General features: G+C 42.5%; 2 long non-coding RNA genes across 4 annotated transcripts; both read left to right on the top strand.

The window, feature by feature from the left end:
* The first annotated feature begins 28,749 nt into the window (after window positions 1-28,749).
* Window positions 28,750-31,567, top strand: LOC115510038. The gene is made up of 2 exons (XR_003967580.1): window positions 28,750-28,924; window positions 31,155-31,567. It is a non-coding gene; the product is annotated as an uncharacterized LOC115510038 (long non-coding RNA).
* A 3,098-nt stretch (window positions 31,568-34,665) lies between these two features.
* LOC115510029 lies at window positions 34,666-44,709 on the top strand. Of its 3 annotated transcripts, XR_003967578.1 has the most exons (4): window positions 40,490-40,558; window positions 41,816-42,138; window positions 42,955-43,017; window positions 43,363-44,709. It is a non-coding gene; the product is annotated as an uncharacterized LOC115510029 (long non-coding RNA). The 3 variants fall into 3 exon arrangements; XR_004343972.1 differs by lacking the exons at window positions 40,490-40,558; window positions 41,816-42,138 and adding an exon at window positions 34,666-35,875; XR_004343973.1 differs by lacking the exons at window positions 40,490-40,558; window positions 41,816-42,138 and adding an exon at window positions 36,590-36,646.
* Window positions 44,710-72,089: the final 27,380 nt, after the last annotated feature.

Here is a 72,089-nt window from a genome sequence, read left to right as displayed (position 1 = left end):
TGTTAGTTTGAGCCGTGCGTTGGGCTCTGTGTTGACAGCTCGGAGCCTGGACCTGCTTTGGATTCTGTCTTCCTCTCTCTCTGCCCCTCCCCCAGTCCAACTCTGTCTCTGTCTCTCTCTCTCAAAAATAAATAAAAGTTAATTTAAAAAAAGAAATATCAGAGAAGATCTTAGTTGCATAAAATGCAATAAAAGGATATTGGTTTGTTTTTATTTTTAAGAAAACTCTTGGGGGAAATAAAAGAACTCCTATGGACTAAAAGTGTGCTGTAAGAAATGAAAAACACAACAGAGATACTGGCTAGCAAAGCTGAGAAATCTCTGAAAAGGAAGAGAGAAGAGAAAAGGGAAGAAAATTAGTGGATCGGTCTAGGATGACCAATATGCAAGATTTAGGCAGAAAAACTGGAGGGGGTCTGGGGGTGAATGGTAACGAGGACATTAAAAAAAAACGAGGGAAGCAAAACCAAGGCAATTCTTGATCCCAAAGAGAATATAAAGTTGCACACAGAAAGTTCTAACTCTCGCAGGACTCACTTCTGAGCAGCATTTGCAATAACGATAACTGTGTAATCACTGGCTAGGTAAGATACACAAAGGGATGGGAGCCAGGCTGGCAGAAAGAGAGTAAATCCTCATCGAAAACAGGAGGTCAAAATACGTCCCAAACTGAAAAATTTGGAGATGTCGATCGAAATACTTTCCAAGTCGAAAATAGTAAACTCTCAGAAATGGGAAAAAAAAAGGGGGGGGTGGGGGAGTGCCGTTGTTTTTTTTGAAATAAGCCTTGGAAGCTATTTTATTGTTCAAATTACGTAATTTCAATGTAAATTACGTAAGATAGAATCTTGATTTTTTTATTTGAGGATAGCTGACACACAGTGTTGCGTTAGTTTCAGGCACACAGCCTAGTGACCTGACGAGTCTGTACAGTATGTGACCCTCATCACAAGTGTAGCTGCCATCTGTCACCATACAACCCAACTAAATACTGTATAATGTGTGTTATTGTATTCTAAGTTTATTTATTTATTTAGAGAGAATGCTCAAGTGGAGGGGGGGGCGGCGCAGAAGTAGAGGAGCAAGAATCCCAAGCACGTTCCGCACCAGCAGCCTGGAGCCCCACGCAGGGCTGCAACTCATGACCCGTGAGATCATGACCTGAGCTGAAATCAAGAGTCGGACGCCTGACCGACTGAGCTACCCAGGTGCCCCGATGTGTGCTAGTTTTAACTGGATGGGAAAGGAGAAAGGGTTCACACCATCTGGCGAGTGCCTACGTCTGAAGCCTCAGGAAAGGTGGTAACAACACATCGACCTGTGCCTGCCCAGCTCACCCTGGCTTCCCGCTCCCTACCCGGCTGGCCCCACCGTCTCCTCGCTCACTGGCTCCCCTCCCATTCAGAGCTGCTTGTCTTCTGCTCCCTCGCACCTGGCAACAAAACCTAGAACTATTCTGGACCGTGGGGAAGTCCCCTTTCTCTTGGTTTCCATCCAGTTGAGGTTCGTTTTTCAAGAGCCCATGCGGAGTAAACACATTAAAAAGGCCAAAACGAACTTCCAAGGCCCACATGCTTTCCTCGCCTGTCTGGGCACAGGCTGACACCCTTCAGAAAGCACCAGTTCCCCCCTCTTTTTCGGTTTTAGCCCCATCTCACAGTCTCCCCACATCGCGCATTTAGTGAGATGACAAGAATGAGTATTGGGATTACATCCCAGGAAGGGAGCGGCTGGAAATCGAATGAAAATGGAAACAAGAAGGCAAATACAGGAATCCGTTATTACTTAAGGAGTCCTGAATTGTTCAAGGAAAAGTTTAAATAAGTCATTATTTTAAAAAAGGCTGAATTATTTGGTCTCAGGCTGTAAGAAGAGTATTTTTCCCATCCCTTTCTTTCTTGAACTCCAGCAGAAGATGGGCTTAAGTGGAGTGACATTTAATAGCCACAGAGGAGTGGTCGGGGACAGACATACACCTTTTCCCAGCACGTTGATGGGCAGAAAGGCCACCTCACTAAGTGTTCTTTCCGATCCTTCCCGATGCATGCCAGGATTATTTTCCCACAGCAGAACCCATTGGTTCCCATCACGGAGACATGACTGAGATATTCATTGCACAAGAGAAAAGAGTTGAGTAACTTCCAATTAACCATGAGAACATTATCTGTTATGTGAATTATTCATAAACACACAAGGCCTACTCCTTCCACTGACAAGATGGACTTGCAAAGATATGCTCGAGACAAGATGGAATTGTGCTAAGTGCATTAGGAAATAATATGAGTTTATGACTGTTTGTCTTATAGAATTTTTGATGCGATTCTAAAGACAGTCTCAGCACGTTAGTCATCTTTCTTTGTATTACTTACACTTCTTCTTCCCATCAGCATGAAAAATTTTTACATTGGTTAGATCTATCTAACAATGACCTGATACAAGCAAACATGGAGTCTGGGCTGGCCTCAATTCAGTCCCCTTGCAAATAATATATGATGTATCAGGCTTGGCTACAAAGGATCCAAAATGCACGATTAGGCACGCAAGCTATAGTACGGTGGGGTCCCAGACTTCTTTAAAGAATTTATTAAAAGCAATGGACCTTTGTCTCAGAAAAATGCAGAGAAGAAGTTATGCTTAAAATTTCACGGACTTATGGACTCCCTACAAACCATTCACTCATGGTCCCTTAAGTATTGAATGTGAACTCTGTATTTCCAAAATAAAGAATAGGCAACTTTATGGTAATTTTCAAACTGGTGTCTGACTTGAAGAAATTTCTGAAGGCTTCTGCTCATGGGAACGTTCTGGGCAAGGAGGCAGCGTGGCATTTGACATGAAGCCCCAAGGTTTTCACACAACAGCCAGCTATTGGTCAGTCTTGAGGCTTGATGCACTTACTGAGGAAAATCTTCATGCCTCAGATTATTTGCTTCAAAGGTTGTAAAATCACAATAATGGGCAGAGAAGAGTTGTAAAGAGAGAAAAAAAAAGGAGGATGTCCTTTAAATAGAAGAGTATGGCTGTCACTTAATTTTACAATTTATAGCTATGACAACAAACAGGATGTCAGGCTGTGTCCCTCTCAGAGGGCGTATAAATCAAGGTAAGTGCTATTGCTACACTGAGCCACAACCAAGAGAGACCAGCTTGCATCACTATTCATTGAACAACACTGGATGGCTATTATCCTTGAAACTTAACACATGCAAGATTACGTTCATCAAGGCCGAGAGGATTCTAATTCTCCATCCAATGACCAACATCAGACTGGAATTGATGGAGATCTTAGACAATGGGTAACACTTGACCGTTCTGCCCAATCTTTTCTCATTGTTTATACGTCCGTTGGTTTAGCTGTGTGTGCAACATAATCTGACTGGAGCATTTATACACTTTTGAAGTTCAAATTATTTGGTTTCCCTTAAAGTTATCATCCCTTGATTTATGATTCTCTTTATTCTCATCTTAGTTTGGATTCCTGTAGCTTCATTCTCTGGTGATGCTCTTGGGTCCAATTTTATAGGCACTTTTAGTTTAGAGGACAAGATGACAGGCACAAAAGGCTGATGTTTATAAAGGGAGCCAGGATACTACAGTGTCATTGTTCTTGCACTGATTTCGAAGAGCATATTAAAAAGAGCAAATTGCCTTTTCCATACCAAGGACATCATCGGATAATAAGTTTTTAAAAAATGATCAAATGAGTAATTAGCATTAAATGTTTCTGACTTCACACCCCAGGGGAATGGTCCTGGAAAAGAGCTTTATTCTTGCTTATAAACCTGGCCTTAAAAGAAAGTTATTTTTAAAAATCCTATTAGATAAATTAAACCTTAGTTATTATGTAGCCAGAGGCCATACGTTTGAAATTTAAAGTCTCTGACTTCTAATCACTATGCACCCAGTAGTTTGTTTTGTGACCTTACGCAAGTCATTTAACCTCTTAGCTGTTCATGTTTCCTTGCCGGCAAAATATACACATTGGCCTTAGCTGTCACAAAAATTATCATGAGACACTTGCAAATACTGATGTAAAATAGTGCTGTCCTTCTTTCCTAAGTGTGGTTACTGATCTAAAGTTTGGCATATAGTAGGCAACTCAGTGAATGGTTATCATATGTATTAATGAATGGATGGGTGATCCAAATGTGCTTTGCCATATATATTTTTTTTCATCAGACAGCCCTGGAACTCCTTAGAGCCAATCTATACCTTCCTACGATGCTGTGCAATTATCCCAGCTGGGTGGCCTTTGGATTACTCTTCCCTCTCCACTCCTACTCATCACTTGCCCTTCCAGTCATCTCTCTGGTTCCCATGTTCTTTTTCAGGACACCTCTTTCTTTTCAATCTGTTGTTCCCCAAACCAATCCCATCTACCACTCCTTCCTCATTCCAATGCTAATCCAAACTAGTTTAGGGCTGGTCTGTAATGACAGGATAGATAAAAGTAGATGGGCACTCAAATGTCCATCAACGGATGAATGGATAAAGAAGATGTGGTGTATATATACAATGGAGTATTACTCGGCCGTCAAAAAGAATGAAATCTTGCCATTTGCAACAACGTGGATGGAACTAGAGTGTGTTATGCTAAGTGAAATTAGTCAGTCAGAGAAACACAAATATCGTATGACTTCACTCATACGTGGAATTTAAGATACAAAACAAATGAACAGAAGGGAACTGAAGCAAAAATAATATAAAAACAGGGAGGGGGACAAAACATAAGAGACTCTTAAATACAGAGAAAAAACCAAAGGTTGCTGGAGGGGTTTGTGGGTAGAGGAATGCGCTACGTGGGCAAGGGACGTTAAGGAGGACACTTGTTGGGATGAGCGCTGGGTGTTACATGTAGGGGATGAATCACTGGATTCTACTCCTGAAATCATTATTGCACTATATGCTAACTAACTTGGATGTAAATTTAAAAAATACAAAAATAGGGGCGCCCGGGTGGCTCAGTCAGTTAAGCGTCAGCCCAGATCGTGATCTTGCGCTTCATGAGTTCGAGCCCTGTGTCGGGCTCTGTGCTGACAGCTCGGAGCCTGGAGCCTGCTTCGGATTCTGTCTCTCCCTCTCTCTCTGCCCCTCCCCTGCTCACACACACACTGTCTCTCTCTCTCAAAAAAAGAAAATAAATAAACATTAATAAATAAAAATAAAATAAAATAAAATAAAATAAAATAAAATAAAAAGATGGGCACTGACCCAAAGAACAAGGGGAAGAATATAGCCTCAACCAATGGTGCTTCAACTGTCTGCCTATCTTTTAATAATAACCCAATTACAGACAACTGACTCAGTGGAGAAGAAAGAGTATTTCTCAGGCATACGACGTTCATGACCTCCAGGGATGCTTCTGGAATAGGCAATCACATGGACGATATAAAAGAGAAAAGTTCTCCTGGCTCCAGGGGACCTGTAATTTGCTGCCTCATAAAACTTAACAAATGTTCCACGGCTCCGGCGTCTACAGAGCAAGAGAGCTTGTGACAACGTGTGGACTCGTCCCCAAATTCTATATAGGCTCTGTAAAGTCTTCTCAAACCTAAGATTTCCAGATCAAAACAACAGGATGATTGTTACCTTAAAACAATTGGAACGTTTGTTTCTCTTTCTGTGGCTATTAATTCTTCCTCGAAAGTTTAAATATTCCCTGAGCCTCCTGGATACAGTAATAGATCCCATGGCCCATTGGAGTTTAAACATCAAATTCACATAGACTTTATTTTTTTTAAATTTTTTTTAATCTTCATTTTTGAGAGAGAGAGAGAGAGTGAATGGGGGAGGGCCAAGAGAGAGGGAGCCGCAGAATCTGAAGCAGGCTTCAGGCTCTGAGCTGTCAGCACAGAGCCCCACGCGGGGCTCGAACCCACGAACTGTGAGATCATGACCTGAGAGAAAGTCAGACGCTTAACTGACTGAGTCACCCAGGCGCCCCTCACGTGCACTTTAAAGAATAAAAACGATTGAACAGCATGGGCTGCACAGAGGTGGCTTTGTGGACAACATGACGTGACTACGTTTTTTAAACCACGCTCAGACAGAAAAGCCTACAATCTGCAGAAGCCTGTCCATTGCGCTCTTCGGCTCCAATGCAGCCGTGACTGGAATGTCTCGTGGTAAGTGACAGGCTCCTGGTTCTTAGAGTTCCAACAAGGCAACCAGATGATGGAGTCAGGGCTGCAGGGCTGGAAGGAAACTTTGAGAGTCTCTGTGTGATGACACTCAGGCTTAAAGGGACCAAACCGAATGCTTTACTTGGGAGCAAGAGAACACCCACACCTGGAAAGTAAAGTTTTCGTGCTTGGCACTCAGGTAACGGGGACATGGCTTGATGTGCCATTTCACTGCCATCGCCGTTAAGCAGATTTGATTATTTCTTTTCATTCAAAAAGGGCATAAGCATTTCAGCGCTGAGATTTAAAAACTGCTTCTTTCATACTAGTTTTGTCTTTTTATTTGTTTGGTTGGTTGGTTTTGGCTTTTTAAAATATTTATTTATTTTGAGAGAGACAGTGTGTGCGTGTGTGTGTGCATGGCAGAGAGGCGGGGAGAGAGAGAGAGAGAGAGAGAGAGAGAATTCCAAGCAGGGTCCATGCTGTCAGCCCAGAGCCCGTCTTGGAACTCGTTCTCAGGTGCTTGATCTCACAAAACCTGAGACCAGGACCTGAGCCGAGATCAAGGTGCCCCATCGTACTAGTTCAGTCTTAAATTCGTTTGCATTTAAGACTGATGATCAGCAATCTACTCCCTTTTCTATTGATTTTAAATAAAAATGCCCGTTGGAGTCTAGCCAACAAAAGAGGGCAGGAGAGGGTGGAGAAGGAGCCTCCCGTTCTTAACTGCCTCGACTCCAAAGGGACATGCTTCATTAAACTTGTACGATGTCACATGCCAATGACATCTCAATACACCTGGGCGCAAATTGCCATCAATATTAACAGGATGATTCATATGGAACCTCAAAAGGTCTACAAAAAGTCAAGTCTATTTATAGAAAATAAACACATGAAGGGACACACTTCATTCCCACCATCATCCCACTTGCCAACGCAAGTCACATGTCCCCATCTAGATGCCAGGGCCTGGGAAATAAATGTGCTCCTTGATGGACAGTCACTGCTCAGTGACAATTTCACCCCATGGAAGAAGTCAGAGCATTCATTTTTTAGGAACATCGAGCCATTTCTGTCACATTCCCATCCACGCATACTCTATCGCATCACATAGATCCCAGCCTAGTTTGTAGAACAATCTAAAGGTGGGGGTAGTCCAAGGGCAGGCTGAGTCACAAGCACTCCAGAATCCAGGGGCTTAAACAGCTTCGGCAAGATTCTGTGTCTCCCTTTCACTTCTTGCCTTCGCTTTACTTTCTGCTTTGTTGGCTTCCTTCTCAGGCAGGCTGTCACCACACTCGGGCCAAGATGGCCGTTAGAAACATAGGGTGTATTATCTTTAGAACCAGTAACCCCAGAAGAAAAAGGAAATGACAAAATCACCCCCCTCTCTCTGAAATCCACAGCAATCCATGAAAATAAATCAGATTGCCTTTACTTGAGATGTGTGCTCACCATTGAAGCAATGGCTGTATCTAGCAAGCAGAGGCGGGGGGTGGGGGGGCGGGGTACTCCAGTCAGCCTCCACCATGGAAGAAGAGGTGTGGTCATGGGATTTACTGCTCAGCAGGACTCTGGGAAGGAGCAGTTTCTGAAAGGAAAAGCTATTGGCATACGAGGAATGACTCCCAAGAGTCGTTGCGGTTAGCACTGAAAATGGGAGGTAAACAGATATGGAACTTGTGAATTTGCTTATTATTATCTCTTCCTGTCTTTGTTAGTTTTCTTTTAGTCCTTAAGAACACACATCTGCTCCTATATTTTTGATATCTGCTTACAAGAAAAAAACTGTAATTCTCCTTTTCTCTCATTAGACTATAGAATTTTCTAGGTTAAGGATCATGTTACTCCTTTAAAAACAGCTTTAAAGTAACTAAGGTGGCATTCCATAAAAAACAAATGTTGACAAATGTCTTGATGAAAGGATCCCTTAACCTACTTGTACAATCAGATTACATTTTATTTATTTTCATTTTAGGGAGTGGTATTCTTTGGGCTTTCAAAGTGGCTTGCCGGATGTAAGCATTTTGTCTACTAGAAATACTGCAAGTTTCTTAAGATACTGAGAAGGTCAGAACTATGGTGTTCATAGGGGCCAGACCTCCAGTGTTTCTCAAATCTATACCATTTGGATAGTGCCTAGACTGAAACACTGGTTAATTGACTCTTCATTGAGGAAAAGTTATTATTAGCAGTATTGGCTTTATTTTAGTTTAATTCCAGTGCAGTTAACATACAGTGTTGTATGTTAGCTTCGGGTATACAATAGAGTATTGTTTATATTAAATAGTGGTACTTACAATATGCCACTGGAACTGGGGATGTTGAATTACATCTACAAAGATCTTCCTTCCAAATCAGGTAATTGTCACAGGTTCCATGGACCTGTCTTCTTGAGGGCCACACTCAGCCTTCTACAGAGGGCTAGACTTCCTGAATCTAGTTGACATTAAAGTTGAGAACCAGAAGATGAGTCAATGTCTGGGAGGTTGAGGTTGGAGAGTATTCCAGGCGGAGAATGGCATGTTCAAAGCCTAGAGGCAAGAGTGTGGTGCAATCAAGGAACCGAAGGAAGCTCCCCTTGGGCCCCCACTCAGAGCACTGGGAAAATAAAATAGGGGGGACAAGGCTGGAGCCCCGTCATGTGTAAGCCACATGAAGGAGTTTCAAGTTTGTCTTTAGGCAATGGGAAGCCATTGAACGTTGTACGAAGAGGAGAGATATAATCAAATGTGCACCTTGGGAAGATCTCTGGCTGGTATTTGGAAAATGAATTAGGAGAGACTGGAATAGGAACAGGGGACCAGTGAGGATGTTACTACCATGGGCCAGAGAAAGAAAGATAATGTTGAGGTAAAGACAACAAAGAAATAGTTAGACAGCACATGTATTTAAGGTAGAATTAGAAGAACATTCTGACAGTTTGCACATGGAGAGGAGAGGAAGAGTGAGGTGTCAGGAATGACATCAAGGTTCCTGAGTGTCATGGATTGAATTGCATACCCCGAAATTCATACGTTGACGTCCTAACCTCTAGCACCTCAGGGCTGTGATCTTACTTAGAGAGAGGGTCTTTCCAGAAGTTATCAAGGTAAAATGAATTCATGGGGGTGAACTCTAATCCAATATGATCGGTATCCTTATAAGAAGGGGAAATTTGGAGACAGACATCTCCACAAGAACACCATGGGAAGATGAAGGCGAAGATCGGGGTGGTGCTCCCCCCCCCCCACCAAGGGATGGTGAAGGTTAACAGCAAAACAACAGAGGCTAGGAGAAAGGATGGAACAGATTCTCCCTCAAAGTTCCCACAAGGAAGAAACCCTTCTGACACCTTGATCTCAGACTTCTGGTCTCCAGGAGTGTGAGACAAATTTCTGTAGCTTAAGCCACTCAGTGTATAGTACTTCATTTAAGGCAGCCTGGAAAACGAATTACCTGAGACACTGGTAGTGCCACCAATGAGCTAGAGAGCACTGGACAGAGAGCAAGCTGGTGGGAAATAATGCTCTTAACCTACCAATGGAAGTAATTTTCCAGCCACACATCAAAAAAAAAAAAAAAATCCGTTTTCACCTGAAATTGAGATAAGATATAACTTAAAACAAAATCAGTTTCCAAATGATTTAGTTCCAATGAACTAAATAAAAAGTTGTTAACGTCTCTGGAGAAGCTGAATGTCTGAGAAACAAGAACCTTTACAACACGCTGACATTTAAGGTTTCCTCAGCTCAGAGGCTTAACCCCCGCTCAGTCATCTTATGGCAGATTTCATGGAAGATTATATAAGAAAAAATTACATGAGAAAATTTCTCAAACTGAAGAATTCAGGTCTGCAGTCTGAAAGGGCTCTTCAAATGCGTAGCCCAAAACCCTCTGTTTCGAAAAGAGACCTACATAAAGATTCGTCAATTAGAAGTTTCAGACCTCTAAAGGTAAAGGAAAAAAAACTAAAAGCTTCTAGGGATTAAAGAAAAAAAAATTCAACTAAGGGATATAAAAGCCAAAGCCTTCAAAATCCAAAGAAAAAACATTTTTTTTAATTGAAATTCTAATACCCAGCCAAACAGTAAATCAAGTGTAAAGGTGAAATAAAGACATCTCAGATGACTAAAGATCTTTCCTTTTTTGATTTAATAATGGGATTAGCCTAGAAAACAAAAGCACAGCCATGTCTTGGTGCCCCCAGGCCTTGCTTTCCTCCCCAGTTCCAGCCCCAGCCCCAGCCACATCCTTCCTAAATCCGGGACTACACTCTTCTTTCCTTCAACACCCGAGGCAAAATGGCTGCAAGAGACCAGATTGCTCCAAAGGACCTCCACTGGAGTCCAAAAGCCAGCAGAATAGTGAAAATTGGCAAGAAGAAAAGAAAAGAGATCTTGAAAAGATACTATTAATTAGGTGATTCAAAACAACCAGAGATCACTTATTGACTCCGTTCCAAAGTGCTGTGGTTTCCTGTTACAGCCTTTAGATAAGTATGGTTTTACTGTATTTGGTTAGGAAATTTAAAATAATGCGATATTAAACTTCACGAGATAATGAGGAAGACGGTACTGGTGGTGATGATTATAGGTTTTAAAAGGAAAGAGTGTGAAAGAAAAACAATGCACATAAGACGGTGAGTCCAGGTCGTCTAGAGTCGGTTGATAAACATACCAAGCAACTTATCTTGTTTTCTACATAACCCATAGTTTTCAGTAAAATCTTGAAAAAAGATGACACAACTCCCTTTGGACAGACATCTGTCCACAGCAAAGGTATAAATTAGCGATCCTATGTAATAATCAGAGGAATTGAGTCTATTTCTCTTCACGCCAAAGTTACCCCCTGCTAGAGCATACGAGCCGCACACAGAGATAAAAGTGTCGTGGAAATTTAGCAATACAAGCTGTATTCCCACAACACCAAACGTTGGCAAAGATGTGGAAAGACAGGAATCCATTGCTGGTGGAAATGCAAAATGGTACAGCCACGTTGGAAGACATTTTGGTGGTTTCCTACAAAGCTATATGTACTCTTACCATATGATCCAGCAATCGTGTTCCTGGAGATTAACCCAAAGAAAGTGAAAATTTACGTTTACCCTAAAGCCGGCGACAGATGTTCACGGCAGCTTCCTTTGTAATTGCCATAACTTGGACGCAGTCAAGATACCCTTCGGGCGGCGAACGGATAAATAAACTGTGGTACATCCACATAATGGAATATTACTTGACACGAGAAAGCTATCAATCCTTGAGAGACATGGAAAAACCTTAAATGAAGTAAAAGAAGTCAATCTGAAAAGGCTACATACTGTATGATTCCGGCTATAGGACATTCTGGAAAAGGCAAAACTATGGAGACGGTAAAAAGCTGAGGCGTTTTCAGGGATTGTGGAGGTTGGCGGAGAACAGCCAAAGCACAAAGAATTTTTAGGGTCAGGACACTGTTCTGCCTGGTACTATGACAGCTACATGTCTTCAAACATTTGTCCAAACCCACAGTGTGTGCACCACCAAGAGTGAGCTCTACGATAAGCTATGGATTTGGGACGTTGTATTTGTCAGTGTAGGTTCAACAATTGTGACAAGTGTGTTCTCTGGTGAGAGGTGCTGATAGTAAGGAAGTCTGTGCATCCACAGCGACAGGAGCCATGTGGGAAATTTCTGTACCTTCCCCTCAGTTTTTCTGTGAACCTAAAAATGCTCTAAAAAAAAAAAGTCTCACAAAATTCTATTAGCTTGACACTGTGATCCTTGCTGAAATGTAGTAACTCCAGGAAATAGGAGTGCATTAAACTGAGAAGTCACTGAAGGCTTTTGCTGAGCGAGTTTTAAGACCCTTGGGAAAAGCAGATTTTTACAGGGAAGGAACCACGGACTGGGAATTGAGTGCAAACGGAGGCACAGCAGAGGCGTCTCAGGCACTACAGCTGGCCTCTCCCCTGTCTGGCTGCTGCTTGTTCATTCATTCAGCAGATGTTACTTCCATGGCTAGAAAGTGCCAGGCACCATTTGAGGCTCTTAGGACATCAGTAAATGAAACATGTCCTCCCAGAGCTTACTCTTTAGCAGGAAGGGATAGAAAATAGATAATAAACACATGAAATTAAATCATATAGTATTTTAGAAGATGATTAGTTGCTACAGGGGGTCGGGGGGGAAGCAGAGCTAGGGAAGGGGATTAGGAATGCCAAGGTGGTAGGGGCAGGTGCTAATTTTAAATATGGCGGGTGGTTTGCTTTTTCAAATACGTAATGCGGTTAAGAATCCACTGAGTATATAATCAGATCCCAGGCTTGAAAACCGTAAAGTGCATCCATGACAACTGCTAGACGCTGAAAATTCACTTAACACATGGGCTCAGGGGCAGCAAAGGTATTTATTATCCCCTGTGGATATTGATAGATGTTCAAATCACATCACATTATCTCCTTTATTGTGTTGTGGGTCCAAGGGATGTGCCGAGTTTCACAATCAAAAGCAAAGGCAAAATGTCTGTTTTCAGGGAAGACACACCTTCGCCTCGTCTTCATCTGTAGGCTTCCACAGGTACAAATCACACCTAATTTGTCGGATGTTTCTTTCATCGACATATGCAAATGTTTAAATATTTGAGTTAAATACGCCTCCCAAAGATGATGATTATTATGTGTTGAGAGTGAAAGAATAAAAGACCAGAGAAAGGATTGCCTCAGTATGCTGTCCTTTTCTCATAGAAGGTAGCCCTTAATCACCAGGTTCTGTTCTCTGTCATTAGCATTCAGAGGGTTGAAAAAGCATTTCTTGGGAAATGAAGCTCATTGAAAATTGCAGGGGAAAAACGATCCTGAAAATCACACCTAAGAGCAAGGAGTCAAGTCAAGACGACTTTGTGTTAGATCGACAGAACGATGCCTGGCGATTTGCTTTGTGTTGCATTTAGTCCCTAAATCGCTCCTTCCTTAAATCAGTTCTTAACAAAACCTATGGGCTAGGACTGGAAAGGAAAAGAAAGAAGTGATCAAAAAGTTAACAATCTGACCAACGTAATTACTGCCTGAAACGGTGAAGACTTGTGAAGCAAGAATCCGTAACCGGAGTACCTGTAGCAGATGTTTTAGGCATAAGTTACCCGGGTAACAGATGGGGTTCTGGTTTCAGTGTCTTGAGTGTGATGTAGCTTTGAGAAATCTATGGGACACATTTCTTAGTGGGAGAGGGATTTGCTATCCCACATCCAGTCCCCTTTGCTATTGGGTGGAAATCCCTTTGGGGTTTGGGTCAGCTAGATCCTTCCTCTGCCTGCTCCCAGAGCACAGGCAATATGATCGAGGAGGAACCAGTGGGATGTCCCAAGTGGAGACTCTGAATTCTGTGTGGGATATCAGGATGGTGACCAGGTGGTTAGTTCACTACATATGGAGCATAGTTGTAATGGTGACGGCAGCAGTATCTGTGGTCATGTCTACAGAGGTAGCCTGTTGGCAAAGTCAAACTTTCCCTCTTGTGGGACTTGTCTCTAATTCTAGCTATGTAAACTCCTGGAGGTGTCCCGTTCCAGCCCTGAAGTGTGTCTTCCCAACCTTATTAGCAATTCTAACGTTCACAGGTAGGGTAAAATAAATTCACTTTCTGTTCAAGTTTCCTTCTCCAACCAAGATCTCTGACTGATAATATCCATGTGTAACCTGAAAGATGAACTCCTTCGTCTCACAAAAGAGGAGAGGTTGTCTCAGAGAGGTTGTGACTTTTTCTGGGCTACTCAGCAACATGGTGTTCATAAGACCATGGCTTAAATGTTGAAAAGATTACAAAAATAAAGCATGAGACAGCGGAACTAAGTCAGAGATAGATTTCAAGTTCAAGCCTTGGGAATGAGTGAACTCCCCATTTGAGAGAATGTGGTACATACACCAAAGGAGAGTGGGAACCGAACCACAGGAACATTTAGTTCTAAGCACTGATTAAAAAACAAAAACAGGGGCGCCTGGGTGGCACAGTCGGTTAAGCGTCCGACTTCAGCCAGGTCACGATCTCGCGGTCCGTGAGTTCGAGCCCCGCGTCAGGCTCTGGGCTGATGGCTCGGAGCCTGGAGCCTGTTTCCGATTCTGTGTCTCCCTCTCTCTCTGCCCCTCCCCCGTTCATGCTCTGTCTCTCTCTGTCCCAAAAATAAATAAACGTTGAAAAAAAAAATTAAAAAAAAAAAACACAAAAACAAAAACACCAAAGTCCATACTAAGGCAGACTAGGAAGAGGTTGATAAAATACTAAGACAAGGAACAGGAGTATAATGTCATTGAAAGCAAAGCGTGAGAAGTGATTCCAAAAAGAGTTAATTGATCAGTAGTTGATGACATTGTCAATAGACCAGTAACATTCTGGTCACCAAGTACAATATGCGGGGGCGCAGGGGGAGTTACCAAGCAACTCGCTGACCCTGGCTAGGTGCCCTACACTTTCACTCAATATGGACACTCTCTACCTGGAGCTGGCATCAGATCCCACAGGTTAAGGGTTCCATCCTATAAGACTGCCCCCGCTTCATACCCCATCACAAGCCCAGCTTGTTACCTGCACAACTGACCGCCCGGCTATCTGTCAGAGGATCCAATGCCCCCTCCTTACGTTCAGTTGATTTGCTAGAGCGGCTCACAGAACTCAGAGGAACGTTTTGCTTGTTAGATTACTGGCTGATTACAAAAGGACAGAACTCAGGAGCGGTCCGATGGAAGAGGTGCATAGGGCAAGGTGTGGAAAAAGGGTGTGGAGCTTCCATGCTTTCTGAGCTCACCACCCAGCACCTCTGTGTGTTCACCAAGCCGGAAGCTGTCCAAACCCTGTCCTTTTGGGGCTTTTATAAAGGCTTCATTACATAGACATGATTGATGAAATCATTGACCATTGGTGATTAAACTCAATCTTCAGACCCTCTCCCCTCCCCTGAGTGTGGAGAGTGGGACTGAAAGTTCCAACCCTCTGATCACAGGGTTGGTGCCCCTGGCAACCCCCCCTCCCATCTGTGAGGTCACCTCATTAACATAAAAAGTCACCTCATTAACATAAAAAAGACCTCTTTATTGCTCTGTGCCAGAAACCAGGAGGAAGATCACATACATACATTTATTATTAATCACAATATCCCCAGTACGAATCGAGAACTTTGTAATTACGAGTTTATTTACAAATTAAGATATCTTTAAGACACAGGTCTTTAAAGAGACCAAAGACCACTTTGCAAAGGACACAGAGTAAGTGAGGATATGATAGTGAGAGTTACTTTTTCTTTTGGAACGTTTTGTGTAGGAAGAAAGGCGGAAATGAGATTGTGTGCTGAGCATCAGAGGAGATATTTTTGTACAGGACAGATGTTTCGAGCACCAAAGAGAAGGAACTAATTTAAAAAAATGTAAGAGATAAGGGTAGAGATGGAGATCCCGTTTCTCTCGACTGTCTCTCAAGACCTTGTGTGCAGCCAGGAGAATTATTTAATCAATTCAGGTTACGAATTGTTAAATATTCAAATATTTGACTATTGGGATTTGTACCCGTTCTCTCTTCAGACCATTGATGGCTGGCTGAAGATTCTTTTTGTTTGGCTTCAGGTAGCTGTGGCCATAGCCTGTTGTATGGCTAATCATATTTTCTACGTTTGACTCAATTGTTATAACTTGTTTTCAGTGTGCCCTACCGCACAGCAAGGACTAGATGCTATGCATTTAGCAGGCAGATACATTCGTCACCAGCGGGACTGTGCCATTCTTTCAAGACAATTACCTGGAGAAGGCAAGCCAGAGAAGATTGGCTGCCTGGGATACCTGGCTGCTTCATGCCTGTGTATGGAGTTTGGATGCACTCTGAGTGAGTGACACTATTGATTTCATGCTGTGTATTTCACACTGGGCTCACACGGTGAAAACCCAGCAGCCTCACCTGCCTTCCTTAGGTAACCTCTCCAGAGAAACTATGATGACATTATCTGGAAGGAAAGATCTTTCTGGAAAGTTCACAGACTTCAGAAAAGTCGCTCTTCCAGCTGGTGCACTTTGATGGACATAGCATCCAATTCCGAGTCGCTCTGGTGTAAGTGGTATTGATAACATTTCCCTACCTGCCTTCTGGCTGTACCTTGTATATAATAATAGGCTGAATCAGGTTGAATCCTCAACCAGTCTCCAAATTATTAGCTCAGGTTATCGGTGTCAAAAATATTCTCCACTTAGGAGCTCCGTGATCTTGGCAAGTTACTTAACTTCTCAGAGACTCAATCTCCCTTTTTGCCACGATTAAGAGAGAAAAAAAAGGTGGTCATCCGTCTCAGAATAAAAGTCTAAATTCTTATTTTGACGTAAAGTCTCTATGTGATCTGATTCCACATTACTCCTTTGACCCGAGTTCCTTTGTTCTCATCCTTGATCCTTCCACTGCAGCCACGTGACCTCCTTGTCATCCTCAAAACCCCAAGCCATGGCATCCCGTCAGGGGTTGCTGTTTTCTTTACCTGGGAAGCTGGTCTCCCAGATTCCCCACCAAGGGCTCACCACCCATCTCTTCCATCACATGTCTGCTCAGATGCTCAGGGAGCTTTCCTGGCCATCTTGGTTATAAAGAAAACACCTTTCTCCCAGCATCCTTCACCCCCTCCCCTGTTTTGCTTTCCTCCATATAACTTATTCGCATTTGACATGCTATATAATTTACATATTTATTTGTTTCCCCTACCCTAAGTTCCATGAAGGTATGATTTTCTCCTGTTTTGTCCACTTCTGCTTCCCCAGGGCTGAGAAGAGTACCTGACACCTGGTAATCACCCCATAAATACTTGTTGATAAAAAGCCAAAAGGTGCAATTTCGTAAAGCAATCTAAAAGGTGGAAAAATAAATTTGAAAGATCATTTTTAAATCCAAGTCTTTATATTCATCAATTAAATATTTCTCAGAAAATCCCTATAGATGAATAACTGATTGGGAATCAAATCATTTCAGCTTTAATCTCTTTTTTTCAAGTTTATTTATTTACTTGGAGAGAGAGGGAGAGAGTACACATGTAGGGGAGGGGCAGAGAGAGAGAGAGGGAGAGAGAGAGAGAGAGAGAGAGAGAATCCCAAGCAGGCTCCACACTGTCAGCATGGAGCCCAATGTGGGACTTGAACTCGTGAACCGTGAGATCATGACCTGAGCCAAAATCAAGAGTCAGACACTTAACTGACCGAAACACCCTGGTGTCCCTAAGCTTTAATTTTTAATTTTTCCTGAATAATATTTGGCTCTTATATTTTTGATATTTAATATTTGGTGGTATTTTGTATTTCCAAAATTTCTCGCATCACTTATATTCAGATTTAATTTAACAAACATTTACCAAGGGCCTTCTCTGTACTGGGCACCATTTGTCCAATTTGATCTTTGGCATCATTACTGTCACAGCTCTATAATCAGCTGGTAAATATTTTTGGTTTTTAAAATAGGCACTCTTTCAAATTTGAATAGAAGCACATTTTTATTATCTGGGAATACACGTGGAGATGTAGATTATTTTTCTCCCATAACCATGATTCCTTTTCTTTATGCCCCATAGACTTTATTAATTAGTTAATTAATTAATTAATGCCATGTAGGCTTCAGCTGCTCAAAATTAGTAGCAGTGCCTCCCTGGGCACTGGAATCACAAACGCACAGAGATACCTGCACCATGATAATCCTTCTCACCCATCTGTCTGCTCCTGGCCAGAAATGATTTTACACCATTTTTCCGAGAAAGAATATACTGTATTTGGGAGTCATTCTTCCAGGAATATACACTTCCACCATAATATTATAAGAACGAATCTTGTGTGATACATAATTCTCATTTTATAGATGAAGAAATTAAGGCGGACGATTTAATAAATTTCCTAAGGTACCAAATCAAGTTTATGATAGAACCTGGATTGAACTTCACTCAAAGGTCAAATGGCCAACCTCTGAGTGGCTTTCTGAAGGTCACTGATATTTATTAGTGTGCAATTTCTCTCCTAAAGATAAATAACATTATTTTGCACAAATCAGTATCTTGTAAAGGAATAAAATTATACACCTTTTGACTCCAGAAATGACTCCATTTGAACTTCTCTCTCAAAACTGGTGTTTAATTTATAAATGCAAGAGTACAACTTTCAGAGATGCAGTTAAAATCCCATTACAACTAACTCTCTGGGATGTGCTAATTAATAACTTGGAGTGGAATTTTGCTATAGTGAATATGAAATTTAGGCATCAAATTCCTAAACAGTAAGAATAGGAGAGGACACAAGCCTGGTGTGTGAATGCTCTAAAATAAATTTTAAAAAGATGAATGGCAAAGTCTAAGAGGTCATGATGTTAATGATGGTTACCATTTGGTAAACATCTTAAATGTATCAGACCCTGTACCAAGCTCTTGTCAATTATTTATTCTCACCCCTTTTCTTCTTCAAGGTCTTGCAACTTTGATTTATGAGAAATTCCTACTTAGGGTTAGTTTGGATAAATAATAAGGGGGTTAAACTGTTTCGGTTGCTGTACTCTTCTGAGTTGGTGATGAGAATCTTAAGTGGGAAAGAGTAGGAAAAGGTAAGTTCCAGTTCATATCCATTACCTGAAAACCGATTAAAAGATTCTCTTTTGCCGTGTGGTTCCCAGACAGCTCTAAACACATTGGTATCAGTTTTAGTAAATCAAGATCCTATCCCCAGATGCTGGTGCTCACCGTTGAACAGGAGGAACACAGTCTAACTTGGGAGGAACAAATAGTCTTTACCGACAGCCGTCAAATATTGGAGGTGCGGCCAGCTCACTCGCCATGGTGCTTTCTCAGGTTGATGTGGAAAGGAAGGATACAAAGAAGAATCACCTGGGCTGCAAACCAATCTTTCCATATCTCACTCCATGCAAAGAAAATGCTCGTCCAATTTATATGTGAGGTTTTATGGAGAAATGCAGTTCATTTTTGTGACAGTGCTTGGACCGTCTTATTTTATACTTTTTTTACACTTATATTATAATCAATAACTATGTGGCTTTGCAAATAGATTTTTCAAACTCACTAGTCCACAGAGACCGTCGTATTCCTGTCCCACCAGAAGCAGTTTTGGTAGTTTTTTAACCTACAAAGCCGCAGTCATGACTCAAAGGTGTCATAGTCTGGGATCACAACCAGGAAGAATAATCACGTCCGTTGTTAATTACATCTAAGACAGTGATAAGGAGAAAATGGTCACATTAATCATGTATTCAGAGACTAAAAATAGCTCCCCCAAATAGGCTGCTGAAATTCACATCACAGCATAGCATGTCGGGCATCTTAAAGCCCTCACTACCCACTACCCAAGAAACAAAGGCTGAAAATCAGCTGAATGAGAGGAAAATTCCCTTATCTGACACAGAACGATAATGAGAAACTTGAACTGTTATGTTGCCAGCACCAAGGTCACTGTAAGTCAATTATTTCATAGGATCTTGCCAAGAGCGTGTGTTTATAACAGTTAAGTACAAATCCAGCTATGTCAAGGTTATAATATTTAGTTGAAGAGAATGCTTCAAACACCAAAAAACTAAATATTTTTAACCGCAGGATCAAAAGGAGACGCTATTTGCTCCTTATTGTGTACAAGTCAGGACCTAAACAGTTTGGGGCAAAAGAACCTGACAGAAGATAGAATTCCTTATTAATGCACAACACTGTTCTCTAGGCCAAGAGTAGAGTTATAGAATTTCAGAATAGGAGGGGACCGTGGAGGGGGTCTGACTCAACCCCTCATGTTCCAAGGGAGGAAACTGCAGCCAGCCCGGGGATGGGTAAGCCCCTTTCACGGGCTTATAATCAGACCAGAACCCAGGCCTCCGGATTTCCTACTGCTTCCCTTTGCTGGGTAGATGTTCCCCCTTGTGGAAAGTGCAGAGTGCCCTCTGCCCCAGTGCCAGACCACGTGCAAACCACGTAAACCCCATTTGTCAAGACGCTGTGTCATCCTTGCCCAGACACTAGAAATTCTGGAGCCCACTTCAGAAACCCCAAGTCTAGGACAGTTGAATGTAGCCCACGACATTTGGTCCGAGGAATTCCAGCTTCCTATTCAAGCACTAGTCTTTTTTCTTTCAATGTATTAGCTTCTTATCATTCATTCTCCTTACGTTTCTAGAAGGATTGACAAGTGTCTTTCTCCTGCCAATACTTTCATGGTTGTACAACATGTGGAAACCCTCCCCAAGGTTCTGCCTATAGTTACCTTAGTTTCATAACAAAAGTCACAAAAAGGTTGGAGTTTTGTTTTTTAGGTTTGAAATACCCCAAATACTTCTTTCAATTATCATTCGAAACTTCATTTTCCAACTCTCCCATTTTCTATCACAATTTCTCTCTCTCTCTCTCTTTTTTTTTTAACGTTTATTTATTTTAGAGACAGAGAGAGACAGAGCATGAGTAGGGAATGGGCAGAGAGAGAGGGAGACACAGAATCTGAAGCAGGCCCCAGGCTCCGAGCTGTCAGCACAGAGCCCGATGTGGAACTCAAACCCTCGGATCTTGAGATCATGACCTGAGCTGAAGTTGGACGCTCAACAGACTGAGCCACCCAGGCGCCCCTCTATCACGATTTCTCAGTACCCAAACCACTAATACTCAATTTTTGTTCTCCAATCTAGGTTCAGGAGTGAGCTTACCTGGTAGGCTGATACAGGTTTAAAAGTAAATATAATGCCTTTTGTAAATAAATTTCAAGATTATATATCTTCTGGCTGATAACATTTGCTCTGGCCCTCTATTTCCCTCCGTTTCAAGAAAAAAATATATGAAAACATATCTTCCCTTTCTTTCTTCTTCTTTTCCTTCCTTCCTTCTTTTCTTTTCTATTTCCTTGGAAAGCATGTTTCATCACCTGCTGTTCACCAGGCACTTGACCAGTTGTTGTGGAGTCAGAGAGGAATAATTCATAGTTTATTACTTCAAGGAGGCTGGTGTCCAATGCGAGAGGAAAATGTGTTAAATTCTTTCTTTACAAGTATCCTTTTCACACTTTTGTCGCTGTTGTGAACATGAGGAACAAATCATACACCAAAAAGATATTTGAGTAGAAGAATACTTTAGAAACATCTTAAGACTAACACATTAGTGTTGGTGTTTTCATCTCTAATTTGCCAATTTTCTTTCTTAAGCCATGTCCTCGGTTTCTTCTTTCCTGGAGTTTGAGTACCAAGCCCCATGCATTCTGGGGGTGGGCCACAGGCGTTGAGAGACATGAATCTCAGGAACACCGCCCAGTAAGTAGGTTCCGATAACAATCCAAAAAACTAACGCTCCAAGCTTAGAGATTCTAGAGCCACAAACACACAAGAAAAAAATGCCCCCAACATGACTGGAAGAAGACCTTGCTTAGCTCTGAACCACCTGTCCCTCTGCCAAAGCTACACACTAATCAAATGCCCTGCATGAGAAACATTCTAGAGAAAATCAGGTCTAATTAGATTGAGCACTTTACTCAATGTATTAGTTTCCTAATGTGCTATAAAAAATTACCATAAGGTGAGTGGCTTAAAACAACACAAGTCCATTTCCATATCAGCAGATCAGAAGTCAGAAATCAGTTTCACTTGGCTGAAGTCCAGGTGCCCTTGGGGCTGGTTCCTTCTGGAGGGTGTACAGGAGAATCCTTTTCCTTGTCTTTTCTGGCGTCTAGAGTCTGCTGTGTTCCCTGGTTTGTGAACCGGTCCTTGCACCGTTGCAACTTCTTGCTTCTGTTGTCCTCGTCTCTCCTCATTCCTCCTTTTGACCTTCTTGCCTCCCTCTTCTAAAGACAGTTGTGATTACACTGAGCCCCCTGGATTTCCCTGTTTTGAAACCTATGTTAATCATATCTGCAAAGTCCCTTTTGTCATATAAGGTGAACAGTCACAGGTTCCGAGGACCAGGACATAAATATTTTTGTGGGGCCCTTATTCAGCCAGAAGTCAGCTCAACCAAGGGAAAAATTCTGATTCACTCAAAGATGCGGGCTGGAAACAAGGCTGAAATGTGGACATTACGACGACCCATTGCTCATTCTCCTAGACTGTTTTTTCATTGCTCAATATGAGAGTTTTTCTTTCTGGGTCAACAGAGACATAGACTCTGGTTATTTGTTTCACCATTTCCTGAGAAATGTTCCCAAGTCTGATGTAGTTTGGTTTACACTCTTACCCCAACGTTGCTTTTGGAACTTGATCCTGACCAATTTTCTCCTATCTATCATGGAGGTAATTGAGTCCCATTGGTATTGACATTCAACTTGAGAGATTTTTCCTATTCCTCCCCTTCCTTTTCAAAAAACTTTCTAGGGTTTTCACAAAATGTTGTCATTGGAGTTGCAGCTGCAAATTTCATTGTTGTGACAATTTCTTTAAATAGTGTAATGAACCCATCTAATAAGATGACATCTAATTTTGATGTCCATCAGATAATGCCTATGAAATAAATAATCAGCCTTCAGTTTATAATCTATACATAGTTCAATATAGTCAATATAGTAGTTTCTTATTTCAACATTTTTCAACAATTTTTATGGGAAGAGAGGGTCAAAGTCACATTCTATTTAAGGTCATCTATGTTCACACTATTACATTCACATTATCACTTGTATACAGATAGCACTGAACAATGAACACATATTTGTTGGTCTTTTCTCCCCAACTAGATTATTAGTTCTTAATAGGAACAGAACCTTTGACTTTAGCACCCTCAATGATAACTGATAACAGATTGGCCACATAATTGGCAATCAAATTATTTTTGGTTGATTGGCTAGTCTTTTCTTAAAAGTCACATTTGGCTGTATGATCTCATTCCTTTTTTTAAACAAATAGAATGTGTGGAAACTTGGATTTATTTTTAACAAGAAAAAGAGTGGTGATTTACTTTCAAATAAAATATAAGATTCTTATTAATTATAACTCTCCACGATAAAATTTAAAATAAGTAAATGAAATTGTACAGAAATGTGTTGATTGCAAAAGTAAAATATGGTCATACACTGATTGATTGGTATTTTTTTTCATTTTCAGCTCTCTAGTGATCTTTAAAAATATCAACGTGTCACGGGGCACCTGGGTAGCTCCATTGACTAAGTGTCTGAGTCTTGATTTAGGCTCAGGTCATGATCTCTCGTTGGTTGAGTTCAAGCCCCACATCGGGCTCCGCGCTGACAGCGTGGAGCATGCTTGGGATTCTCTGTCTCTCTCTCTGTCCCTCCCCAGCTTGTGCTCTCTCTCGTTCTCCCTTAAAATAAATAAACATGAAAAAAATAATAGATAGATAGATAGATAAATCTATGCGTCGAGGCACCTAGGTGGCTCAGTTCGTTGAGCAACAGACTCTCGATTTCAGCTCAGGTCATGATCCCAGGGTTATGGGTCCCACGTTGGGCTCTGCGCTAAGTGTAGACAAGCCTGCTTAAGATTCTCTCTTTCTTCCTCTGCACCTGTTACCCACTCGTGCTCTCTCTCTCTCTTTAAAAAAAAAAAAAATCTATGTGCTGCTTTATAATTCCATTAGTTTACTACCCCACCCTTGATTCTGATTTATATATCACTGTAATCTTAATATTTACCTTATTTAAAACCTCCATCTTATTTAATTTTCATTTTTAATTTTTATCCCTGTGTTAAGGATACATAAAAGTGCACGGGTCACAGCGTACAACCTAACAAATCTTCATAAAGTACACCCCCTCCCCATCATCTGATGCCCGGACAGAAGAAGGACATCACCAGCATCCCAGACGCCCCCATCCTTCCTCTCCAAGGTCTGCCCCCTCCCCACTTCTCAGGCCATAGAGTAATTTTGCTTGCTTTTGAACTCATTTTATTCTAAACGAATCCTTACTAGTGGCCAACTTTTAAAAGATTCAGATTTCTACATATTCCCACCCCCCTCCCGAAAAAAATTCCTGGGGGATATATTTTCCTTCCTCTTTTTAAAAGATGAATTTAATGATGCAGTTCATTATCCCAATAATGTCATGTTCATAATTAAATCCACTTTTCTCTGACTTGCTAATAAGCTTCCTATGTTTCTTTCCTCTCCGATCCTTTCAGAAAAGCCTTAAAAGTTCCTCTACCCCTCTGCCCACACATTCCTTCCAGGGACTACTGTCCTTTCCTGTCCCTTGCAGTTCTCGGGCTTGCTCTAGTCTGAATCTACCTTCTTTCATATTCTCAGACAGAGATCATTTTATAGCTTTCAAGATGAAACCCTCTATTTTCCTTTGTGAGTCCACAGTACAGCTGTACTCTTCCTTTCTTAAAAAAAAAAAAAATCCCATATGTATTATTTATAGAGTGTTGCTTAAATTTCTAAAGATTCCTGGGGCACTTTTAAGCGTCTAATAATTCTCGTTTCACTTGGCCGATTAGCCTTATTCTTAAAATTTTAAATCTGGAATTAGGCTTTATGCTGTTTGGGGCTACGCGTTCACCACATTTTACCAGGCCAAATTCAAGTGGTCACGGGGGCCTCATCCTTATCCACTTCCCTCCCCTTTGTTCGAGGCAGATTGAGACTGCGGCTGGGGCTCTGTTCTCTGCTTCTAACATCAATGCTTCTCTCTCTGACCAAAGAACCATTTGGATGATGGATATACCATGTGCTTGTTTCCCAGAAGATGACTAGAATAACTCTCCCCAAGGAAATATTTTGAGCACTTGAAGGAATTTGAAGAATTGAAAATTCCAAGTACATCTCATATTCTTGATACACTTGAACTCTAGGGACACAGAATGTTATGGAGGATAAAGCTCTTGACTAGAAGACAGGAAATGTGTTCTTATCTTGGGGAGGCAGCTAACCACCTATAGGGAGGCCGGGTCTTGACATTTTCTTCCTGTGTGGTATTGTGCTACAGGGATCCTCCGTGGATGTGACAAGGGAAGTACCCAGTCCCTCTGGGGGCACAAAAGAATCTGTAAGGGTGCATATTTTCATGATCCCAAATATAAGAGCAATGAGTCAAAATCTGGGGTTATAGAGATACATGGAGGCTTCACTGAAAAAGCATCATGGAAGAACATAGATTTAAAAATGTTGAAAACACTGAGCAAGAATAACCTCAGATTACTAAGAATCTGATATTTATGAAGAAGATCTTTAGGTTCCTTTCATTTCTGGAATTTTTGGTCGCATCAGTCATTCTCTTTTCCAGTGCCCTGCCCTCTGTGGAATTCTCTATAAATTATGCAGTCCCCACCCAGGGTTTCTGGGCTTTTACTCCTTCGGATTTCCTAATGAAAATAAATAATTCCTTCTATTCAGTAAGAAATGTAATAAAAAACCCAAGGACCAAGTCCTCTGAGCAAGAAGTTTTCTCACTGACCCTCTGCTGATGTTCCCTACAGCTTGGTTTTACCAGGATTTGGATGCTGGAGAGAACACGGACTGAAAGCTCAGATCTGAGTCTTTTTGGTCCTGTGGGGTGCACTAACTGTGTGGATGGAGGACGTGCCATTTCATCTCACTGGTCTCCATCCTTGAACAAAGAGTCACCATCTTGCTTCTTATATAATGTAGAACCAGCCTAGAGTCAGCTCTGGGATGAGGTTTTTTATTGCAGGGAGACCAGGAGACTCTGAGGCTCTCAGTTGGCCCAAAGAACCTTCCAACTAGAGTAGCGTTTTTCCTTCGAGTAGATCCAGATTGGGGTGAGGGGCAGGAGCCCCCAGAGAAAACCCCTCAAAGAAAAACCAGAAGAGAAGAGTAGAACTCTGGGGACCAGGGGGCTTGAACAAGATGAGTCCCATTCCCATCTCAGACCTGCTGGGATATCAAAAAGGAGACTGGGGTGACAGACCTTGCTAGCAGTCGCCTGGCGGTGGGGGCACATGGGAAACAAACTATGGGGTCTCATTATTACCCTCATAGGAGTAATCAGGGAGGAAGGGAAGCAGGAGGAAAGAAGAGTAGGTCAGAGGACTATTGGGAAGAAGTTTGAAGATGATCACGATGGAAACTTTTTTGAATAGTGTTTTAAAACATTAAATGACACCATATCATTTATGTGTTCTTTATCATTTGGCCTCATGAACAATGGATCTATAAGAATGAAAATCCAAAGACTGACCGGCAGCCGGCAGCCTCCCAGTGAATTTTTCCTGTCTCTGCACCCTGAATGCAAGGTTCTGGAGCCCTGCGGAAAAGGGACTGGGGATGGAGGTCAGCTCCACGCTAGCAGAAGGCCTTTTCCTGTACAAGTTTGCTTGCGTTGGCATGGAAAAAGGAAACTTACAAGTACAACTGTAAAGGAGTAACTTGCGTGAATAGTGAGTAACTGGAACGCAGGGAGCCAAAAGAAGGTTAAGCTCTCTTACGGTCACGCACAGGCACGTGCGCGCGCACGCAAACACACACACGCACACACGCACGCACACGCGGGAAAGAAAACACCTGAGAAATGGACCATACTTCCCCTAATGACTGCCGGGGACTGACCGTGGACTCCTTCCAGCAAATGGCAGGATGAGCAATGAGGTTCTTCCTCGGGCTTGGAAGCATTTTGGTCAAAGGAATGGAAGGGCTGAGCCTGTTGCGCTGACTCCCACAGGAAGTGGTGGGCCGAGAGCGCAGCTACAGGCTTTCCTGTGCGGCGTAAATTGGCCCAGTTTGCGCAAAACATTCTTATCTGATGAAGGACTGGAAGTGTGAGTGCGTGCTCGAATGTTGGAAATAATGCCGGGTCTCTGCTTCGCTGCTCCCTTGGTTTTCTTTCTCTGCTGTCCCTCCTTTGTCTTTGGCCATCACGCTGCGCTCCTGGTACTTTTCTAGCTTCTCACATGGTTTTGATTAGGAAGGACAAATGTAACCGAGAACACAAATGCTCCTAGTTTTTCTCATGTTCTTTCAGATGAATGTGCTTAAGTGTTAATCTTAAGTGTTGTAGGCTTGGGGATCAGGAATGTGTATGTATGTAGACACATGTATATCTCAACCTAAAAGGGTCCCATTTTTATCCTCGCTGTCTTGGAAAGAGAAGTATTACTATGACACAACCAAACGAGGCTTGGCTAAAAACTATTCTTGGGGCACTTGGGTGGCTCAGTCGGTTAAATGTCTGACTTTGGCTCAGGTCATGATCTCACGGTTTATGCATTTGAGCCCTGAGTCAGGCTCTGCGCTGACAGCTCAGAGCCTGGAGCCTGCTTCAGATTCTGTGTCTCCTTCTCTCTCTCTGTGCCCCTTGCCCCCCCATCTCTCTCCCTCTCTCTCAAAAATAAAATAAACATTAAAAAAAACTACTCATAAACTGAACTGGCAATCAGATGTTTTGATTTTCAGTCCTGGCTCAGCATCTAGGTAGCTGTGTGGCCTTGGAGAATTTATCTGAAGTTCCTGGTGTTGATTTTATCCTCTCTAAACATGACAGGGTTGGATTAGGTACTCTCCCGGGTGCCTCCCCGGAGATTTTGATTGTCTGTGTCAGGTGCATTGGTACTAACTTCATGAGATAAGCCAAAATGAGACTCCTTACCTACACAGGAAAACGAAGGGGAAAAAAAATCCAAGTCCTTGTAATTTCCCTAATGAAATTGAAAATGATCAGAAAATAAAGTCCATTGCGATTTATCGACACCACTTTATTAATGACCTAGATGTAGCAGGAGCACAGAATTCAGAGCTATGCACGATCCCAGACATCTAGAAAGCATACAGTAAATGTTTCCTGGAGGATATCCTGCTCGAGGTGCCGACAAAGTGGCATAACCCAGTGGCAAGAGCCCCAAATTTATAAAACTGAGCCTCAAGTCTCTGCCCCACCTACCCGTCGTTCCATGCTTTAGAACTAGCCAGTCACCTTTTCCAAGCCTCGGTTTCCTCAACTGCAAAATGGGACAAACATTGGCAGTTCAAATTTAGGGGGAGAAACAAAGGATATAACGTATAGGAAAATGATTAACAATGTATAGAATACTTGGAAATATTCTGGCACCTAATCAAAGGTACGTTACATAGGCCTTAGGCGGTAAGTTAAGGAAGTTGGTCTCTGTGGTCTATGATGTGCCTTCCAGCTTTGAACATCCTTTACTCCGTGACTTGGCTGGGCTTCTGTCCCAGGCTGCAGATGTAACTGACACCTGCTGTGTCTGGAAATTTGGAGAGAGGGGCTGGGAGGTTCCTGTAACTTCACCCCTGGACCTGCCTTGCATGATGTGGCTCCTCCTTCAGAGACATCAATGGGCCTATCGATTCATCTTGTTAACCTTTAACTGCTGCTAAGACATTCCACCCTGGGGCTCCCTGTGCTGTTATCATCAAAAACACTCTAGACCCAAAAGGCAAGCCGCTTGCCCTTATATCAGTGTTTATGCTTGTAATCTAAAGGAGGAGAAAAACATGTCGGTAGTCAGTTGGAAAAGAAGTCAAGTTATGTACTTTTCCGCTTCAATTGAGTATTTCTTGCTTTGCTTTTCCCATTTACTGAAAACGAGTGAATTGCTAGTAGGAATATCCTAAACTCACAATGAAATGGTTGCGAGAAATGATTGTTGTAAGAGTCACCTGAAAATCTAAGCTACATATTGTGAAAGTGGGTTTATTGTTGTGAAGTGTAGGGGAAGCGTCTTTACCAGAAGGATGTGGGCTCACAGCTCTTTCACCTTCGGAAGACCTGGGCTCTCCTCCAGCCCGGCTGTCAAGACACCTCGGAGTGCTCCCTGGACTGTGAGCGTTCCCACGGAGCAGGTTGTTGCACAGAAGGTGTGAAAGAGGGCAATTCTCCAGGCTTTAAGAAATGAAGAATAAAAGCGCAGAGGAATTGATCAAGGAACAAAAACCTCAGTTTTACGATGAAAACATCTTTCGAGGTTTGTGATACTCATTTTTGTATTTTGGGATCAGTTTTTACTCACTGTTCTCTCTCGCTTATCCCAAAATGACTGTCAATGTGATTATTCATCACCCATGCGTCTGCGTATCACCAGTATGGCAAGGGGTGTATTTGCTATTTTTAGACACGATGGTTATACAAGCAAAAAGGGCACATTCCTCTTCCATTCTGCGGAATGCCGGCCACCCCCTGGCATGGGGACCGTTCTGAAGCAGCCTTTTCCTTCTGGCTATACAAAGGCTTTCTTTGACAGGGGAGTGTGCAGTGGGTTGAGGGAAAGTGGAGAATAAAGGAAAGATATTTCCAGATTTGAACTTGAACAAAAGTTACTGCTGACAGCCGAGTTCACTAATGGTCAGAACTGAGAAACGCAGGCAGCCATGGCATGACTGGGGGCTGGGGACCAGCACTCTCTGCAGGCAGGGACAACGTCTCTGACCACTCACAAGGGTGGGACGGAGTTTGAAAAAATCCCAGAGGGCAGAATTGATCTTTGGGGATTTGCCAGCCTTTGGTTTAAAGGCTTAGTAAATATTTTGGTAGGGAAGGGATCATAACATGGGGTTCTAATTAGCACGAGCGAGCTTTTCCCTCGCCCTTGTTGCTGGTGATCAGGGATACCTGGCTTTGGGGGCTCCCTGCTAACTCGCTGCCTCCCCTTACCTTCCCGTCCCACCCCCCCCCCCGCCCTCAGAAGTTATCTTAAGAACCTGAACTACCTCAACCTGGAGGCAGGGCTGAAAAGAGGTCACCAATGCCTTTGCCCGTGACCTACTTGCACCCTCGACCTTCAGAGATGAGAACCCGAGAAGCCGCCCACACCCAGTGGCCTAGGATTCACTGGGCTGTCATTTTGGCTGGGAGACAGGACAGCTTCTGGCAAACTTAATAAGCAGATTTTCTCAGTGATAGGAAAATTCTTGCTTAATGCAGGCAGCTCTATTTCCCGTGGTTAAAGTATTCAGCCTAGAGAAGATAGCAGAAGTCACCTGACCTGGCGTGAAATATAAACAAAAGTTGTCTCTTTCTTTAGTTTCCCCCTCCTACCTTTTTTAAAGCTTCCATTTTCTTCAGGGAGGTGGGCTTTATCTTTACTAGGCCGGGCTCACGTAAGATAAGTTGGAATTAGGGAACTGGTATAATACTTAACCTGCTTCTAGACAGCAGCCAGCATCAGCATCAAGCAGAGCATTGAAGTGCTTTAATCGCTTGAACAACACTGAGTGCTTCTCCTGTTACTGTCACTCTTACGATCTCTATGCATGTTACCAGTGGCAGAGAAGGGACGTTGTCAAACTCTCAGAGGGCAGAGGGCAGAGGGCAGTAAATGGAACCTAAGTAAAAACTAGTTCACACGCTAGCATCTGCTCCCCAGACGTCTCCAATCTCTAAGTCTGAGGAAAACCCAGGCTGCCGGGCTAAGCGAATGTCCCTTCACCCCCGACTGTCACAAAAATCGGACCCTTCCGCTCTCCTACTCTCTTCTACTTCCCAGCCTGGAAATGTCACTTACAGAGGGGGGACTCCCGGGGCACCTGGGTGGCTCAGTCGGTTGAGCGTCCGACTTCGGCTCAGGTCATGATCTCACAGTTCGTGAGTTCGAGCCCCGTGTTGGGCTCTGTGCTGACAGCTCGGAGCCTGGAGCCTGCTTCGGATTCTGTGTCTCCCTCTCTCTCTCTGCCCCTGCCCAGCTTGCACTCTGTCTTTCCCTCTCTCAAAAATAAATAAACATTAATTTTTTCTTTCTTTTTTTTTTTTTTTTTACAAAGAGGGTCTCCTGGCCCAACAGGTACACTGCCTCCCCAGCCGCTGTGGCGCTAAAAGGTAACAGGTTCGAAAGTGATTGTCAAAGTTTAAGATGCACAAAGTCTGAAGTCTGCAGAAGCGTATTTTTCAGTTTTGCTACAAAAGGGATAAATCTCAAAAGAGCTCTTTTTTTGTAACAGTCCAAGTAAACAAATGTCACAGGCATTTTTACAATTTAGCAAGTCTGCATTTCATCAATTTGCTGGGAAATTAAACAATATACCTATTAAAACTCATTAAAAAAAACTGGGAACTCTAATTCTGACTTTTATTTATAACTCAAGTTCAGTGAGTTGGCACTGATGTTTTAGAGAGACAGAGTATGACTCTGAGTCAAGACCAAATTGATCCCAGCTTTCTCAATTTGCGAACTTCCTTTTTGTTTTCTGTTGCTTCTACAGCCGCTGTGATGCTGTTCCATTATGAGGCGGCCGGTCCCCTATGAACCATTCTTGTCCTGGACAGACTAGGAAAGGGAAGCGACAACATCCAGCCGTCCGAAATCAGTCTTGGAGTGAATTGGGCCGGGCCCCCGTTTCAGCAACGAATGTTAACACGCGATCAAAATCGTCGCACTTTGTTACCAGTGGGGATGGGGACAGTCATGAAGAGCCCAAAGGCCATTTTACTAAGCCCATCAGCTGGGTAGTGACTTTTGCAAATCAGCTCTTGGTACCTTCATTTTGATTCTCCTTAGATGCAGAAGCAAAAACCACAAACCACAGTAGAAATGCTTTAGGCTTTGTAACATGAGAAGCTAGAACATACATACTGACTCTACTCCTTACTGTAAATATATGATTTTGACAAATTACTTCAGTTTTTGAAGAACAAACCTCAGTTTCTTCCTATGTAAGAGGGATGCAATAATATCATATTACATATGTTAGGGTGTTGCCTTGGGGATTCAAAACATTATTAAATGCCTAATGTAGAGCTTCGCACATAGCACGTCCCAAAGAAAGCGAGCCGCCATTGTTACTTTGTCAAGTGCTTTTTCTGTCTCAGTTGAGATGATCGTGTGGGCAGTTTTTCCTTCGTTTTGTTGATGCGGTGTCCTACAGTGATTCATTCTTGTACGTAGAATCATCCTTGCGTTCCAGGAGTAAAACTCACTTGGCCATGGCATATAGTCTTTTAATATACTACTGTTGAGTTCAGTTTCCTAGTATTTTGTTGAGTATTTTTGCATCCATCTTCATAAAAGGATACTGATTCTATAGTTTCTTTTCTTGTAACCTCTTTGCTGGGTCTGCTATCAGGGTAATGATGGCTTTATAGCATGAATTAGAAAATGTTATCGCCTTCAATTTGGGGGAAGAGTTGAAAATTCGTGTTATTTATTTATTTATTTTTAATGTTGGCAGTCTTCTTCCGTGACAGCATCTAGCCCATGACTTCTCTTTGTTGGGAGGCTTTGAATATCGATTAGTCTCCTTACGAGTTGTAAATCTATTCATATTTTCAATTTGGTAGATTCAGTTTGGGTAGATGTGCATTTCTAGGAATTTGTCCATTTTGTTCAGTTTATCCAGTTTGTTGGCATACAGATGTTCATAACATTCTCTTTGATGTCTGCTTTTAGTTATCGGAGTCTTTGCTCTTTTTCCTTCACTTATCTAGCTACAGGTTTGTCGATGTTGTTGATTGTTGCAAAGAACCAATTTCGGTGTTACTGTTTTTTTCTATATTGTTTTTCTATTCTCTATTTTGCTCTGCTCCAATTTTGCTTCCTTCCCTCCTTTTGTTAGCTTTGGGTTTAGTTTGCTTTCTCTTTTTCTAGTTCCATAAAGAGTAAGTCTAGGTTACTGATCTGAGATGTTTCTCTTTTTTTTTTTTAAATTTTTTTTTCAACATTTTTTATTTATTTTGGGGACAGAGAGAGACAGAGCATGAACGGGGGAGGGGCAGAGAGAGAGGGAGACACAGAATCAGAAACAGGCTCCAGGCTCCGAGCCATCAGCCCAGAGCCTGACGCGGGGCTCGAACTCACGGACCGCGAGATCGTGACCTGGCTGAAGTCGGACGCTTAACCGACTGCGCCACCCAGGCGCCCCGAGATGTTTCTCTTTTTTAAATGCAGGCATTTAAACTACAAATGTCCCTCTTAGCACTGCTTTGTCTGTATCCCATCAGTTTTTGTGTGCTGTGTTTTTAGTTTCCTTTCTATTTGTCTCAAGGTATTTTCTAATCTCCCCGTGATTTCTTCTTTGATTCATTGGTTACTTAAGAGTATGTTGTTTAATTTCCGCATATTTGTGGGTTTTCCAGTTTTCCTTCTGTTACTGATTTCTGGTTTCATTCCATTGTGATCAGAAAAGAAACTTCATATGATTTCAATCTTCTACAATGCATTTACGATTTGTTTTGTGGTCTAACATACAGTCTACTCTGGGGAGTGTTTCACGTCCGATTGAGAAAACTGTGTATTCTGCTGTTGTTGGGTAGAGTGTTTTGTATATGTCTGATAGATCCAGTCGGTCTGTAGTGCTGTTCAGGTCCACAGTTGCCTTTTTGATTTTTCTGGCTGGTTGTTCTGGTCATCTTTGAAAGTCTCCTACTATTATCTTAGAGCTGTTCTCCTTTAAATTCTGCTAATGTTGCTTGATATATTTTAGAGCTCTGATAATATGTATATCATATATTTTTATAATTTTGATCTCTTCTTGGTGAAGTGACTCTTTCATCGATATATACCCTTGTCTCTTGTAATATTTTTTTACTCAAAGTCTGTCTGGTTTAATATTAGGATAGCCACCTCAGCTCTCTTTTGGTTATTAATTGCATGTACTATCTTTTGCGTCATTTAACTTCCAACCTGAATCTGAATTTAGAGCTAAAGTAAGTCTCATGTCCATAGCATATTGTTCAGTTTTTAAAAATCTATCCTGCCAACCAATGCCTTTTGATTGGAGTGTTTAGTCCATTTGCGTTTGAAGTAATCATTGATAAGGAAGGACCTTCTTTTGCCACTTTGTTGTTTTCTGTATGTCTTATATCATTTTCTGTCCCTTATTTCCTCCATTACTGCCTCTTTTTGTGTCTACTTTTTGTAGTGATATGTTTTGATTCCCTTTTCATTTCCTTCCATGTATATTCTATAGATGTTTTCTTTATTGTTACCATGGTGATTACATATAATCTTTTAAAGTTATAACAATCTAATTTGAATTGATACAAACTTAATTTCAGTTGCATAAAAAACCCTTCTCCTATAATAGTTCCATCACTCTTGTGTTATTGATGTCACAAATTACATCTTTACACATTATATACCCGTTTACATAGATTTATAATTATGTTCTATGCATTTGTCTCACACACCCTGAAGTAGAGTTAAATTCAAAGTAGAGTTAAATCCAAAATTATAGAGGATTAAAAATTTTTCAGTCTCACCCTTTGATTTCAGGAAAGGGAAACGGGCTGGAGGTTGAATGAATGTCCAATGATTTCGTCAATCATGCCTATGTAAATGAAGCCTCCATAAAAACCCAAAGGATGGATTCAGAGAACTTCTGGGTTAGTGATGTTGTGGAGGTGTCTAGAGAGGATGGAATGGGTCCTATGCATCTTCCATCTGGCTGTTCTTGAGTTTTATCTTTTTATAATAAACCAGTAATCTAGAAAGTAAAATGTGTCTCTAAGTTCTTTTAGCCACAGTAACAACTTAATGAAACCCAAGGAGGGGATCATGGGAACATCTGATCTCTAGCCAGTCCATCAGAAGCATAGGTGACAACCTGGACTTGGGAATGACAGCTGAAGTAGGGGAGTCAAAAGGGGGGCAGTTTTGCAGGACTGAGCCTTCAACATATTGGACCTGACGGTCTTAGAATTGAATTCATTGCTTGGTAGCATTTGCAAAAAATAATCTTCCAAGAAGGACTTCCTTTAACATTCTCTGTAGAACAAGTTTTGTAGTAATGAACTCTCTCAGCTTTTGTTTTTCTGGAAAGTCTTAATTTCTCTATCACTTTTGAAGGATAGTTTCTGGATAGAGAATTCTCATTTTAAGTTTTTTGTTTTTTGTTTTTTTTGTTTTTTGTTTTTTGTTTTTTTCCCCAGCGTGTATTAAATATATCATCCCACTGCTTTCTGGTCTGCAAGAGTGCTGCTGAGAAACTGGAGAATAATCTATTAAGGATCATTTGTCTATGATGAGTTGCTTCACTCTTGTTGATTTCAAGAGTCCCTTTGACTTTGGCTTTTGACAGTTTGATTATGTGTCTTGATGTGAATCTTTTTTGGTTATCCTAAAGTACGTTGAGCTTCTTGGATTTGTATATTCATGTATTTCATGAAATTCAGGATGTTTTCAGCCGTTATTTCCTCAAATAAGTCTCTGCTGCTTTCTTTCTCTTCTGGAATTCCCATAATTTATATACAGACATATTCTTTTTGCTTGTTTATTGCACTTCACTTTATTTTACTTCGCAGATACTGCACTTTTTATAAATCAAAGGTTTGTGGCAACCCTGCATTGAGCAAGTCTATTGGCACCATTTTCCTAATAGTATTTACACACCTCGTGTCTCTGTCACATTTTGATGATTCTCACACTTTTGGTAATTCAAACTTTTTCATTATTATTATATTTGTTATGATGATCTGCAATTAGTAATCTGTGATGTTACTATTTGTGAGTTTTGACGTGCCACACCACACGTGTGTGTTCTGACTACAGATAAGGTAGAAACAGCAAGAGAACTAGAATTAGAAGTAGAACCTGAAGATGTGACTGCATTGCTGCAATCTCATAATAAAGCTTTAGCAAATGAGGGGGTGCTTCTCATGGCCGCTCAAAGAAAATGGTTTCTTGGGATGGAATCTATTCCTGGTGAGATGCCGTGAAGACTGTTAAAATGACAACAAAAGCTTTAGAATTTTACACCAATTTATTTGGCAAAGCAGTGGCAGGACTTGAGGGGAATGACTCCAATTTTGAAAAAAGTTCTGATGTGAGCAAAATGCTATTAAACAACATTGCGTGCTACAGAGAAATCATTCATGAAGAGTCAATTAATGGCCAACTTCATTGTTGCTTGATTTTTAAGAAGTTTTCACAGCCATTCTGACCTTCAGCAACCACCACCCTGATCAGCCAACAGCCATGAACATCAAGGTAAGACCCCCATCAGCAAAAATATTACTACTTGCTAAAAACTCAAGTGATGGTTTATTTTTAGAAATAAAGTATTTTTTAATTAATCTTTAAATTTTATTTATTTATTTATTTATTGAGAGAAAGAGAGAGAGAGCACATGCAGGGGAGGGTCAGAAGGAAGGAGAGACAGAATTCCAAGCAGTCTCCGCACCATCAGCAGCAGAACCCGATGCAGGGCTTGAACTCATGAACTGCAAGATCGTGACCTGAGCCGAGATCAAGAGTCAGATGCTTAACCAAGTGCGTTACCCAGGTGCCCCATAAATAAAGTATTTTTTAACTTAGGTATGTATATTGTTTTTTGTAGACATAGTGCTATTGCATCCTTAATACGTTACAGTGCAGTGTAAACGTAACCCCTATATACATTGGGAAACCAAAAACATTCATTTGACTTGGTTTATTGGGATATCCATTTTATTGCTGTGGTCTGGAGCTGAACCCACCATATCCTAGAGACATTGCCAATATTGGTCTTCTTTTTTTTTTTTTTTTAATTTTTTAATGTTTATTTATTTTTGAGACAGAGACAGAGCATGAACGGGGGAGGGTCAGAGAGAGAGAGACACAGAATCTGAAACAGGCTCCAGGCTCTGAGCTGTCAGCACAGAGCCTGACGCGGGGCTCGAACTCACGGACCACGAGATCATGACCTGAGCAGAAGTTGGCCGCTCAACCGACTGAACCACCCAGGCGCCCCACCGATATTGGTCTTCTTGATGGCATCCCGTAAGTTCCTTAGATTCAGTTCACTTTCTTTATCTTTTTCTTCTGCACCCCAGACTTGATAATTTCAGATGTCCTATTTTCAAATTCTGTTGTGTTTTTTTTTTTCTCTTGCCTGCCCATCTCTGCTGTTGCAACCCACTGGTGGAATTTACATTTCAGTTATTGCACTTTTTCACTTTAGAATTTCTGTTTATTTCCCTTTTATAAGTCTTATATCTTTGTTGATATTCTCATCATTTTAATATATTGTGTTCCTGATTTCCTTTAGTTCTTTGTTTATGTTTTCCCCTAGCTTTTTGAGCATATTTAAAAAAGTTGTTTTAGGGGGCACTTGGGTAGCTCAGTCGATTAAGCATCTGACTCTTGATATAGGCTCAGGTCATGATCTCATCATTGTTCATGGGATCGAGCCCCCTGTCGGACTCTGCACTGACAGCAGGGTCCCTTCTGCTCACACATGCTCTTCTCTAAATAAATAAATAAATAAATAAATAAGTTGTTTTAGTCGTTGTTTATTAAGTCCATTGTCAGCTTTCTTGGGAACAGATTCTGTTAAATTAAAGGAATTTGTCCCTTCAATAAGCCGTATTTTCCTGGGTTTGTTGTTGTCGTCTTCATTGAAAATTGGGCATTACGTTATTATAACATGGTGATTCTGGAAATCAGATTTCTCCCCTTCCCCGGAGCTTGCTTTTTTTGATTATTAGAAACTGCGATCGCCACATTTGTTTTGTGACTTTTCCAGACTATTTTTGCAAAGTCTATTCCTTGCCATATGTGTTCATTGAAGTTTCTGTTACTTTAGTTTGTGTTGAGCTAACACAGTTTGATAGAGATTTTCTTGAATACCAAGAGCTGAAAGAGACAAAAAAACACCGAGATAGAGATAGAGATAGAGATAGAGAGATGATAGAGAAAGAGAGAGATAGAGATAAAGATAGAGATAGAGATGGAGATAGAAATAGAGGTAGAGATAGAAGTACCAGTGGGGGGGTGGGGGGTTGAGGGGGCATTCCCCGCTCACGGCCTTGGCAGATGGGCTCTATGCAGGGTGACCGTTCCCTCGGTTAGTCTTGCTCTGAACCTAGGGTTCAGCTTAGGTGAAAGTTCAAAGTCTTCTCAGACTTTTGTGAGCATATGTCTTACCTGGGTAGGCATGTGGCTTTCTAGATTCCCTTATAGAAATAACTGCTTTTGAATCTCTTGGTTTCCCAGAGAGTCTTACCCCACTCTGTCCTCCAGGCCTTAGATGGTCTCTTGTATGTCTCCGGTGGGAATCTGTTACGTCAGGTGTGTACAGGTGTGTTTTCCCTGGTTGCTTTTATGAGCAAACCCTGCAGCTCTTCTGGCCTGTGTTCTGAGTTAGGCGAGAAAGAGAGAGCAAGTCAGTCCTTCAGGAATCCCCAGCCGAGTTAGAACAGATGTACACAGTAATTTGCAGATAAGGTCTGCTCTCTCCCTCTGATTTAAAGAGTAGAACTGGGACCTGAATTTGCCACCACTTGAATCTAAGGCTGTTGCCATTTGGGCAAGGGTTTTTTGAGTGTTTTTTCCCCATGATTGTATGGAAGAATATGAGCTTGGAGCTTCGGAGTCCAACATCTCCCTGATGTCCCATCACTATAATTTTCTGCCGATTTACTGCATGCCAAAACTGCACTGAGAAGGTTATTTTCTCTCTGCCCTCCCGATACCCCCCCACCTTTCCCTGTCCTAGTCTGTGTCCGGCAGGCTGATCTGCACAAACCGTATCAATGAGCTCCCAGCCCCAGTGGGAGGAAAGGGAGGTGATGCATTTAATTCCCTTTCTGCAGTGGACACAATTTGGCCACATCTTTCCATCCAGTGTCACAGCTCTCCTCCAGTGACCCTCTCCCAATAACCACCAACCCTGAGATCTGTAACTGGCACATTTCCCTTCAGACCTGGGCGTGATGAAGTGCTTACCAATCGCCATCACCTTCTGCTCTCGTAGTCCCAAGGTCCTTCACCATCCCTTGTGCGTGTCCCAAGATCGTTCCACACCTTTGTAACTTATTCTTTTATGAACATTCCTCACTTACTCAGTTTGGGAGTGCCATCTGTTTCCTGCTGGAACTCCAAGGGACACACTGCACCATTGGCTGCTATTTCTCTTTTAGAGAAATGCTTCTGATTTTGGAGAAATGTGCTCAGATACCAGCAGATTCTGGAAGGTACTTTGGGTCAAAAAGATAAGAATTCACTTTCCTGAACAAATGTGTAATATTCAGGAGAACGATACTCAGCTTGGGGTTCAGAAAATGTGTCTTATTAAACACACAGCCTTGGTCCTGTAATCTGAGATGTGAAAACAAACTTATGGTCCCATTTCTACAAGGCAAGGGCCCTAAAAGAAGACCGCCCTCCTTTGCGGGTGGGCGAAGCCATCTGCTGTCACGGAATCCTGTCCCAGGAGCCAGATCGCCCCACCTTCCCCCAAACTGACAAGTGCCGAGCTGCAAGTGCGAAGGGAGATATCGATTGTCTCCTGTGTCTAGAAAAGAGCTACGTATGAGGCAAGATCAATTACATTAATTGCTTCTTCTCTGACTCATTCTCCTCACTGTTGACAGGCCTTTCTTAAGCACAGACCCAGTGAAGCCATTTTCTCTGCCAGAAGGCTCCAGTGGGTCTTGGACCACGGGACAAAGAATGACAAATGCTCAGCATGTGGGTGGCCGCTCCCACTCCTGGCTTGCAGGGCACACTTGTTCAATAAAGCTGCTTTCAGCAGGGGAAACTTTCTAGCATGGCTCTCCAGGTAGCCAATACTTAGGCTGCTTTTCATTTCTAAGGTAAATGTATTGCCCCGCCTTGTCCTGGAAGGTAAAATATATTCTAAATTCAGAAGCACAGGACTGCACAAGCTGGCCCCAGTCTTCCATTCTAGAGCCTTAGCATTTTTCCTCTTACCCTTTTGTGCCAAACCATTAGCCTTTTTTGCACTGTTCATAGCATATATGGGGTGTTGGAAATATCTGTCTGTCTAATATTGATACGGTCCTATAAATTGAGTTTTTCTTTAAACACACAAACATACACACAGAATTCAAGTCTGAGCCAAATACATTTAGAATATTGCAATAGCACCAGATAATGCTACAAAAATTAGTTTGTAGCATTTGCCCATACAGTTATTTATGTATCTTTAAAGGGTGGAAAAAGCTTATTAGATGAAAAATTGGGAAATACATTCCTTATGGAGCAAAAGCAACATGTGCCAGCCCAGTGTGCTTGTCACTGACTCTTTCAAGCAGGTGGCCTGATGGCCTTGGCCTCCTCCCTGTAGAGTGGTCAACACGTTCACACGTGAGGTCAAATCTTTTCTTAGCTGTACTTCAGCCGTCCAGACTGGAGCTCATTGTTTCTGAGACAAGCCCCAAAGCAAATAACAAATTCCTGCTGTTCTCCCAAGTTGTCTCAATTTTACCTCTCCTCGGAAAAGCCGATGACATCATTTATCTGCTGACTTTTTTAAGGCGTGAGCTTATTTAACACCCATTTACTGAATTCACATTAGAATTTCAGCTTCAGTTTCTTAAATAGAAGAGGAAAACAAAAACAGGATCTTTACAATTGGAGTTAAAATTTTTATTTGTGTTAAGCATAAGAGACTCTTAAAAACTGAGAACAAACTGAGGGTTGATGGGGGGGTGGGAGGGAGGGGAGGGTGGGTGATGGGTATTGAGGAGGGCACCTTTTGGGATGAGCACTGGGTGTTGTATGGAAACCAATTTGACAATAAATTTCATATATTGAAAAATAAAATAAATAAATAAATAAAAAAGCACCTACAAAAAAAATTTTTATTTGTGTTTACAGAAAAGAAATCAATTCTAAAGATAGACAACGATGAGCAACTACTTATCTGTGCGATGGAGATCATGGCAGGTGGATGTTCAAATGATTTTCATGCTACCATTGTTCACTGGGAGACAGTGCTGTGTGTCAGGACCAGGCTGAAAGCTGGGGAAGAGGCAGAGGTCAGAGGAGGCCACGGCACATCCTCTCAGAGCACACAGGCCTGTGGGGACAGGCGACATGCGCACAAATTGCTGTCACCTGATTAATTTTAAACTTCACTCTTTAGATAATATTTTCAAGCTCCCTTTAGTGAGCACTTAGTGTGCGATGGGCAGTCATTGTTTTACCTATGTCACTCAATTCTCATGGCAATTCTATAGTGTAGGTATTATTCTTTCCACTTCAGAGGTGATGAAAACTAAGCTCATAAAATCTGGATAATGTGAAGTTCAATTAGCTAATAAACCCATGCCGATAAGGAGCCAGAAATTAATGATTAAAGTTATATATTTTTTTGACAAACTCTGAAAACGCTGAAACATAGGAACACAGCCAAGGTTACAAATGATCCTAAAACCAAATTGTCAGCTCCTGGATAATTCAAGATATTCCAAATATGTGGTCGTCGGTAGTTGACAACCCAAAAGATATCTATCTATATCTATATCTATATCTATATCTATATCTATACCTATACCTATATCTATATCTATCTATATCTATATCTATCTATCTATATATATATATATATATTTTTTTTTGGTTCAGAGTAATGTCTTTACCCAAATCTTTTTTAAACAAATAAACCCACTGGAAAATATTTTCAAAGTCTTTTTTTAAGGCAGCAAAAATAAATTTAGACGCGGCAAAAAATAATTGTCAATTTTTATCTCAGCAGAAGATTTATCTTCACAAATAACCCAGGGTGGTATGTGGATGTGTGGCCAAAAGTGATAAGATTATAAAATATCAGTGAGAAACAGTCACAATAGTGGAGTCTGGGAGTGCAGATATTTTAGATTTGGCATATTTGGAATAGCTTTATTGTTATTATTGTTGTAACATATTCTGAAAGTGGAAACAGTGGGCGAGGACAGGATAATCCCATCGCTATGATGGCCTTTGGTTTATCCATCACTTCCACGATGGGCACAAACTGTTTTCCAGTTACTTGCATTAAGACATTACGACTGTTAGAATGTGGAGAAATATGCCTCTCTTTCCGCGAAACTTCTCTGGGTGCTATAGAATGGGTTTTCTTCAGATCCTTTCACATACTAGGGACTGGGGTTAGCTACGGAGTGGCACAGGGCTTGAGTCTTATACACAGTCTCATTTGCACAGAGGCCAGAAGTGAGTAGAGTCAAAAAGAACTGGTGAACAAAACCTGAACTGGCTTCCAGCGGCTCCCTGCAGAGGTGCCCTGCACAAATGCCAAAAAGCAGAGTGGAGTCCGACTGGAAGATGGCTCGAGAGTTCCATGATTTGCTTCCATCAGGGAAACGGCAATAAAGCTGGAAGCCACGGGCCAGAAGGCCCTGCAAAATGTCTGGGGAGAAGCAGATAATGAGGGGAACTTGACTTGCACATATTAATTCAATCAGCAGAAACTGGAGGTTTTAGTCCAGGGTTCCAGACCTACCGGAAAGAGCAATCTCTGTGAGCAGGTGTGTGCCTGTGCTTGTGAGCCTGGAGGGGTGGTTGGGGGGGGGAGGGATGAATCTGGAAGGTGGGGACAGGGGTTCCAGTTTCTCCAGTGGCATAATGTAGTGTGTAAGCAAACTTGCTCCAGAGGTAGGTGTTGCAGATGCAAATACAAAAACTCTTAAACTAAGGCGGTGGGAGGGACGGAAGCAATTGGTAGTTGTAATCTTGAAACAGGATTTATTTAACAGGATTTACCCAGTTTGTGTACGTATATATGTGGCCCGTAGTGCAAAGAGACTAGAACATCAACTGGAAGCAAATTCAAAAATTCGAGTTCTACCACCAGCTGTGTGGCCAGGAGCATTTTGCTTCACTTTTGTCAGCCTCAGTTTCCTCATCTGTAAAACAGAGATAGTCAACAAATGTAGTTTAGGGGTGCCTGGTGGCTCAGTCGGCTAAATGTCTGGCTCTTGGTTTTGGCCCAGGTTGATCTCTTGGTTTCGTGAGTTCAAGCCCGGGGTCAGTCTCTGCGTTGACAGCACAGAGCCTGCTTGGGATTTTCTCTCTCTTTGCCCCTCCCCTCCTTGCACTGCTCTCAGTCTCTCTCAAAATAAATAAACTTAAAAAAAAAAAAAAAAGAATCCAGTTATAGATTTCTCGTAAGGACTGGAAGAAGAGATCAACATTGCCCGGTACTTGGTATTTCATCTCACTATATATTATACTGATCATCAAAGATCTACTTTGCGTATTTAGATAATAAAATTTGCCCTTAACTGTACATGATTTGCCAAAAAGTCATTGTCTCTCTGTCTTTTTCTCCATTCCCTCCCTAGCTATTTCCTGGCATTGAAGAATTCACGTGGAAAGTCAAGAGTGTCTCATTTCCTGGAACTAAAGTGAGTACGTCCCCTACTAGGTTCCTGCTCACACAGTCTCAGAAGACCCTCTCCCGAAATCCCACCAGACCTTCTCCCAGGATGACCTAAATGCAGACGGTCAGCTGGTACTCCAGGTTCCAATCAGGGAAAACAACCGTACAACCTTCTACGGTAGCTTCTAGAAGGCAGCCAGTCTCCTTATGAGCTTCTCTTTCACGGCGCCTAGAACCCAGCTCTCGTGGCGAGTGTGAGTGTCGGTGAAGAGGGCCGGCAGCCGGGGAGGAAGGCGGGCTGGTGACAGCATTCTTCACCCGTGTGGTCAGAGTTCTTCCTGATCTGTGCAATCGCTTCTTGATGTTCCAGACGCAGGCCAGGAAGGCAAAAAGGAAGTGCAAGACACCATCGCACCTAGATTCCAGAAAGCTTTCGCTCCGTTTGGATCAACTTGAGAGGATGCGCTAATAAACAGGGTTTCCAGAGATCCTGGGAAGCAGCCCGGAGACCGGAGCCGGGGCACCTGGCGGGAGCTTCAGCGCGCCTTCCTCCCTGGAACAGCGCTGTCACTTGGCACCGTTGTCCTGGCAAGTCAGCCCCGTTCACAGTCCCTCTGATTGGTCAGCCCTGTCCTTCCAGATACGCCTTTCTGACATCTTGCCTCCACGGTGCTGCCTTGCCGGAGGGGGGGTTCTCACCTGGGCCGTCACAGGGTCCAGCCTTCAATCAGGATGGTCCCCAGGTATTTCCAAATCACCAGGAGGAACGTGGGCTGTGCTCCAGGCTGATTCCTCCCACCCTCCCTCCCGTTCTTTCCTCTCTCCCTTCCTGTCTTCCTTTCCGCTGTCCTTTCTACCTTCCTGCCCCTTATTTATTGACTTCCTGCTATATGCGGGGCACTAAGAGTTTGTTAATTACCTGGGGGTTAGGCTGAGCTCTTAGATTTGAAGATGAGGGAAACAGTGTTGAAAGCACCTAAAGGAGAAGAAAATTTATGGGGTGTGTGTTGCATAAATGCCCTTCGCTAATCAGAAAGATCGTGAAACGATTTGGACTTGAATAAGTCAACGAAGGGGGCAGAGGGGCAAACGGCAAAGCTCGGAGACAGTAGGTGCAGAAAGAGTGATAGCGCAAAAATAAATCCGCAGAGCATATCAAATGAATTTGTGCAGTGCTCCTCCTGTTCATCCCGACCTGGGCCGGCGGCAAGGGGAACAGAGAGAAAAGTGGAAAAGATGCTCTGGGGAGGCGTCTCGCTTCGGAGCTGCTGACCGATACACTACGCGTGGATTCCCCGGGGATTTCCAGGCGGGTGGCTGTGGAACAGGCAGAGGTTTAGTGGTTTCCCAGGAAGGAATAAATTTCCTGCAGTGAATCACCCTGTGTCAAGGAGGATTTTTGTGACATCAGCTCCAAGCAGATCATCGAGGCTTTCCCACTCAAGAGGGCATTGGAGCATAACACCACCATGGCCCACACTTTATTTTTTCTTTCTTGTATTTTCCAAAGGGCCATTTGGACCAAAAGTGGCCTGTGGCCCCTGGAAACTCTGAGTAACGGCTTGGCATCTTAAGAATCTGTGTGTCGTGCTTTGTGGAAGAGTCTGGAAAGGTCTAGTTCTGTCTGGAAAACAAAACTCACGGTTGTTAACGTGAAAGTGTAACCCTGCTTCTTCCTTTTCTTCTAGTAAATGCTGCAAACTTGAAATAAAATGAATTAGACCCCTTGGATATCCAGATATATCACTCAAAATCAATTTGCTTCTAGTGATCTAATTATATCAACTTTGGATTTTGGATGCACAGTTGCAACGCTTTGCAAGTATTTTCAAATCCTCAATATTTTCCTTTTTTATTCCCACTTTTATTTTTTTCAGTGAAGGCTAACGTCTTCCAGCCCCAGGCTTGTGGGCCCAAGTTCATCTCCGTGACTGACCCCATAATATTTACTTACATCCTTCATAAAAATACCCTGCATGCCAAAAGCTGCTAGCTGCAGGAAAATGATAAAATATAAAAATATTTAATCAGCCAGTGGGAATTCCCTTCCGCATTAATCAAAGGCTCTCTCAGAGGGCTCGCTGTGACCTTGGAAGGCCAGCAGCCCCAAGCCACACTGAAGGATACCAGCAGGAGGGAATGCCTGCTGGGAATCCACTCATCGGGGGCCCTTCATGTCTTCTGGAAAAGACAGCCCGAAAAGAGGTTTTGGCTTCACTGTCAAGGAGCTCAGTGGCAGGTGTGTTGAGGCACCGTGTGGCTTTTCCATCGGGGTTTTTGTACCGTGTCGTGTCTCCTCCAGGGCCATCCCACCTGTGACACCTAGCCTGTTCCTCTCTCTCCCTACCTGCGGGGCTCAATCTGTTTCTCTCAAAGGGGCACCGTGAAGGCTTTCTTTTTCCTTTTTGATTTTTTTCTAGCTTTACTGAGATCGAGTCGGCGTATAATACCGTGTAAGTATAAGGAGTGCCATGCGATGATTTGATACACATACGTGTTGTGGAACGTTTACCACAATCAGGTTAGTTAACACACCCTTCGGCTCAAGTATGTGGAGGGTTTTTTACTTTTGTTAAGTTTATTTATGTTGAGAGAGAGCGCACAGGGGAGGGGCAGAGAGTGAGGGGGAGAGAGAGAGAGTCGCAAACGGGCTTCGTGCTGTCAGTGTGGAACCCGGTTGAGGCTCCGACTCCTGACCTGCCAGATCGTGGCCTGAGTCGAAACCAAGAGCGGGACGCTTCACCGACTGAGCCACCCAGGCGCCCCTGTGCAGGTTTTCTAGGAAAGCGTTGCGAGGCAAGTGGCCCGGGAAATGACGACGTGGTGCGGAAAACACCCCCCGGGGGGGTGGGGGGAGGAGTTCTGGATCCAGCCCTGGTTCCGCTGCTACGTGTCTGGACCAAGTCACCGCACATCTCTGGGAGTCAGACGCATCGGGGGTTTTCGGCTCCAGGTGTTCCAGAAAGTACCCCAAAGTTAGAGGGCGCGGGACTTGAGGCAGCTGGGCTCCTAGGCCCCTCCCCTATTCCCGTGCCAATCAACTCTGCCTTCCCAGTTTTATATTTGGGATTCTACGTGCTGTTTAGTTCACAAAAATATCCGTATTAAAAACGAAAGTTCAAAAACCAGCGGACCAGAAAGACTTTCCTATTCGGTATGCGTGTAATTTCAGTAGGCGTGTAATGTCTCAGACTCCAAGTTCCCTCTCCTTGGCGTTTCCTCCTAGAAGCTGGTCATAACTGGTTAGTTACAGCTGGTACCCAGTAGACAGCCGGCCAGAGGGTCCACCTGGGAGGTGAGGGTGGGCCGCACGGTTCCAGGATGGTGCAGATCCACAAGCTGCAAGCCAAGCCAGATGGCACAATGCCTTTCTCCGCTTTGGGGTGATTTTCTACAAGAGTGGTACCAACGCAGTGTGCCGTGTTTCGACCGCTTGCTAAAGTGTTTTTTTAAAACTTGGAACTGGGGGCGCCTGGGTGGCGCAGTCGGTTAAGCGTCCGACTTCAGCCAGGTCACGATCTCGCGGTCTGTGAGTTCGAGCCCCGCGTCAGGCTCTGGGCTGATGGCTCGGAGCCTGGAGCCTGTTTCCGATTCTGTGTCTCCCTCTCTCTCTGCCCCTCCCCCGTTCATGCTCTGTCTCTCTCTGTCCCAAAAAAAAAAAAAAAAAAAAAAAACAAAAACGTTGAAAACTTGGAACTGGTCGAACTGTTCAGAAACTCAGAACAATCAGAACTGGTAAGTCCACTTACGCCCTCGCAGTTAAAAAGTAAATAGATTTTTATTTATGTCACCAATTATAACATGATCGTTCACGATGCCCAGGCTAAATGTCCAAAATGTGACTGTCGGGTTTTAGGAAGCGGGGTTCCTCAGCTTAGTGTCTTCTTGGATCTGTATGTTATTTTTTCCTGATGCCTAGGGAAGCCCACCGTCCGGGCACCTTACCGCCACCTGTGCGTCTGCCTTCGAAATAAACCGCATGGCTATGACTTTGCCCGTCATCAACCGTCTTAGTCCCTTCAAACTGTTGTGAAAATCCTAATTTTCTCCATGAGGCTCCCACGGATTGCTTAGATGAGGACCCAAGGACATTCGTGTTATTCTACATGCACTTCTGTAATACTTACCCTTGCAAATTCCACCAGATTGCAATCGCCTCTAACATGCATGGAATCTAAAGGCTTTTTAAAATTGCACTTTATTTTTAGATGAGTTTTAGATTAACAGAAAAGTGGAGAAGATTGTGCAGAGAACTCCCATCCCAGATTGGGTTTTGCGGTGAGAATTTCTATATTCCTTCTAGGCCAGTGTGTCCCTTACTTAAGTAGATGTGGGTGTGCCATTCATTTGCACAGACGTTGCAGAGAGTGACTTACTTTTAAAACATCAGCTCCAGGGGCACCTGGGTGGCTTAGTTGGTTAAACGTCTTAGTTTCAACTCAGCTCATGATCTCACAGTTTCCTGGGTTCAAGCCCCACGCTGGGCTCCACACTGAGAGCACAGAGCCTGCTTGGGATCTCTCTCTCTGTCTCTGTCTCTCTCTCTCTGTCTCTCTCTGCCCCTCCCACACTTGTGCTGCTGTCTCTGTCTCTCTCAAAATAAGTAAATAAGCTTTAAAAATTTTTAATAAAAAATAAAGATAAAACACTAGCTCCAAAAAATGATGAGATTCTCTTTTAATGATGCCTCGTTTTTCATTAACAACCAGAGAGCTCTTAATGATTTTTCTGCTGCTGTTGACTACCATATTTCTGCTTTTAAAGATACTCTTAAGGTAATGAGACAGTGATTTCATTTACTGCTCATCTGAAGAATTCTTTCTTTCCTACAGTTCTCTTCCTCCTTCAATATCAAGACATTCACATGGCCTTCCTTGGCCAGTTTCTTCTCCTGTTTATCTATTTCTGGGCACTGTGTTTAAAAAGATCCTGCTGCTACCACGGCATGTGTATTATCAATTCCCATAGGGGCCTAATATTTTTCCAAGTAATTCTCTCTTCTTAACACACACTGGCATTTTATTGGAACAAATGATTTACGCAGACACACTCATTTATGTGTCTGCTACGATACCTCCACGTGTCCCCAAGTTGGAAAGCAATTCAGAAACAATCCGCCTGTTTGTTTAATTCCAAGAGGCATAATTTGAAAATTCTGAGGTGTATGTTAAATTTAATTCTGCACCAGAATGCATAATTTCACCTATTTTGTTAAGCGTTTCCATAGATTTTAATTTTCATTTCAAAGTCACATTTTAAATGAAAGTGCAGAGGAGTAGTTTTACCTGTTCCCTAGTTTTATGTGTTAGTTTTAAGATGAGTATTTTTTAGAGTGGCCAAAAAATAACAAAGCATGATAAATAAGTAACTCTCTTTTCCTTTGATGATTTTTTGTTTGCTATTGTAATTGTAGAAGTGTGATTTAAGGGAAAAAAAGAAAAATAGCTCAGCTAGCACTGTAACTGCACATGTGACTGAAGCATTTGAGAAGAATACTTCCTTTCAGAATGAGAGGTGACCTAAAGGACAAAGGTCATCAAAGAACCCATGAAAGGGGGTGGAAAACATGGGTTAGGTGATATTTGATTCTTTATTGCAGTCCCCATCAACATTATGCTACAAAGATACAAGAATTGGAGGGGCACTGATAGGAAATAGTAACTCAGTGCATCCTGAAATGGATTCACTCACTTGGAAATATGAGTCTACAACGAATTGATTGCGGGGCATTGAATGAAGTGAAGCAACGTGGTCAGGTTGCAGAGAACATGAGCACCTGTCTTCAAAGCCATGTATGTCTAGACACTGACTTAGAATTATAAGTAAAGGAATCCAGCACCACCTGATAGAATTAATATCCATGACATTAAAGTTATATGAACTGAAGTATCAAGTACATATCTGCTTGTTCACTGCCATCCTCTCATTCATTCACTCGATGAACTAATGTTCATTGGGCACTTACTGCATGCCAAGAACTGTTCTAGGCACTGGACTACGGCAGTGAACCAAAGACCAAAAGTTGATTAGATCATGAGTCGTATTCAAACGGAAAATATTTACTTTAAGAAAACCAAACAAGGGACGCCTGGGTGGCTCAGTCGGTTAAGCATCCAACTTCAGCTCTCGTCATGATCTCATGTCTCATGAGTTCGAGCCCGTATCTGGCTGCGTGCTAATGGCTCAGAGCCTGGAGCCTGGTTCAGATTCTGTGTCTCCCTCTCTCTCTGCCCCTCCCCGCTCGTGCTCTGTCTTTCTCTCTCTCAAAAATAAATAAACATTAAACTTTTTTAAACCAAAACATAGAAAGAAGAGAAAACCAAATAAGATGGAACAAAAGACCAGGGACAAAAGCTCTGAGAGCTAGAGAATGCCATAAAAAGTCTGGGTTGGTCTTCCATGAGGAAAATTCTCTGAGCTAGGTGGACCAACCATATGGTTCCTGGTTGGTCCAGGAACCATATGAAAAATATATATGAATGTGTGTGTGTTTGTGTAATATATATATATATATATATATATATATATATATATATGGCAGCTTGATTTCAACCTCCTGAAACTGATTTGAGGCTTCTGGCTTCCAGAACTGTGTGAGGATAGATGTGGGAATTTGTTAACAAGTATGTGTTAGCTTTTTGTGTCTGTTGTAACAAATTACCACAAATGTGTGTGTTTATCTCATATATCCATTTATGTACTAGACATCTCTATATAAATAACTAATGACGTATCATTCTTAAAGCAGTCTCTATCCTAATCTTTCTCATCTTCAGAAATGGCACAATCATTAATTACTTCCTCAGGTAGAAAACTGGGTATCATCTTGAGTTTCTCTATTTCCTTTATCCGTATGCCACTCTGAATTCCAAGCAATTATCAATATCTTTTGGTAATACCTCCAAAATATATCCCAAACGTGGCCACTTCCTTGTCACCATTACTGTTACCTTAGCCAAAGCACCGTCCTCTCCTGCCTGGAGCACCAAAGCAGCCTCCGAACTCATCTCCCAGCTCCTCTGTGCCCCTGCAATCTGTTTTCCACAGAGTAGTTAGAAAGAACCTTTACGAATATAAATCAGACTGAATCACTCCTTTATTAAGCTTGCACAGGTTGCCCATGGTCCTCTTTGTTAGGTCATAAGCTTTTGCAGGTCACAAGGCCCACGTGACCTGTCCTGCTCTTTGGCCCCTCCCTCACGATGTCCCAGCCCCACTGGCTTGCTTCTTATTCCCCCAACAAGCCCAGCTCATTCAGACTACAAAGCCCTTTTCTCTACCTGGATGAGATAAGTGCCCAGAGGTGGTATCGGTCTCATCTTTGCTCTTAAATAGAAAGAAAGAAAAGAAAGAAAGAAAGAAAGAAAGAAAGAAAGAAAGAAAGAAAGAGGAAAGAAAGAAAGAAAGAAAGAAAGAAAGAAAGAAAGAAAGAAAAGGATGAGGAGAAGAAGGAAGGGAAGGATAGGGAGAAAGGGAGGAGAGAGAAGGAAAAAGACACTCTTTTTCTATTTTATTAGTTTTCTATAAGGTTTCTTCTGAAAAATTCCAATCTTGCCTCTAAGCTAAATGGGGAGAAAGAGGATGTTCAACACAATGGATGATCAAGTAGGAAAAGCAGCAGGTAACCTAGTGGTCAGTTTTTTGGTGGCAACGAAACAGAAAGAACAGATGATCAGGAAAGAGTAGAGAGCCTGACGTTGACTATCCCAGTTGAACATGGATAAGGACGTTCAAATGTGCTCCCCTAAAAAATGCCACACTGCTAGTTTTCATACTGAAGTCACATATACCAGAAAACACCAACTCAACTACATTAAACAATAGGGCAAACTTGTGTCCTCTTAAGTTTTTAAAAAAAAAATGTTTATTTATTTTTGAGAGAGAGGGATAGAGACAGAGCATGAGCAGGGGAAGGGCAGAGAAAGAGGGAGACGCAGAATCCAAAGCAGGTTCCAGACTCTGAGCTGTCAGCAGAGAGCCCCATGAGGGGCTTGAACCCACGAACTGCAAGATCATGATCTGAGCCAAAGTTGGTTGCTCAATCACCTGAGCCACCCAGGTGCCCCTCTTAACTGTAGAACAACTCCTGGGCTAGTTATTTCAAAGGTTGATATTATCAGGGACTCATTCCCTTCTCATCATTCTACTCAATATAGGGTTTGTCTTCAGGCACATTCTGGCTCTGTGCTGCTGGTGGACAGCAGGAGGTCTCGAAATCCCATCCAGCATGCCTACCCCAAAGTCCCTTGCAAGAAGAGTAGCCACCCCTTTCTGTGCACCTCTTTTTTGTCAAGGAAGCCCTTCTCAGAACTTCTCCATCATATTTTCTCCTCACATCTTATTGTTCAGAAACAACATCTCCCAAACAAAAGATTAGCAAGGGTACAGCTTCATTGCTTAAGATTATACAGGATTTATCCTTGAGCTAGGTGTGGGAAAACTCTCCTGAAATAGGGATACCTGGACAAAATCAGAACACTGACAGCAAGGAACAGATAAGAGAATGGATTTTGAGTAGAAAACTAATAGAGTCTGCCACATATCCTTCCTGTTATATTTTTTTTTCAGTTCTCACCTTCCTTCAATTTCACTTAACAAAAGATAGAGTTATACTCCCATTCCTTGAGTAGGCACTTGATAAATGAGTCTAGCTGAGGAAGCACTAGGAGTTGGAGCTATAAATCCAAGAGGCATCTGTATAAAGGTGGCATTTAAAACGAGACTCAATGAGATGACCCATGAGTGTGGAAAAAGAAAGTGTCCCAAGGATTGAGACTTGGGACACTCCAATGTTTAGAGGTCAGAGATATACGGGGAAAGGGCAAAGGGGACTGAAAAGAAGTAACCGAAAGATAAACAGAAAACCAGGAGAGTGATGATGTGGAAGTCAAATGAAGAAATAGTTTCAAGGAGGGAGTGATCAACAATGTCATGAATAGTTTAAATAATATGGTTAAGTTTTGATGATTGGATTTAGCAATAGAGAGGTCACTAGTGACCTTGACAAAAGCAGTGTAGGTGGAGAAGTGAGAACGAAAGCATTACTGGGGTAGATCTGAGACAGAATGGGAAGGGAGGGTTAGGGAATACCAAGTAGAGGCAACTCTAGTAAGGAGTTTTGTGATGAAAAGTGGAAGAAAAATGGCAGAGAGATGGGACATATAATAGCTGATGGAAATTATTCAGTAGGTAGGGTCAGGGAAACTGACTATTTAGGGAGAGGACAAGATTCCTGGATAATATCCTTGAGTGTTCCAGGGAATGGAATTTCAATTTAACATACAAGTGCAAGTGCTGCCCTTGGCAAGGAGCCAGGATGGCACATCCATAGTAGCAAAGAGGAAGGTGGACTGTAAGGTCTCAGATACAGAGTCACTCGATGGGCAATGGACACTTGTGGAAGGTTTCCTGTGACTGCTTTGATTTTCTCCATTAAATAGTAAGCGAGTCGTTAGCTTGAGAGTATGGACGGGGGTGAAGTGATGAGAAGTTTGAGGAAAGTAACAAAATATGAAGCGATTGCTGAGGAATGTGGGAAACAGAATGGACTAAGGAATGACAAGATAGAAGATTCGTTTACTTGGACGTTGCTACATACAGAATTCCAGCTTAAAGACGAAGTCTCAAAGGAGCTCACCGGGCTTGTACTTGCAACGGTAGTTCAACTGAGTTATAAGGTTCCAGAAAAACATATTTCCATAGTAGCTCAGTAGTTGGGAAACCCTGTCTATTAGAGAGAGAGAAACTACTGTCACCTCGATTCACAGCAGCCTCCCAGAGACATTTGTTTTCTTCCTAGACAATGGATGGTATGTATGCTAACGAAATAGGTCATGTTAGCATGAGGTATTCGCAACTCACTTCCTGGGGTTCTCTGGCCTTTAATTCTGTCAAGCATCTGTCACACCTCCATAACAGAACAAGCACCCCTGTCCACAACTCTGGAGAGACCGGTTCACTGCAAACACACTTCAAAACACCCATAACTATGGGCTCAGGTGGAATCCTGACTCCACTTTTTTCAACGGTGTTGGTAGTTGAGCTACTTGCCTAACTTCTCTGTGCCTATTTCCTCACCTGTGAATATGGATGAAAATAAGGTTGTTGTGAGCATCGTGGAATAAAATAATGAAGCAAAGCGTTGAGAACAGTGCCGGCGCACAGTAAGGACTCATAAATATGAACTACTTTTGTGACCGTCGGTCATTGGTCAGGAACTGAGGGGTTCCTGAAACTGGTAACATGAAGAATATGTCAAGGACCGGCCCTGCCTAAACATGAAGGTCAAGACTGGAGTGGGAGTCATGTTGCTTGGGGCTGTGGACACCAAGTTACTGATTGGACAATAACGATATTGACACTGAGTTAATCATACATAAATACACATAATGGTTTTAGGCAGCTATGCTTACAAACGTTGATAGTAGTTAAGCTCCGTGTGAGAGCATCTCACTGGGTAGGAACTAGCATAATCTTCTAGCCACGCTGCACCACAGGCCAAGTCTCAGCCTGAGTTGGCTTTGGGTGCCTTTGGTTTCCCCAAAGGGAGGCTGGGTTGGTTGACTTCTTGTTCCACTGTCTCTGGAAGCCTGCTGGCTGCCGGCACTCCTGACTTCCTTTCCACTTCAGATGGAATTCTCACTTCCAAGGCTTTTTGCAAGACCTGCTGCTTCTAGTCTGCCGCTACGTGTCTTTTCTCTTTTGTATTTCCTTCGTTTTGCAGTGCGTTTTGCTTCTCCTCAGTGAAAGTCACCTCTCCTCTCTTTCTAGGTCCAGGCGGGAGAACACCATTCCCGTTTAATCTGTTACTCCGACTTGCACAAATTGGAGTATGTTCATCTCCAAGTGGTAAAAGGCGATATGATTAGGAGGAGAGCCTGCTAGATGTCCAGGGTACCCCGATCTTACCAAAGGTACACCATCCAAACTACCTTAGTATAAAAGAGACACGGATGTATTGTGCTAACTGTTCACAATTACGTAGGAAGACACACATGACACCATACAATTCCACTCCATGAAGTCGGGTACTTCAAAGAATAGCCCACATGTTAGTTCACTAGTTTCTGCCATTAGGCAATGGGGAGGTGGATGGAAAGCCAGGGTTGGCCTCTGGGGCCACCCAGATCACTTGGAAAACGCAATACAGCAGTGGCAATGAAATCAAGAGGAGGGAATGTTGGCATCACCATTCTGCCAGAAATACGCCAGGCCCGGCACGGAGACGGTTTCCCAGACCCTGGAATGGATGCCACGGAAGCAGCCGTGTCGTTGCTGCACGAGCCTGCTTGTGTGCAAATTGCTTGACAATTAACACTGGGGCAGCGATAGCTTTTACAGTGAGTAAGGTTACGTGTCTTAACTGAAGTTGTCAGCCTTTCAGACTTGGTTTCATATCTGTTAGCGATACTCATCAAACAGACAATGATCATATTAATGACAGTGATAAAAATAGCGCCTCACCTTTGTGCCCCACTTTAGAAGTTACACAACCTCTTTTCATTAGCTCGTTAACCTCACAACAACTCTTTGAGACAAATACTCTCACCTCCATTTTACAACTAAAAACAGTGCGGGGTGGCATCCACCAAAGAACGTTCTTGATAGGAGCTGGGATTACATAGATGCACACATTTGTCAAAACTCAGCAAAAGTACACTTAAAACTTACGTATTTTAATGTATATGCATTTTTTATGTCAAAAGAAGAAATTGTAAACAAATACTCAATTCTTTTTTTTTTTTAATGTTTATTTTTTGAGAGACAGAGCACAAGGGGGGGAGGGGCCAAGAGAGAGGGAGACAGAATCCAAAGCAGGGTTCAGGCTCTGAGCTATCAGCATGGAGCCCGATGCAGGGCTCGAACCCAAGAACTGTGAGATCATGACCTGAGCCAAAGTTGGACGTTTAGCTCACTGAGCCACCCAGGCACCCCAGCAAATATTCAATTCTAATTAATGATATACATGCTTAGGTATTTAAGGGGCAGTATACCAGTGTCTTCAAATTCACTTTGAAATCCATCAAAAAAGAAGATAGATTAATGGAGGGATGGAGGGATGGAGGGATGGAGGGATGGAAGGATGGAGGGATGGCTATATGAATAGATGTGTGCTAGAGGAAGTAAAATGTTAATGATAAAGTCATCCCATGGTGACGGGATTATGCGTGTTTACTGTAAAAGTCTTTTAGCTTTGCCTTTTTTTTTTTTAATTTTTTTTTTCAACGTTTATTTATTTTTGGGACAGAGAGAGACAGAGCATGAACGGGGGAGGGGCAGAGAGAGAAGGAGACACAGAATCGGAAACAGGCTCCAGGCTCTGAGGCATCAGCCCAGAGCCTGACGCGGGGCTCGAACTCACAGACCGCGAGATCGTGACCTGGCTGAAGTCGGACGCTTAACCGACTGCGCCACCCAGGCGCCCCTAGCTTTGCCTTTTGTTTGAAATTTTTCATGATAGAATGTTTGGGGGGAAAAGATAGAAGCTTGGAGACATGAAATCTGCCTGCAGGTTACAGCCTGAAGCTGGACTGAGACCCGAATCCAATTCATTTGGTCCCGGACCCCATGCCTAACAGGGATGTCTGAGAAAATCGTCACTGCTCAGTGTCTACAAGAAGGCACCAGTGCAGTTAAGTACTAACTTCTGGGTACTAAGAGCTATGCAAACCAGGGCATACTCTTCCATAAAAGGGATGCTTTTTAAACAGGGAGTCTGTGTTTTTAAATCCCGCATTGATTCAGCTCAGGGAGCATTGCCCCTTCATAGCAGTCCCTTTGGGGTATTTGACATTTATTGTAATGATGCTGCTTCACTCAGAGTCTTGTCGCCCCTCTTAAGGGAGCGTTTTCAGAACTTAAAGCACTTCACATATTCTCCACGATGACATACCTTTGTCCTCTTGAAAGATCCAGATGTCACCTGAAGCCCGGTCAGGTGGATAAAACTCAGGGTTTCCAATATTGTCTCTTTGTAAGGCTACCCAGCAGTTACAGAGCATGAAAGGAGGTTTCTCATGTGTTTGCTTCTTGGTTTTCTTTGATAACATGAGCTGGACCTCTACACTGACAAAACTGTTTTTCTTGTGTGACACAAAAATGATCTCTGGAACTACTCTGTCATCCCTGAGAGAGCCTACCGATCTTTGTAACAGCCACTCTTTAACATCCAGTCCTCCGACAGACGGGAAACTTCACAAGGGTGGGGCCCCGGAAGCGGTCTCACCTCCCTGACACAGGGCCCGTGTTTTTACTTGCAAAAATAACTAATAAAAGAATTAGTTAATGGATGGATAAGTGAATCAATGGACTGGTTATGTTAACTAATTTGAAAGCTAACAGGTTTCCTCTGAATTTCTTTTCCTGTCTTTTAATTACCATCAAGAAGCTTTGGTTACCATCCCTGAATTTTCTAAGTATACAGTGATATCTTTTGCAAAAAGGATTCTTGCATCTCTATATTGTCTTTTTTTTTGTTTCTTTCCTACACTAGTAGTTATTAGCAGTATACGTCACACGAAGATAAGTGACACTGGTGGCCTGGGCCCCTGGGTCTTCTTGCTTTCAACTTTGCTACTAAATACGATTGTGACTCTTGTGTTAAGTATACAGTATAGTGTTCGTGGTATCCACAAATACATTTTTGAATTAATATGTGTTTATAATTTTATTCGTAAATGGATTTTGAATATTACTGAATTCCTTCTCACTGTCTTTTTTTTTAAATTTTTTTTTTCAACGTTTATTTATTTTTGGGACAGAGAGAGACAGAGCATGAACGGGGGAGGGGTAGAGAGAGAGGGAGACACAGAATCGGAAACAGGCTCCAGGCTCCGAGCCATCAGCCCAGAGCCTGACGCGGGGCTCGAACTCACGGACCGCGAGATCGTGACCTGGCTGAAGTCGGACGCTTAACCGACTGCGCCACCCAGGCGCCCCTTTCTCACTGTCTTTCAAGCTAGTCATATGCACTGGCCCGTGCTGTTGGCTACCATTATGAAGCGATATAATGGGGATGCTAACACCCTACCATCCAGACTGCTGTGAGGGTTGGAGAAAATAGACGTGCAGAGCTCCTGGCTGTGCAGGTTACATGATAGGTGCCAGTAAATGACTCCCATCGCCTTCCTCGGATTCTGCTCAGCTCTAGACCACTGAGCTCTCTCTTCCCCATGTGTCTCTGTTCATTCTGTTCCCAGTTCCTGCCGCTGTTTAGGTGTTGTGCTTTGCTTTCCAATTCCTGGTTTGGCAAACCTCTGGATCCTCGGGTGCCTCATCTCCCTTCGTCCCTGACTCGCAGTTGGCTCTTTTTTAGACTGTGGCTATTGCTCTGGCCATTCTCAGATTCAGTTCCTGCCCTCCTCATGCACCCAGGCTTCCCTCCAGACAGCAGTATGCTGCTGTCACTTGACCCCAGGGGCCAATAATAGCTTCTTGTTAGACGCGCCAACTGCTTTAACTAACTGGTTAAACTCATAGGTTTAACGGTAAGAAACAAAGTCATTGTTTACATCAACAGATCAAAGTGCTTTCTGAAAAAAATGAATAATTTCTCAAGAACAATTATAGGTTAACTCCCAAAGTACAGAGCTTAACTGGAGACCATTTTCCAAGAACGAGCTTAGACCTGAGTGAGAGCTGTCTGAAGGTTTAATTCTATTGGCAAATCATCTGTGGTGCTTTAGCAAATTTCTGCAGAGTCCCATGTTCTATTGAAACACATACACGTCCTTGTTTCGCTAGCAAATGTAGCCTATTAATACTGTGCAGATAAGTGTTCACTCACTCTTTTTAGTCAAGAGCTTGACCAACTTTATTTATTATCATAGCTGCTGAGAAGCTTAGATAAGAAGCTTAGATAAGCTAGTGAAAACAAAGAAAACCACTTTATTCACTTAGGTTTTTAAAATAATCATTTTACATCCCTCCTTCCTTTATTATTAGATCTTGTCATTTTATTCTTGTGTTTTAACATAAAAGCAATAGCTTGGGGTCTTGATTGCGTTGCTGCGATAGATACAGTTAAATAAAGAAGAAAACGGGACTAATTTCTCCTTTTTCTTTCTTTGTAGAAAGCACAGCAAAGCCTTTGGGGTCTGAATCCTTCCCCTTGGGAGAGTTTGCTTGGTGTTTCCCCCCTCCCAAGGACTAATGCTCTAAATAATCCCTCCCCCGCGTCTTTGTTTGGAAATGCTCAGCACTTTGGGAGAAGCAAACGGGGAGAAAAGCTTTAAATAGGAGAATGACAGGGACATGTGCCTTTTTTTCCCCCATTTATTTATTTATTTATTGTTTTGAGCGAGAAAAAGAGAATACACACACACACACACACACACACACATGCACGCACATGTGAGTGGGGGAGGGGCAGAGACAGAGGGAGACAGAAAATCCCAAACAGGCTCCACACAGCAGCGCAGAGCCGGACATGGGGATCCGTCCCACGAGCCACGAGATCATGACCTGGGCTGAAATCAAGAGTCGGACGCTTACATGATGAGCCACCCAGGCGCCCCCCGGGGGACGTGTGCTTTTAAACAAGAGACTGAGGGTAAAGGCCAGAGTGAGATGCTGCATGACCAAGGCCTCGGCCCTGTGAGGGGCAGGCACCTGCAGACACCCGTAGACACCAGCGACCCCTCCTTCACGCCATCCCCAAGGTGGCAGGACCCTGGAGAAGGGGAAACTGTGCCTACCGAGCGGTTTGGTGTTCGAGACAGCCGTAAGACTTTCCCTGGTGGGATCAGACACAGTTGCACTTCCGATGCTACTTGTCAGAGTTACAAATTCCACCCGCTAAGAGTTGGTCTCCTCCGTGTGTTGCTGGGGCAATGTTCTGTGTAATTTAATGAAGGTAGGGAAGGTACCCAAATTATTGTTTGATTTTGTATGGCTTACAAAATCGTGCTCAAAGACAGATGATGTTTGATGTTTGGGGTAAAAACAGCTAAGATTTCTTTCATTCAAGCGGCTAAGCAATTTACACATAACTGGATTTTTACCTCTTGTTATATCCATACCATATATTGTAAACTGCTACACAATCCTTTTAGGAGGTACACAAATTATAAATAACCGAAGGAGAGGCATGTTTAAATTTCTAAGGCATATTCAGCTTACGAGGCTTTAACTTATAGATATAATCTATAGTTCAGCCAATTGATTTGACGGACAAAATTTTACTCAGACTTAAAATTTACTTTGTCACCTGAGGGATAACATATTTCCATTTATATCAGTACCTTTTTACTCCTTATTATTTTCCAATTACCCCAGGGCTTTTCAGAACTCAGTCTTAATTTCTTTACCGGAGCTTCAGAGTTTATATCTGAGTTAAAACATACATAATTTCTTTCCCCAAAAAGTAGTAGCTCTTCCCCAAAAAGAAAAGACAGAATACAACTTTATCCTTTTTTAGATCTGGTCTTTGTTCTTAATTGATTTGTATGAAGATTTTGTGTTGAGCAATATCTTAAATGTGGCAATTTCTAGAATTTGTGTTGGATCAAGGCTCAAGCAAGCAAGTCTAACTATGTGAAGTGTACAAATTACGTACCAGGGCATCATTATCAGACCTCCTGTTGTGATTTGAATGGAAAAGCTAACTTAGCAAAGACTACCCAGTAAAGTCCCCTGAGGGTGCCACAGCCTTGATGAATTCAATGAACTCGTCACTACGTAGGGGGCTAGTCCTGAGCCCTACAGGTTTAGGAACCTGATCAATCAGAACATGAAGAGTATATCCTTCTCTATGGAAAAGACTCACATTAACTCAATCTCCAGTTGCCGATAAGTAGAATGGCAGTATATTAGCTTACAATGAAACATATAGCAACAAACAGACCAGATCTCCCTACTTGCTCACTTGCTCACAAATCAACAAAAGAAGCCAAATTATTATCAGAAAGAGGCTTGATAGATGGAAGCTGGCAAGGGGAGCAAGTTTGAACAAGCTTAATGGCTGCTGCAATCAAGCCATCTACATCTACTGGAGAGTGTCCCTGCCATTGTACTAGGCACCCCACTCTGGCCACCCCCCCACCCTGGTCTGTGCTAGAAACATTAGCTGGTGTTCAAGTGACATTCTTTTCTCTGAACTCATAGCTGACTAGCCTCTTTCTTTTTTTTTCCTTCCATTTAAAAATTTTTGATTTTTATGCACTGTTTAAGCAAGAAATTTTTACATTAGTAAGGGAAATACATTTTCGTTCAGACATATAATGAAAACTATTGTGGATATCTCACAAATTAAAACATTTTTCTAAAAGCACCGAGCCAGGGGCACCTGGGTAGCTCAGTCGGTTAAGCGCCCGACTTTGGATCAGGTCATGATCTCGTTGTTCGTGAGTTCAAGCCCCTGGCAGGACTCTGTGCTGACAGCTCAGAGCCTGGAGCCTACTTCAGATTCTGTGTCTTCCGCTCTCTCTGCCCCTTCCCCACTCACACTCTGTTACTCTCTCTCTCTCAAAAATGAATAAACATTAAAAAAAATTAAAAATAAATACATTAAAAAAAAAAAAAGCACTGAGCCAGAACACATATTAGGGCAACGAAGTACCATGGGGTCCAAGTACCACAGTGTCCAAGTATCACGGGGTCAAAGTATCACAGGGTCCAAGTATCATGGGGTCTAAGTATCATGGAGTCCAAGTACCATGGGGTCCAAGTATCATGGGGTCTAAGTATCATGGAGTCCAAGTACCATGGGGTCCAAGTATCATGGGGTCCAAGTATCATGGGGTCTAAGTATCATGGGATCCTAGTACCATGGGGTCCAAGTATCATGAGGTCCAAGTATCATGGGGTCCAGGTACATGGGACCCACATATCATGGGGTCCAATATCATGATGTCCAATTACCATGGGGTCCAAGTACCAAGGGGTCCAAGTGCCATGGGGTCCAAGTATCATGGGGTCTAAGTATCATGGGATCCTAGTACCATGGGGTCCAAGTATCATGGGATCAAGGTACATGGGACCCACATACCATGGGATTCACGTATCATGGGGCCCAATATCATGACGTCCAATTACCATGGGGTCCAAGTACCAAGGGGTCCAAGTACCATGGGATCCAATTACCATGGGATCCAAGTATCATGGGGTCCAAGTACCATGGATTCTGAGTACCATGGGACCCCCATACCATGGGGTCCACATATAACGGGATTCAATATCATGGGGTCCAAGTGCCATGGGAACCTGGATGAGACACAGAAGTAACCCTACAGTTTAATGCACACAGTCTATCATGTCTGTGGCACACCATGTCCTCTGACTTATAGAGATCTATGATTTTTTTATACACTCATTATCACCTTGGGCAATATTTCTTCTACTCCCCACTTCCCATATGCTCAGAAAGTCTTTTTGTTGTCCAGCTTCCCAGTGAGCCTGCTTACTGCGGGATATTGATCGATTTTTGTCCCTTTCCATTTCTTTTGATCGATCATGACCTTGACACATCTTATACACTTCCCAAGCTTCATCTCCATGTCACTATCCCTGTGGAGGCCAACACCTCCATCCTGCTTTGCCTACCTGCCATTGCAGAATTTTACATAAACCTAGTGATGACAATGTTTTTTATTGAACATCTTTGTGTTTTACTGTTAATACAATGGTAAAATTTATACTCCATCATATAATAGCAATTTTCAACCACTAAATGAATAGCTTTTGCTTGTCTTAAAGCCTTAGCAATTTCTACTATAATTTTTCACAGGCTTACCCCTTAAAATAAATGATAAGATAATAGCAGTATATTAATGAAATATGACTTTTCCGGGAAGTGAAGTTCTTTTAAATTTCTACTTAATTCATTCATTAATCAAATACATCTAATAAATTAATGTTGAGACCTACTAGATATAACTGTTGGTGGGACAGAAGACAAAAGAAGCTGACAGTTATTGCACAAGGGGCATACCATTGTATAACGATACATTTTCGTCTGCTTGTTTTGTCAATAATCCCACCACAGAGACAAAAATAAAAGCCAAATCTATACCATCCCACCTGAAAAATACCAAACGTTGCCCCTGTGCATCTATATGGCATATTTAAAATAATCGTTAGCAAATAACCATATATATCCCTTGCTTGTTTATATGCTGGAGTAAACTATATTTTTTAAAAGTATGTGAGCCCTAGTGATTTTATCATAAAATGACTCAGTGTCTTGAAATTCTGCAGTGGAAGTAAGCAATGTCTGTCGATATCTGGAGTAAGTCACTTATCTGAGATTTTTTGTGCGTGTTTCAAAGTAAAGTAACAGTTGGAATTCAGGGGGAATTTTGGAAAGAAAATCGCTGCCTAATTAGAATGCAGCAGCTTTGATCAGCCTCTTTCTGATGCACATGTTCTTTCTTTGGATATGTGAATATCTTAAATAAAGTCACCTTCAGATTTTGTTTTAAGTTTTTATTCATTTATTTTTTTGACAGAGAGAGAGAGAGAGCATGTGCGTGCACACACGCACAAGAGGGAGAGGGCAGAGAGAGCTGGAGAGAGGGAATCCAAAGCAGGCTCCACACTGTGAGTGCAGAGCCCAATGCGGGGCTAGAACCCACAAACCGTGAGATCGTGACCTGAGCTGAAACCAAGAGTCGGAAACGTAACCGACTGAGCCACCCAGGTACCCCAAGTCACCTTCAGATTTTAACCCAAGAGTCATGTATCTGTGAAGGTGACACATGAAGTGGGCCTGTTGCTTATGTCATTTAAACTTTGGAAGCGCAATCTTATTTCTCTCTCCCCATCATTACGGGATCGAGGAAGGGGAGAAAAGAGAACAACTTCATCGTGGGTCCCATGTTTATTGCCCACACACCTGTACTGGATTTGTTCCATTTGCCCAGCAGATGCACTCTCCACCCTTTGGCTTCTGGTCTCCGAGTCAAGACATTGAACAGAATGAACAACAGGCCCCCACACTCCCCACGCTAGGGACATCAGAGTGGGGGGCCCGTGAAATTCTTACTGTTCCCGCAGCTCCTTGCCTGTGGGGTGACCACCCACAGGCCACCTTCCCAGGCCTGGCAGGACTGCTGTCTCCCCAGGCCTGGGGAGATAGAGGCTCAGGACGCTGCTAGCCCCCATAGCCCAGATTCACCACTCCCTGGCAATATCTTGGCATAGAGTCGTTTTCTTTTTTTCAAATTACCCGGTTTGAGTGTGTGTCTCATCCATTTCGCCTGGAACCCTGACCGATAAAAACATTCTCTTCATTGGTCTGTACAGACTCTATCATTACCTGGTCTCTTTCAAACTAATGAAACCAGAGTTCCATTATTGGACTCAACTAAAATCATGGGTCCTCTAATGAAGAGTTAATGCCTCATTTTTTTTAAGTGTAGGAATTTAGAGAAAAATGCCAATTGCCTAAAGACATTCAATTACCTTCTTTTTCCAAAGTGTAATTAAACTTTGAATAATCCTCTTCTTTGACATATGAAATCATATCTTTTTAACAGAAAAGTCTTAGATTGAGTGCTTTAGACCTGAATAGAAGTATGGATGCATTCCAAATTAAGGTTTGAAACCTTAAAAAACAGATGGAGGAAAGAGCTTGCATTGTCTTTCTGTTATCAGTTTTTTGTGATATGATTTCCAATAATAATATTAACAATAATAATAATGGATAATAATCATTGAACGCTTAGTATGCTAGGGATTGTTTCAGGTGTATTAGGTCATTAAACACTCTAAACAAATCGGTGAGGTAAGGACTGATATTATTCTTATTCTACAAGTGAAGAAATAAAATGTAGAGGGTTGAAGAGCTTGCCCAGAATAGTGCTGAACATTGCTGCCTTCAGTGGGCTTTAGGATATACTGAACAGTGATTCCTGCTCAGAAAAATCATACGTACTAGTACTTTTTAAAAGTTAAAAACCCGGGGCACCTGGGTGGTGCTCAGTCAATTAAGTGTCCAACTTCGGCTCAGGTCACCATCTCGCGGTTCATGAGTTCGAGCCCCCCGTAGGGCTCCGTGCTGACAGCTCAGAGCGTGGAGCCTGCTTTGGAGTCTGTGACTCTCTTTCTGCCCCTCCCCCACTTGCACTCTGTCTCTCTGTCTCTCTCTCAAAATAAATAAAAACCTTTTTTTAAGTTTAAAAATTAAAAACCATTTTTATTTTCACTTCCATAGTGCTAACTGAATTCCAAATGTCTGTAGACCCAGCTGAAATAATCAACAAAACTAAATAGCAATTTGTAGAATAGGAGAAGATATCTGCAAATGACATATGTAATAAATGGTTAGTATCCAGAATATATAAAGAACTTATAAAACTCAACACCCACGAGATGATTAATCTAATTAAGAGCTGGGCAGAAGACACGAATGGACATTTTTCCAAAGAAGACATCCAGATGGCCAACAGACACATGAAAAGATGCTCAACATCGCTGATCATCAGGGAAATACGAATTAAACCTACAATGAGGTATCACCTCATACCTGTCAGGGTGGCTAAAATTAACAACACAAGAAACAAGCGGTGGGGAGGAGGTGGAGAAGGGGAGCCCTTGTGCACTGTTCCTACTAACCCTCGTGCCCTGTTGGTGGCAAAGCAAAGTGGCACAGCCACTGTGGAAAAAGGTATGGCGCATCCACGAAAAGTATAACTACCCTACCATCCAGCAGTTGTACTACTAGGTATTTATGCAAAGGATGCAAAAATACTAATTCACAGGGATACGTGGACCCCAATGTTTATAGCAGCATTATCTACAATAGCCAAATTATGGAAACAGCCCAAGTGTCCATCACTCATCCATCAAAAAGAATGAAATCTTGCCATTCGCAGTGATGTGAGTGGAGCTGGAGAGTACTATGCTAAGTGAAATAAGTCAGCCAGAGAAAAACAAATATTATATGATTTCACTCATATGTGAAATTTAAGAAATAGAACAAATGAGCAATGGGAAAAAGAGAGAGAGAGAGAGAGAGAGGCAAACCAAGAAACAGACTTCCAACTAGAGAGAAGAAACTGATGGTTACCAGCGAGAACATGTGTGTATGTGTGGGTGTGTGGGGGGGTGTTAAATAGGTGATGGGGATTAAGGAGTGCACTTGTGATGAGCGCTGGGTGTTGTATATAAGTGTTGAATCACTATATTGTGCACTTGAAACTATTACCACACTGTATGTTAACTAACTGGAATGCAAAAAAAAAAAACTTTTAAAATATTAAAAATATTAAAAATATTTAAAAAAATGTAAAAGCTTTAAAAAAAACCGCAAAGCTGATAAAGCCAATGCTTCAGGGCTGATAAAGTTAAGGCCACAAAGCCCCTTCCAAAACCCTGGTAGGGGACAGGGTTATGTGTTTACATGTCTTATGTTTATATAAAATTTGTAAAAGGCATTTTTGTATCCATTTTCTTCAAAAGGAACCCCCAAACTTGTATGAGCTCCAGGCCCCACAAAACTTGGATTTGCTGTGTAATAGGTTATTCAAGGAGACTGTCAAATCTGCTTTAGGAAGTTTAAAGAAGAAAATTGTGCAAAATAATTCCAGAAGCCCTTCCTATGAAGTCCTGCCTGAGTATGAGGGGTGGTTAGAAAATTAAGTAAATTCTCAAGAACTCTCCCAGATCCTTGAGACTAGGACTGTTTTTAGAAGGTCTTCTAATCCAAAAGCTTATTTGTTATGAAGCAGTTGTTTAAAACAACATCTCCTACATTTTGAAAATAAATAGACAGATACAGATCTCCAAGCGTTTTCAAATGTCCCATCTTTTTTATATTAACTGTGCAATGTTTCGAGCTTTGAGATCACATTATAAAACCCCAACCAACGAAAGCCTACAATCCTGTCAGGCTATATCAGGTACCACTGTATTATGTGAATGATAACCTAATCCCAAAACTACTATAATCCCAGATGCCTATGCACAATGAGTGGGTTATGATGAATAATGTAGAAGGTTGAATACCTCCATTTACTTGAATGCTAAATATAGTATAATAAGCAAGTGAACTTAATATACCTACAATAACCCTCAAACAATATACTCATTGGTTACACCTTAGGCTTAAAATAATTCACATACCTTTGGTTGGCATTGTTTTCAACATGCGGAAAGTAATGCCTAAGGAAGCTGAATTTTAGACCTGCGATGGTCAGCAAATGACATTAATGGAACTACTCTTATATCCTGTCCTGTGGCAGACATCAGTCGTCTGATGTCATCAGATTCTCTCCCTATATTCCAGGCAGCCATTACCCATGGATCCAGGTGGGCACATCAAATAAAACCTAGTTAATAAACCAGGTCAACACCCAGAACACAAAACAGCCAGGAGATAACGAGGAAGCGGGATCAACAGCCCCCCTTACCACGCCCACCCCTCCCCCAAATTTCTCACCACAGCTTCTTATTTTGATACCCCTTCCACATGACTTCATTCTCATAAATACTCTTCTTCAAGAAAAATAATCCATTTCTCCAGTTTATGACTAAAACCACTCTCCTTTCCTCTTGACACTTTGCAGGGTGATGATGACTGAGAATCCTGTCTTCATACTTGGCTCTCCCCATGACCTCACGCGGTTGGTGCAAACGTCTCCACTCGCTCTCCTGGGGCCTGGTGCTCCAGGCGGGGACTGTTGCTTTCTCTGGCCAGCAGCACTGCCTGAAGCCATCTGTCTAAACACGGAATCCCTCAGCCCACATTCCCTCATTGCTCATGTTCTGCCCCTCTCCACTGTCTGCGGCTTTGGGCTTGGCAAACACCAGGGAAACTACTCAGGGCTTTACCTGTATTCTAAATAGTATTTAACCATGGAAAATGAGATGTGTCATAACAAGGGGGCTTTTCATCTTCTCTGAGGAGGCTTCCCTTTCATCACCTTCGGCTCTTGGAGCAACAGGCGAAGACACAGAGAAAGAAATATTTTGTTTTGAAGGGGGAACAAATTAAATAATAGTGATGGATGTGTAAGTCTATTTTCTAGTTAAAAAAAAAATGCCGATGGAAAGTACTTGGTACTATAAGATGGTGAGTGGGGAGCAGAGATTCATCTTTTCTCCAGTCCCCTTGAAACTGGCCCCAGAACAGAGTCATGGGTTCATCATCAGCTATCTGGGGACACGTCTTGTAACACTGTGAACTTTTCTTCATACTTGCCAACAAGAATTTTGAGAAGTATCTATCTTTTTCCCATTCTAATGGATTTGGGCTTCCATGGAAAACAGTGGTCCCTAACTATTCAACCTACTAATTCAGAAGTTAAGTGTGAAAGGCAAGAACCACTGTCATTCCCTTCCCCCACCCTTCCTATGCTAATACTACATAAAACCTGGACATGTGTCCAAAGCGATAGGAGTTTGGGTGAGGGAACCTGACTGGGGTAAAGAGAATGGAGTGTCTTCCAGAAAAACTTCCTTCTCAGAGCTCTTGAGGACTCCTCCCTCTCTTTGTCTTTCATCAGTTTACTTATTTAACGTGCATTTATTGCATCCCCTGCTAAGGGCTAAGCATTGATTATTAAGAATGTGTTTCTTTTTCAACCCTGAGATAGAAGCATTATTATTCTCTCTTTTTTCTTTTTTTTTTTTACCAAGTGATAAAAAGAGTTAGAGAGATTATATAGTTTAACCTGTGGCCTAAATGGATTTGAACCCAACGCTGTCCTTCCACCATATTGTCTCAACCCTCACAATTAAGTGGAAGAAACAAACATGTAAGAATACATTTACCTTCAAAGGGATTAATGTTATCATGCAAGTGTGAATCTGATGATGCTATGGGAACACATGGTGGAGAGTAACATTCTGATCAGAGACTTCTGCCCCTCACCTGGTCCTTGTGAGGAGTCCAATGTGGGAGACCCTTAACACAGGAATCGGAGGCACTGTTTTCTTGTTTTTGCAACAGCACGCAATTCTCAAAGCAACCACATCTGCCCAAGCTAATGAGGTGCTATATGTTTTAAGTTTTGAACAACTTCAGCCCAAATAACACCTTGATTAGATGGCTCCTATGAGAAACTTAAAAGGAATGCTGATTTAGCAAACTCATCTGGACAGAAAAGCAAAAGTTACTCCAACAAAAATCCGGTCTGGCTAACCATGATAGTATCACTTTTACAGAGGCCAAGAGAGAAGCAAAAGTATTTCCTTTTGAAACCTAAAGCATCTTGGTAATCAACATCTGGTTTGTTTTCCAGGAAAAAACATATAAATTTTAAAAAGGCTTTAAGTAACGCTTTAGGATAAAGTACTAAATTACGGTAGTGAATTTTCTTGGCAGTCTTCATTTAAAAAAAATGCATCGACACAGTAAGAAGAGGGATCATAGATATAAATTGGTAAAAATCATTTTACCATGTCACTGAGTATTATCGTTATAAAACTCCTAACTCAGGAAGGTCTCCTGCCAATTTGTTTTCTTTCCAATATGGAGGAAAATGATAGCCAGCATGTGTTCTCTAGGGACTAGGGTGTAGGCTAAGCACAGAACTGAAAAAAGCAGCATATTTCTATGAAAGGGAAGTACAATAATCCCATAACAGTGAGCCATGAAAGTACCTAGTTCCCAACCTTTTGTTCTTCCATGCTGACATCACTAGGGAACGCTTCTTTGTTCATACTCCATTCCACCTTCTCAGCTGGTCCTTTTTCACTGGCAGTATTTATTTTCACTTTAGGGCTTGAAAAAGTAAAGGGGCAAAATGCAGCAGAATGCAGTCATTCTAATGGATTAAGCACTTGCCAGTGCTAGACAAGTGGCAGGGCCAAGGCTTATAACCCAACTGTGTGGCTTACTCCAACCGCCACGCCACAGCTAATTAGGTTCACCCACATTTTTGGTCGGTTGATTCAGCTGCAGCTGTTTCGACACGGTCCTTCCCTGTGGCAGGGCTCAGACTGGAGCCCTTTCTAAATGGCTGGAATGACCAGTAGCAAAGCCACGCATTCAGACCCCTCCTCTAGTCTAGAAAGAGCTGGTGATCGCAGGCCTAAATTACGGGTTGAATTGACACAGTGTTTCTTTTTCCAAAGTGGAAAGACTGAATAGCCTGTGTTTGTTGCTTTGCTATTTTAGGTACCGCAGAATGTTTAATACTAAGTGGATTTCACAACTTTCTGCACATGTTTATACAATAGAACTCTTTATATGAAGACTATCTTTTTTTTTTTTTTTTAATAAAAGATTCTCCCCCCTAGGTGTTGATGGCTGACTGCTGGGACTTTCCCACCAGCCCCACCAGTATGCTATGCATGCTTCTTCCAATCCTTCCTGCTCAAAAATTTCCAGGCCCGAGCCTGGAAATGTTTAGGGGAGCCATGTACAAGTCCATGTGACATCTTTTGGTCCTCAGACCTCCATTAATTGGGCAGGAACATCACGTAGAGTCTGACCTGAGCTCTCCATTGGAACCAACTGATCCACAGAGGATGGGGAACAATCTTCACTCGGCTGCTTCCTTTAGCAGCTTTTCTCTCCCTCCCCCTGTCCCCAGCCTCCAAAAGTCAAGCACGGACTCCTCTGCTTCTGCTGGGCAAATAAGCCTGATTATGACAATATGTGATTGACCTCTTGCAATGTGGCTATCCATTCCAGACACACAGCTCTGGCTCAGCTCGGCATTCCCCATCCTACTCTGCCATTTGCCTTCTGATCTACAATCATGACTAAGGGGCGTGGCACACAAATAGGCCTTGAACCCTTGGAGAATCACCCCAAATTAATATTACCCTGGAACATAAGTACATGATTAATCAAGAATATAATATTCAATAAAGTGAAAGTTGGAAAGAGGAATTACAATCGATGCTTCCTCTTTGTTACTATGGCTTTGCTATCAAAGAAAGAAATCATCTCCTCTAAGAGCCACGTCAACTTTTTTCATAGGGTGGTAAATTGTATACTTTTTAGTGTTTATCTGATGATACATGCCAGTATGTTTGATTTGAAAAACAGCTTGACCCAGTTGGTCAAGCATCCCACTCTTGATTTCAGCTCAGGTCATGATCTCATGGTTCATAAGTTCAAGCTTTGCGTCAGGCTCTGCACTGACAGTGTGGAGCCTGCTTGGGATTCTCTCTCTCTCCTCCCTCTCTACCCACCCCCACGCTCTCTCTCAAAATAAATTAAAAAACAAAACAAAACAATGGAAGAGATGTCACAAGATATTACCTGAGTCACTGCCGAACAAATGGTGTATGGAAGTGTTAAATCTAAAAAAAAAAAAAAAAAAAGGAACAAACATTTTTTTATCTTTTTTGGGTACATGACACTAGGCTGAAAGAGTCAATAGGGGCTTAAATTGCTTGGAATAATCCACTCTTGGCTCCTCTCAATCTCTCACACCTTGTACCCAATTCCCTCCATCGTCACTTCTCTCCATTGTCACTGCCAGCATTTTCCTTCATCATCTCTCTGTGGACTATGTCCACAGCCACGCAGTGGTCTCCCCACTTCCATTCCTGCCCTCCTCCCATATCCCACGCACACAGCTTTGGAAAGCATACACCAGCACACGACATGCTGCTCATTCTGCCAGGTGCTCTGTTCCCACTCACTCCCAGAGGACACACGACTTCTCAGTTTTCAGGTCTTAGCGTAAATGTCGCCACCCTCCCTCAGGAGGTTCTGTCTCATTGTTCGTTGCTTATTATTGATTTGTTTGCTTTCCAGTTAATTGTCTGCCTCCCTCAATAGGCTGTAAGCTCCACTGGGTAGAGAGCATGCTTGTTTATTCACCAGTGGGTGGGTACCCCAAACCTAGCTTGTCGGTTGTATGTACCTGGTACTCTATCAATGTGTGTTGGGTGAATGACAAAGAGGGACATGAATTGGATGTTGATGGGAGAAAGGAGCTGGTATTCAGAGGTTAAGGCACCATGTTGGTAAATGGGCAAAGGTGAAGATGAAATAATATAAGAGTAAAAGGGAATTGGGAAGGTGCCTAAGAGTCCCGGGAGCAGAACAATACACAGATGGCTTGGACAAGGAGCTGTGTGAGGTGGTTTGAAGAGAGTAGACCAGGTGTGGGGGCATTGCTGCCCACCCTCTGGACTGGCATGGTATGTCTCACGTGGGGGACATCAACTTGGACCTCATATAAGCTCCAGAGACAATGCCATGGCTAATTTTTATTTTTTTCTTTTTTTTTTAATTTTTTTTTTTTTCAACGTTTATTTATTTTTGGGACAGAGAGAGACAGAGCATGAATGGGCGAGGGGCAGAGAGAGAGGGAGACACAGAATCGGAAACAGGCTCCAGGCTCTGAGCCATCAGCCCAGAGCCCGACGCGGGGCTCGAACTCACAGACCGCGAGATCGTGACCTGGCTGAAGTCGGACGCTTAACCGACTGCGCCACCCAGGCGCCCCTCCATGGCTAATTTTTAAAAGCATTTCATACCCACGGGATATGCTCTACATTCAAAAGGTATGTTCCTTACACCACCCCCTCACAGGGCTGTTCTTTAAGTGGTTTATAAAGAAGATCTGAAAAGAACATTTGGAAAGCGCTTCAGAATTCAAGTACCTACTGTCAGAAAATGACATGAGAAGAGTATCTCCTGGCAACGGTGGGGATACATAACCCAACCATTTACTAGAAGTATGGAGCTGGAGGTAAGAACTAGCTAGGAGCTCAAGGTGTCACTGAGCACCCATTTAATTCTCTACTTCTGTTGCAGACCTGGAATTACAACACCTGAGCAACAGGATACCCTGTCTATTAAAATTCTCCAGGGAGGAATAAATCACAGTGTTTATGGTAAATCTGATCTTTGTCACAGGATCTCCAGCCTTATTTCAACACCTTAATCCTATAATAAGAAAGCCAGGTGGATGGGACACAATCCTCATATTCACAAGTGTTTCAGATCACTGCCCAGTGTTTATTGACTTGATTAAATGTTATCTCACACCCAAGAGACTCGGCACGGATGTTGGTCAGGAAAATGAGCCTGGGGTGCTGGTGTTGGGTGGAGCTTCTTAGGCCCCAGGAAAGTCCCTGACCTTGAAAAAGAAAAGCTAACGATGAAACTGCAGAGGAACAATCTTGGCCTTTATCCCTTTGATATGAAAGGGCAGGTATGGGAGAGTAATGTTGGCTTAGTTCCCAAAA

The sequence above is a fragment of the Lynx canadensis genome, chromosome A1, assembly GCF_007474595.2.
Source record: "Lynx canadensis isolate LIC74 chromosome A1, mLynCan4.pri.v2, whole genome shotgun sequence".
Taxonomy (NCBI): Eukaryota; Metazoa; Chordata; class Mammalia; order Carnivora; family Felidae; genus Lynx; species Lynx canadensis.
Note: the sequence above shows the minus strand (reverse complement) of the source record. Positions and strands in the feature narration are given on the sequence as shown.